Source organism: Moschus berezovskii, chromosome 15 (genome assembly GCF_049115385.1).
Source record: "Moschus berezovskii isolate FMDL1 chromosome 15, NW_MosBer_1.0, whole genome shotgun sequence".
NCBI classification, from domain to species: Eukaryota; Metazoa; Chordata; class Mammalia; order Artiodactyla; family Moschidae; genus Moschus; species Moschus berezovskii.
The window spans coordinates 46,693,433-46,756,827 of record NC_142474.1 but is presented as its reverse complement, the minus strand read 5'-3'; the positions used below and the strand labels follow the sequence as shown (position 1 = coordinate 46,756,827).

Sequence of the window (63,395 nt, the reverse complement as noted above, 5' to 3'; positions counted from 1 at the left end):
GATGCATTGGACTTGGGGGTGAGGGATAAGGAGGGGTCTCTGGTTTCTAATGGTATAATAGGAAGAAGCCAGTGCCCGTCCCAGAGACCAGAGACAGAAATGCTGGGGATGCTGCAGGTTTGGAGTGGGGAGCGGATGAGCTAGGTTGGGTGAGCTGGGTTCCAGTTGCCTGTGAGCCACCCAAGGGAGGATAGGGAGAGGATAGTCACAGGACCTGGTCCGTCTTTACTTTGTCATTGCTCAGTGTTCCTCTCCTCCAAACAGGACTGTCAGCTCTATCAATTTTAAGGGTCCATCTGGGCCAAGCCTTGAAGTTCTTTCTAGGGATGGAAAGGTGACAAGGTTTTTTTCCCTGATTCAAGAACCTCACAGTTTAGGAGAAAGCTAGAAAAGGAAGCGTACTTTCCCATTCACTGCGACGGAGGGAGGGGAGGGGCTGTGGGAGTAGGGACGGGCCCTTAGTTCCGCCTAGAGCCAAAATCAGCTCCCTACAGCCACTTTCGGTCACCCGGGGCAGGTTGCTGAGAAGAGGCTCCTGAACTGCAGGAAAAAGCGAGGGCGCTTCCAAAGCTGTAGCACCGCCTGGAGAGCCCCGATTCTTCGAAGCCGGCGCCGTCACCTTAAATAGGGTGCGAGATGTTGGGAGCAGCCGTTACTCAACCGCCGTTAGTCAACCGCCAACACGTCAACGCCAATACATCAACCGCCACGTGTGGGCCTCTCAGCTGGTGTGGGGGCGGTGATGCCACCCCCACCCCCTGCCTTGGAAAATACCCGGGCGCCCAGGTCCCCGCCACATTGTCCCGCCCCCGGGCCGACTCGGGCCTGTCCTGGACGGCTGGGAAAGCCCGCTCCCACCGGGCCCTAACCTTGCGGTCAGCTCCCAAGGATCTTCGTCTGCTGGGTTCAGGGCACCGGCTGGGGTGGGCGCCCCGGGCTGCCAGTGGCTGCCCCTTCCCTCACCTGCTGCCGCCCGGAGCGCACCTGGAATGACGGCTGGGGTGGGGAGGGCGCGGCTTCCTCCCGGGAGAGCAACCGCCCGAGAACACGGCGGCCGTAGCCCCTTCCCAAAGCCGGGAGCCGCAGACAAGAGTCCGAGGGCACCGAGACTCCCTGGCATGGCTTCCCAGGACCTTTGGGCGGCGGGAATCCGCACCCAACCGGCGAGTGGCGGGCAGATAGGGAGGCCGGCCGGCTGGAAGTTCCCGGCGTCTGCAGGCCCCCAGCGCGCAGACCCAACTGGCGCCTCGAACTGATGCTCTGCTTCCGGCACCACCCCTACTGCCACGTGCCCGCCGCTGGGGGCCAAAAAATCAACGGCATGGAGATCCAGTCCTCCAGGAGCAGCCCCCGGCCCCCCACCGCCTCCCACACCCTCAACGCCCAAGTTCCGCCCGCTGCAACTCCTTGGTGACAGCGGTGACACCCAGACGCGCGCACTTAACCAACCTTTCCTGTGAGACAGACATCACCACGCGTGTACCCACACTCATCCACAGCTGCCCAAATGCATCCACGATCACACGCTCGCTCGCTCGCTCGCTCTTCCTGAGGCTCAGCCCCGTGGAGCAACCAAACACCCAGACCTACTGCAAGATGGAGAGAAGCCGCAGCGCCCGCTTCCCATAGCCCCCTTCCCATGCTGCAGGCCCAGGCCCAGGCGAGCTGGGTCTTAAGTCACGCAGGCGACTTTCTTAAGGGGAAAGTTACATCAGCCTCTTGAGGCTCTGTGCTGCCTCAAGTCTGCCCGCCCCGGGGTGCTGCTCCTAGCTCCTCCTGAGCTTGTGTTTTGGTTTCGGGCAGGCAGGGGCCAAGAGTTTGGTGAAAGTTTGAAGAGTGAAGAAGGCTTGGGAGACCTAGCCAAGTCCCTTCCCTCTCCCAGCAGCTCCCCTGGCCGCCCTGCCCACCCCTGCCACTCCTTCACCCCATTCTCATCCCCACCCCCGGCCAACTTCTCAGGCTCCTCCTCCCAGGGAATAAATTTACAAGTTTCTCCAAGCTTTCCAAGGATTGAGCCCCATGAACCCCTGAAAGTGGGCTCCACAAAGGAGCCCCCAGCTGCACCCCATCCTTGCTGCCCTCCAGTTGGGGCCCTTGGAGGAAGTAGATGTCATCCCCTTGGGCTAGGCTGGAATGAAGCCAGAAAAGCCTGGGGCACGTGTGGGACTGGGGCTGGAGTTAGCCTGCCAGGCCCCGGCCTTCTGCGCCTGCCTACACCCTAGAGAGAAGTCTGAGCAAATTCCATCCCCTTTGGATCAGTGCCCCTGGGGACTGTGGGCACGGCTGGTTAAGGCCTGGGTCCTACTCCTTGAAACTGGAGGGCTTGGGGGTCATTTCTCCACGGACCCTCTCACTGGTTTGGTCACACCTACACTGCCTTGAGCTGGGAAGATCCCCTGGAAGAGGGCATGGCAATCCGCTATAGTATTCTTGCCTAGAGAATCCCATGGATAGAGGAGCCTGGTTGGTTACAGTCCATAGGGTCACAAAGAGTTGGACACTACTGAAATGACTTAGCACGCACAGGGTTGTTGTATTACAAGGGCTGCAGACAGCAACCTGGGCCCTCTGTTCTGGCCCTGGGGAGACATGCAGAGGTTCCATTGCTAGCTAAAGGAGACTTTGCCAAAGGGAGCTTTGCTGAGTCTCAGTTTCCTGTCCTACAAAATAAACAAAACACATTGCTCCAGGCTGCCCCTGAGCAGCAAAACTTGGCAGTTGGTGGAAAGGGGCTCCCACATTTGCTTGTCTTGAGGCCACCAGCTTTCAAGGAGAAGGGCCAGTTAGTACTGGCTGTCAGGCGACTGTTGTCGCCCCAGCATGTTCTCGGGAAGGGGACCAGTCTCTTCTCTGCCCCCTGAGTCTGTCCTCACTGTTGTCTGCCCAGGAAACCAGTTTTCTTTGTTCCCTGGGGATAGTCAGCCTTCAAGAAGCTGATTCACACATGCCAAACTCAAACAAGATCAGTTGACAAGTGAGATTCCACTTTATTAATTAAAGAGACTCTGAGCAAGATAGCAGGTATCAGACACAGACACTTCCTGCCAAGGAGCGCCGGTCCATTCCACCAGGCTTCTCCAGGGCCCAGCCACTCAGAACTTACAACCTATTCACATGAGAAGCTTGGTCAGACTGGGAAGATTTGGAAATCCTCTCATCAGCAAGATTATGTTTGTTTTCCCTTTGTCCCCAGCCTTGCAGGTCTGTGGTTTGTGTTTTACAGCTTGTCTGTTGTTTGTGTTCTGTGAACAAACTGCAGGTGTCTTATCTGTGCGTGTCCTCCTCCTGAGGTCTGTGGCTCCCATGCCCCCTGCCCTTGTGGATCTGTGTAGATGGGTCTGTGTTTGGGGGGCAGTGACTGTGCACTGAAGCAGCTCTGGGTCTCAGTGTGCCTGTGTGCCCAACTCTGAGGATTGGGCCCCTGTGATCCAAGCCTCCCTCCCTCTGCCTCTCCTGCTGGGACATAAATTCTCTTTCTGGTCTCTCCCTCCCTCCCTCCCACTGGGGCTTGTCATAAAGGGCCACCACACAGGGAAGACAGGATGGAGGCTGCTGGGAGATCCTCCATGGAGTGGAGTGGGGACAAGGAAGAATAAGAGGGTGGGACAATGGCCTCCATTCCACTTGAAGGAGTAGACTGGGGCTGGGGGCCCCTGAGAAGAGAGCACTGAGTGTCAGTGAAGCTTCTGGAACCAACATGGCCACCCCACTCTAAGGACTCTGCGTGAAGTGGGGTTGGGGAGTGGGCTGGGGTTAGAAGAAGTGAAGGGGAGGAGTGCTCAGGGCTCAGTCTTGAGTCAGGGAGAAGGTGCATTTGGGATGAATCCCGGGACAGGGAGACAGTCTCACACTTTAGCCCATGGGGTAGGGGAAATAGATTTTCCCTGGGGATTTGGGAAAGCTGGAGATGTTGCCCACATGGATTTTGCTAGACTGATGACATCACACAAAGTACATTTGCATACATACAGAGACTTACACATCTGTGCATTTTACCCATTTTGATTTAGAAAGGGCTTCAAGCAGATGCACAATGAGGCGAGTCCTGAGGAAAAGCTTAGGAGAAAGATTCTGGTTAGAAAAATCGCCTGTCTCCACGAATCAGAGACTAAAGCAGCTGTTTTCTTCCAACCAGAATGAGGCCCCAAGGGAAGCAGGATTGGGCCTAGCGCAGGTCAGAGCCAAGATGGCTTCACCCCCACCGTGAGATCCCCACCCTAGACCGCTGGCCCACAGGATAGGAAGGGTATGGCCATCCTGAGCCACCGTGGGGAGAGGAGGGGGATCAGGCCAGAGGACAGGGGGGAGGACCGATTGGGTCAGACATCTCGCTGGCTGGCTTCTTCCTGGGCAGGGCAGCAAGAGGACAGGCAGTGGCCGGGTCCCACCCACTGTGGTCTAAGGCATGTCTCAGGAGCCTCCCATTGCAGTACTATTTCCTGGGAGGGCTGGGTCCACGTCAGATCCCCTGGTGCTGACTGGTTTCACTTGGCATCATCAGCCCAAAGAAGCAAGGCCTCTGTTGGGCGGCACAGAGTGTGCTTAGGTGTGTGTCTGGTGGGATGAGGGATCAGGCCAGATGTGAGCCACTTCTGGAAGGCACTGTAGGAACTGGTGGCACTGGACACTTGGTGGAGGGGTGTTGGGGGATCCTGCGAAGAAGTTGGAGGAGAGTGGACATTGCTTTGAGTTAGAGCCTGGCCTGACCAGGCTTGAAGCCCCAGCCTCAGGAGCTCCAGGGCAGCCATCCAGGGTCAGGGAGCCCTGGCAGAGCCCCAGAAAGAGGATGGGAGGGGTCCCCAAGACAGCCATGGCTGCCTGCATTCTTATCCCAGGACTTCCACTTGATAGCCAGGTAAACCAGAACCTCGCTTTTCTCGGTATTCCTCAACAGAAGACTATCAGTACTGGCTCCCAATCACATTACTGTCATAGGGATTAGACAGGGTGAAGTAGGCATGGAAGAGGGCCTGGCACATAGTAAGTGCTCATCCTCCTTCCTAGGGAAGGCCAGGGTCCTATCAGGGGCCCCACTGGCCCAGGAGCAGCTCCCGGCTGGCCTGAGCCTTGATGGGGTTTCCAGAATCTGTGCAGCCCCATCCCCACCCCATCCAAGTCTGCGCTTTACTCCAGACTCCCCAGGAATCCTAGACTTCCTGGCAGGGTTTCTTCCAGCGCCACTCACTGACATCTTGGAGCCCTGGTACCCTCTGGTGACAAAATCCATCCATGGCAGTTACAGCCTATCCTTAGGGCACATCTGTCCAGACAAAGTTCTGTCTTTATGCCTTACTCACACCATGTTTTCAAGGTAGGAACTATCCCCATCTCAGAGAACTGAGGCTCAGGCAGGGTAAATAATTTGCCCAAGGTGAAAGAACTAATAAGTGGTAGAACCTGAGCTTGAACACAGGTTGGCCAGTCTCCAAAACCTATGCTCTTACCCTGTGAACAATATACACACACGGTCACGTGGTGACTCAAAGTTTTATGTGCCGTACTGATAACTGGAGTGCAGCGATGCTTGGGTGTGTGCTCATTGAGATTCTTCAACTGTGAATATAAAATCGTGTGACTTGTTTTTGAGCACAGTGAGGTTGGGTGTTTGACTATCGAGACGTTTTGCGTGGCTGTATGATTGTATTATGTGAGTGTAACCATAGTTAGACTGGTCGTTTGCATTGTGTGAAATTAGCCATTGCAAAGTATAGCTCTGTGTCTTGTGTGTGTGTTTGTGTGTGTGTGTGTGTGACTGTTGTGGAGGGGTATGTGGCTAGCTAGCCAGATTGTGTGGGGTAAGCTGACCAAGGGCCCTGAGTTCCCAGCACCCCTTGCCTTTGTGGTCCCAGGACTGTGTGTGCTCACCATGACACACTTGATGGGTGGCTCTACATGCCTGATACACTCCCTTGGGCCTCCCAGTTCTTAATCCTCCCCTTTCCCCCACTTTTTTTGGAGGAAGTAAGGCAAACAGCGCTGCCAATGAAACTGGCTTTCGATTTTTCCATCGGATATATGTGAAAGCATTTTATAAACCTCTGAGTGATAACTCCATTAAAAAATCATTTAAAAAAGAAAAAATAAATAGAGCTATTCTAATTCTTTCATTTGAATTCAAGTGTCAGTTGTTATTCAATCTCCAGTTCTTGTTCACAGATCCCTGGGGGTCTCCAAGACCCTTCCAGGTGATCTACAAGGCAAAAATGATGTTCATAATACTACTGAATTGTTCTTTGCCATTTTCACTTTGTTGATATTTGCACTGATGACACAGAGCAGCAGAGGGTAGAACTGCTGGCACCCAAATAGGAATCGAGGCATGGCTCCCAACTGTACCAGCAATCTCAGTCTCTCTCTCTTTTTTTCTGCCACTCAGTACAAAAAAAGAAGAAAAGGCTGATTTTGCTGTTGTTAAAGCAACAAAATTACAAATTTGATTAAATCTGGAGTACATGTTTTCACCATTTTGTGTGACAAAGAGGAAGTGTTCATATAGAAGTATGATAGTTATCTCCAGGAAAAGCACTCAAAACGGTTGAGTTGTGAGCTGAAAGTCACTTTTCTCACTGACTGGCTACTTTCACTTAAAAGAGCACATGACAAAATTAGTTATTCGGACTTGAGTTTTGGGCATGATTTTCTCAAGTGAATGAAGTGAGCCTGTCACTTCAAGGGAAAAAAACTATTGGTGTTTGTGGCCAGTGATAACATTTAGAGCTTTCAAGTGAAAATTAGAGTTTGGAAAACTTCCATCTGCTACCGTGAGTTTGAAAGCATCCCAAGTTTGATGAGATTGGTAATGACATTAATGAATGTACAGGCTTTTTTGCTTGTTTGGATTTTTGTTTTGTTGGTTGGTTAGTTGTTGGTTATTGTGTATATGTGATGTGTCAACATTTGGAAGATCTGATAACTAACTCAGTGAACCAATATTTTCCGAATGTCCAGGGTACGAGTTCCAGAAACATGCCCGGATAAAAGAACCATTCAAAAGCAAGACAGACCAATGCATTTTAAAAGAGTATAATCGGTTCATTGATATAGTTTCAGATTCCACACTGTCACTAACATTTAAGAAATGACATCTGTTGAGTTTTGGTGTAGTATCAAAGAGGAATAGCCACAACAAACTAAAAGACTATAGTTGTTGTTCAGTGGCTCAGTCGTGTCTGACTCTTTTGTGAACCTTTTTTGACTGTAGCCCTCTAGGCTCCTCTGTCCATGGGATTCTCCAGGCAAGAATATTGAAGTGAGTTGCCATTTCCTTCTCCAGGACATCTTCCCACCCAGAGATAGAACCAGTGTCTTCTGCATTGGCAGGTGGATTCTTTACTGCTGAGCCTCCTGGGAGGCCCGAAAAGACTATTAACTTCTCTCTTTTCCAACTACATATATTGTGAGGCTGAGTTTCCTTCACATCTTGCAATCAAAAGCATTTATTACAACAGATTGAATGCAAAAGCAGGTATGAGAATCAGTATGAATCAATATGAATATCAACAGATAAAACTCAAAAATGTTTGTGTCCTCAATTTTTAAAAAAATGTTTTATTTTATATTGAAGTATAGCCAGTTAACAAGGATGTGATAGTTTCAGGTGGACAGCAAAGGGACGCAACCATAGATATACATGCATCCATTCTCGCCCAAACTCCCCTCCCATCCAGGCTGCCACATAACATTAAGCAGATTTCCCTGTGCTATACAGTGAAAGAAAGTGTTAATCACTCAGTCATGTCCGATTCTTTGCGAGCCAGTGGACTGTAGCCCTCCAGGCTTCTTTGTCTATGGGATTCTCTAGGCAAGAATACTGAAGTGGGTTGCCATGCCCCTCCTCCAGCGGATCTTCCAGACCAGGGGACTGAACCTGGGTTTCTTCCATTGCAGGCAGATTCTTTACCATCTGAGCCACTCATCTTTAACATGCTATACAGTGAAGGTCCTCAATTACTTTTAAGTGTAAAGGTCCCTAAGATGAAAAAGTTTGAGAACCACTGAATTAGAGTTTTAATTTAAAAGGGCAAAACTGTGTTTAAAAACTTAAGAAACTAGATCTAATTTGTCCCTATAATAATGATCATGTAAAACAAGAGGCGATAGTTAATGCTACAAGGCTATCACATTGCAATATATAGATGTATCAAATTAATATGTGGTCCCCTGAAATGTACACAGTGTTATACGTTAATTCCATCTCATTTTTTTTAAAAAGGAAACTTTATTTTTTTTCTTGTCATTATTCATGTTCTATTAGAGAATATGCTTCTTTTACTGCTTCCATCACAATGCAAAGAAGTCACAGGTTTTCCACATTTTCACGGTGTGCTTGGTGGCATTTTCTCTCCCTTGTGGAATGTTCACCTTGTCACCTTCTCCCTGTACAGCCTGGTCTTCCTTCATGAGAAGAAAAATTGATCTCTCAGTAGCTCCTGCCTCCAGGAGCGGTGACATCGGCCAGTTGTCTGACTGGGCTGTCTGTAATTACTGGCGCTCCTTCTCATCCCATCTCTCCTGTTTCTAAACACCCTTTTTAAAAAGTGATTATTTGTTAAGGATGTGTTAACTTTATATTTATTTTCTCATTTAATCCTCACAATGATTCTACAGGCTAGAAACTATGATTCTCCTTTTTAAGTAAGAAAACTCAACCTCAGAAAGGTTAGGAGAAGCCTCTAGGAATGGAAATGACTTGAAAGCCCTTTTAATTCACATATTCAAAAAGTTGCCCAGCTGAATTTTGGTACTTAAACAATTGTTCTTAGTAATAAATGACCACTGAAGGGAGACATGAGCACAGATCTGCGCCTGAGCCCTGAGGATGTTTGGGTCCTGGTCCGTGAGACCCCCAACCCCCCAATGCTGAGAGCCTGTCTGAGCCCTGTTGATGATGTCTTGCCTGGCCTGTTTCCAGAAGCTTTATGCTAAGCCTTCACCCCCCCCCTCACCCCTATCTCACCCCCACATTCTGTCCAATGGTCTCTCTGAGCCCTTACCTGGGGCAACATACTTGAGCTCCTCACTGCATTCTGTATACCTGGGCCCTGTGATCCACCATCACACCAGAACCTCACTCCTGGAGTTGAGATCTGGGTGGGTTCAGACTCCAGGATGGCACCTTTTAGACAGCAGCATAAGTCAGGGCTGGAGGGTGAGAGGAGTGGGTAGAGATGGAGTGTGAGCCGAGAGAAGCAAGCATGGAGAGGAACCTTGGGCTGTCGGCCCCCAGCCACAGGCAGGAATGTTCCCAGACAGTGCTAACTTCTCACCCCAGCCCTCTTCAGCTCAGGATCCACAGCCCCCAGCACTCCCACTTCAAGGACCAGCAGCTGCCTCTGGAGCAACTGGGGCGTCACCATAGCAACCAGCCAGACAGGATGGGAGTGGGGTGGGGCTGCTTTAAAGTCTTTTATTGCGTCAAAACGTAGGCCTCTTCCTCTCATCGTGGTCATGTTCAGGGGCCCTGAGGACTGGGAGATCCAGACCAGCAGGAACCATCCACTCCCCACCGTGTCTCTCAACTCAGGGAAGGAAGTTTCTGTGGTCTCAGCCAGGTCCTTGCCTACACAGTCCAGGAGGAAATTCAGGCTCTCTGTCGGGGCCCACTGCACCCCAGCACTCTGGATGCTGGTGAGCGTCTCCTCCGGGCGTTCTGGTGGCAGATCTGGAAGGGAGGTAGGGAGGGGCTGACCCCTTGCCTCTGCCCCTCTGGGCTGAGACATATCAGGGACGGGACCTTGTCCACTGAGTACCTGATGGGCAGAGAGGAGGAGTGGCTGTGCGAGGTGGGGGCTGCTCAGAGCTCCGTGACCTAGACAGGGGCCTTGTGCCGGTGATCAGCTGTTACGTTCCTGACGTTCAGAACTCTAGCCTCTCCACCCCTAGGTCTAATCCAGAGGAGAGCAGGGGAGGGCCTTGATAGGTCTCCAGTGACCCATGTAGCCTATCCAGCTGTGGCCCCGTGGTGTCAGGCTTCTCTCCACCCCGTCTCTGAACCTCTCTGCTTCTGGGACTCCTCTGCCCGCCTTGCCTTGTGTGGTGCCTCTGTGTTTGGTCTCCCAACACCACGTGTATTTCGTCTTTGTGCAGAGCTCTGTGGCCCTGACTCCCTGAAACCCTGGTGGGTTGGCAGAGGAGCAAGGACACCACTAGGAAATGGGCCACACAGACCTCGCTGACAGGGCCATGGGTGACAGCAAGTCTTTGGAGACACAGATAGGTAGGTGACGTGAGGTCTTAGCACAGGGTCTCGGAGGCAACGCATGGCGGGTGGCCCAGGTTTGAGGGACGTTGGGTTGTTGGTACTTGACACAATGATTGGGTGACTCCGAGTTTGTGGATAACATGGGATCTGGTGACTCAGAGCGATTCAAAATGAGTTCTTGGGCGGCCGAGGGACAGCAGTAGTTCTTGAATAGGGCAGTTGGTCCCCCCCCTCCAGGGACGTTTGGCTGTGTGTGGAGGCACGTTCAGTCGTCACATCTGAAGGGAAGGCGTAGCGTGGAGAGCCAGGATGCTGCCCCACAGACCACATGCACATGCCGGTCCCACACAAGGATCTAAATGTGGGGGCCTACTCTGAAACCCGACTGCCAAGCTGAAATCCCAGCTCCTGCCCTCTGCGACGCTGGGTGAATCTTCTTATGTCTACCGTGGAGTACCCAGGCAGTACCCTTCTGGAGTATTGGGATTGCTGAGCTGACTCTTGTCAAGTGTTTAGAGTTGGGCCTGGCACAGACTAGGTGTTGTTTTTTTGACTCAGGCCTGGAGAGAACAGGGTAGGTTTAAATTCAGCAACTCAAACGTTCTCTCCCTTTCTCGTTACAGTTTCTACTTCTGACAGCCTTCTTCCATCAGGAAACCACATGGCCAAAAGCACTCCTGTCTTATAGTTACCGACCAGGGTTCTTGGCCTTCCTTGTGGGTCAGTCCCTAAATCGTGTCTGACTCTTCAACCTCATGGACTGCAGCATGCAGGCTTCTATATCCTTCACTATCTCCTGCAGTTTGCTTAAACTCACATCCATTGAGTTGGTGACGCCATCCAACCATCTCATCCTCCACTGTTCCCTTCTCCTGCCCTCAATCTCCTGCCCTCATCAAAGTCTTATCCTTCACAATCAGTCGGCCCTTCACAATGAGTTGGCCAAAGTACTGGCCTTCTTTACTCAATAAAAAATAAGAGGCCAGACAAGAAATTCAGGCAATGACTTTACTGGGGCTTCTACTGCAGCAAGGGGAAACGAAAACAAATAAGTTTCCCAGGCTGGCTCCCTGAGCAGGGAGGGCAAGGTGGTTCCGTATATGGGGTGAAGTTAGGGCTGTGTCCAGTGGTTGGGGCAGAGGGGTGGCTTGGGTGGTTTGCCCACCCCTAGGTGCTGTTGAGTGCAGGCGGCATGTGGAATACCCTGTTTTTGTTCCTGACCCCCGCTTTTCTTCCCAGCTCTTTGGAAGTGGCAGTTGGGTTTCTGGCCTTTTTATCTCTTTTCCATAATTTGCCCTAACTGCATGTGCACACTTGTTTCTCATGCCTTATAGTTTCTTTGTATTTTTGTTGCTCCAGGAACGTTTGTCCAGATGTGAGCATTGCAGCAAAGGGTCTCAGGTCCCAGGTTTCAGCAGGTCTTTTCAAGTCATGCAGATGTAGTTATTTCTGAGGAAAAGAGACAAATATCTATAAATCCCAAAGAAATAGCTCTGATTGGCTAAGCCTGGGTCACCTGACCACCCATGTTTTGCAGAATACCACAATACAATTAATATAATTTATCTATTTAAGATTAATTCTTCTATTCTCCATGAGGACTTCCCTGGTGGCTCAGCAGTAATGTATCTGCCTCCATTTCAGGAGACCAAGATTCGATCCTTGGGTTAAGAAAATCGCCTGGAGAAGGAAATGGCAACCCACTCCAGTACTCTTGCCTGGGAAATCCCATGGACAGAGGAGCCTGGAGGGCGATAGTCCATAGTGTCTCAAACAGTCAGACACAACTTAGCAACTAAACAACAACAATGACAAATTTTTCATGACAACTCTCTGGAGAAGAACTCTTACTTTTCTCTTTTAACAGCTAGGGAAACTGATGCCCAGAGGTTCAGTAACTTCCAAACCCAAGATTGGTTCAAGGCAGTCTGGTTTAAAAAGATGCAACCTTCACCTCCACCATCTTGAATGTTTATATTTAGATATATCAGGTTTTATTTCTAAATGTGCAATAAGAAAGAACATTGTATATGTTCATAAGATGCAATCACAGAAGCATTTTCATTACTAAGAGTTGCTCATTTTTCTTTTCCTAAGATAAAGCAATTGCATTAGTCATTAGTCATCTGGTTGTTTGAGTAGGCTAATGAGAGAATGGCTGTGATTTTCTTGGTGCGAGAAAACAATAAGAGCTGGTCCTGGGGTGAAGGGTGGTGTAGGAGGGAGGAAGGGACCTTGGTGATGAGCAGAACTAAGTCTAGATAGAATCTGGCCTGGTCCTGAGATAGTACTGCCATGGTTGACAAATTCTTTGTTTGGATGATGACCCAAGACGGGACTCAACCTTTCAACTTTTCCTGAAGGATTGATAGGGATACAGCACAGTCAAATCAATAATTCACTAATAATACATCTTCTGTCAGTTGCATTCTTTGAGGGAAAGAATGCCTGCATTGTGAGAGTTATCTTGCCCTAGGGCCAAGGGTGTGAGACGAGGGGCATAGATAGATAGGTGTACTACTTACATCCTTATTCGTATCACTTGATCCTTCTTAGGTGCTTAGTATAAGGAATAATCAGATGAAAGCATGTGAGTGGGTTGAATAGGAAGAGGACATTTCTCTTGGGGAATTTGGCGTCAGAGTTGGGGTTATAGTACTCTCTAGTGGACACTTTGTGAATTTACACAGTATCAGACTGAATGTCACTAGTTGATTTTTGTTGTCGTTATTCTTTTAACCAAAGGATTGGTCTCCAGAGCATTTGGGAAGCAGGCCCATAAGAAACACTCTGTGTGTGTGTGTGTGTGTGTGTGTGTGTGTGTGTGTGTGTGTGGGAAGCAGGCCTATAAGAAACACTCTGTGTGTGTGTGTGTGTGTGTGTGTGTGTGTGTGTTGGGAGCTATGCAGCTTCGACTAACTTCACCATGCAGAAATCAGGAAATGGTTAGAGGAGAAAGATGTGGGAGTAGTTGATGGCAATAACCCAAGGATTTTATTTAAAATGTGAGAAAATCTAAGGCTGTGGAGATAGGAACTTCTCCCCTCACTTGACGTGGACTAAGGTGATTTAAATAAGAAGGTACAACCAGTAACTTTCTAAGCAGAACTGGATGTCTGCCTGGGTGATTCTAAATGTCTGTTAAATTGAGAAATACTCCAATTCCACTGAATCACTTGATTCACCAGAACAAGAAATTAAAAGTGCTGTGCTATTATTTTAGAAAGCAAAAGAACAGAAGGACCACGAAATAGTATACCCACAATAAATAAAAGTACATTTTTTTCAGGATGAGAAAATAGAAGGGTTTGGGGGGAAAGGCATGTAAGAGGAGATGAGTTAGAGATTTCGTCTTAATGGTGAATATTTCAGTCTTTAAATATGTGTTTAACTTTTTCTCCTTCTGAGAGGGTACCACACTCTTCGTTTCCAGCCAGAAACTGTCTTTGATCCAATTGGATTTAGAGCTAGTTGGTTAAAAATTAGTATCTGGGGATTTAGAAAATATTCTGTTTGCTTCCATGGCTTCTAAGTATGTAAATGAATTCCTCTATTATGAGCCTAAATTGCTCTTGACAAAATTGTCTTTATGTGTTTAACTGGCCAAGGTATAAATTGTTTCATTTATGAACACAGTAAGATTTATCTATGAATTAAGAGACATTGAAAAAACTGATTTATTCTGATAATGATAATTTAAGAATTTTTTGGTTTTGTGTGTGCAAATAATCCATTAGTTTAATAAAATTTAATCAAAGTTGCTCATTAATACACCATTAAAACTTGAACACATCTGTGCAAACATAACTGTTTTAGTCTCTTCAGGTCATAACAAAATACCATACACAGGGAGGTTCAAACTTCAGGCATTTATTTCTAACATCTCTGGAGGCTGGGACATCCAAGATCAAGGTGCTGGCAGATTCAGTTCTTGTTGAGAGCCTTCTTCCTGGCTTCCTGGCTTGCAGAGAGTCACCTTTTTGCTGTGTGTACACATGGTGTAGAGGGACGAAGGGAGAGAGAATGATGGAGAGAGAAAGTTTTTGTTTCTTCTCATAAAACACTAATCCCATTATGGGGGCCTCACATCATGATCTCATCTAAACCCACGCACATACCTCCCCAAGCCCCACCTCATAATGTAACAGAGAACAAACCTGACTCCATATTGGAGCTACTGCTGTAGCTCTAACCTTTGTGCTCTGTTCCCTGTGCTTACTCCTGCTGGCTCTGCACCCTGGAAAGGAATGCTGCCTGTAGCCTGAAACACATATCATAACTCCTTTTCAGGGCTCTGACTCCCAGGCTGGACTATTCAAGATATCACAATTTTAATTCATATAGAGATAATTTTTCTCTTTTGGAGATTTATAAGAATATGGTGACAAGACCTAAAGTGGACAAGACCAAAGGATATCCCATTCCCTTTGGGGTCTGGTCAGCACCAAGAAGTTTGCGACAACCAGCCACATCCCCTATCCTTTCAGTATAAAAGAAGCCTGAATTCTGACTCGGGTAAGATGGTTCTTTGGGACACCTGTCATGTGGTGAGCAGTGTGAGTTTGGACTCAGTAATGATATCATCATATTAGGGGTTAGGGTTTCAACACATAAATTTTAACACATAAACACTGAACTGAACTGAACATAAATTTGGGGGAACACAAACATTCAGTCCATAAAGTAACCATCCAGGAAAGATGCTCCTAATCACTACCTTCTCTGTCCTTCCCAAAGCAACCACTACCCTGACTTCTGATCCCCCAGAGTAGATTTGCTTTTTTCTAAACTTTTTATAGTTAGACTTATACAGTATATATGCTTTTGTATGTGTGAGATTCATTCATGTTGTTATGTGTCATAGCAACTTATTCGTTTCTATTGCTGTATAGTATTCCATTGCATGAACACACAACTATTTATTTAGTTTTTCAATTTTTGATGACCTGAAAATATAAATATTTTGGCACAAATACCTAGGGTTGGGATTGCTGTTTCTCAGCATTTGCATACATTCAACTTCAACAGATTTCATCACATGGTTTTATAAAGTGGTTGTAGCAATTTACACTCCTACCAACAATGTGTGAGAGTCAGCCATGGTAAAAGTATTTATCCCACAGAAACTGGCAACTTCTACAAATCACACTTTCTTTCCTAGTGAGCCAGTTGTTTAATAGTTCCCAGTACACCACTGCCAATACCCACTGTCACAAAAACTTCCTATTTTTTTCAGTTCTTGGTATTATCAGTCTTTTTCTCCTCTCAAAAGAAATAATAAAAAAATTTTAGTTCAAAATTTTAATTGAATGTATCTTAGCTCTAATATAAGACAGAATTCAGAAGTATTATTTTTATTTTACTAAGATCAAAACTAACATAACATTGTAAATCAACTACTCTCTAATAAATTTTTTTAAAAGATCAGATATTTAAGCAATCAGATATCTTTTACTTTCTATACACATATACCCCTCAAATTTAAAAATAATAAACTTATTTTTCAGTCTTTTCAAAATCATATACACTTTTATGAAAAATTTAAGTTTTATTGACTCAGCTAGGCTTTTATTTTGCTCTGCAGCATGCGGGATTTTCATTCCCCAGCCAGGGATTGCACTCCATGGCCCCTGCATTGGGAATGCAGAGTCTTAACCACTGGACTGACAGGAAAGTCCAAAAACCATACCTATTAAAGTCAAGGATGAGGAAAAGCCAGGACAACCTTACGTTTTTGGTGCAAGTGTTAACTGGTACAATGACCTAGGAAATATTTCCTACAACTAAACATACATATACCCCTGACCAGCAATTCTCCTCCTGAATATGTGCCCAATGGAAATGAGTGCTTCCGTCCACCAGAAGGTGTGGGTGAACGTGTTCACAGCAGCTGTCTTCATGATAAGCCACTCTGGAAACAACTCAGAAGTCCAGCAGCAGCTAGAAGGAGGAAATACATTGTGATGTGTCCATACAATGAATCATTACACAGTAATAAAAAAGAAACAATGTATGGGCAGTATAACCACAGAGGTGAACCTCACATGATTTTGACCAAAAGAAATCAGATGCAAGAGTCTGTAGTGTATTATTCCAATTATAGGGAGTTAAAAACTGGCACAACTAACCAATACAGTGGGAGAGGCCAGGTGGAAGTCACCCATGGAAGTGGCACTAACTTTCAGGAGCCACGAGAGAGTCTTCTGCAAGCCTGGACTTACTCTTTTCTTCATCAGGGTGGAGAGTCTACGGGATGTATGTATTTAAAATTGCTATTATACTCATTTTTTTTTCTAAGTCACGTCAGTCGTGTCCGACTCTGTGTGACCCCATAGACAGAAGCCCACCAGGTTCCCCCGTCCCTGGGATTCTCCAGGCAAGAACACTGGAGTGGGTTGCCATTTCCTTCTCCAATGTGTGAAAGTGAAAAGTGAAAGTGAAGTCGCTCAGCCGTGTCCGACCCTTAGCGACCCCACGGACTGCAGCCCACCAGGCCCTCCGTCCATGGGATTCTCCAGGCAAGAGTACTGGAGTGGCTGCCAGTGCCTTCTCCGATTATACTCATTACTGTATCTAAATTATATGCCAATAAGAGGAAAAAAAAGTCATGTGACTGCCTGCTATTAAGAGAGAGATGTCAGATCTTTATGCCAAGCGCAGCTTTAGTCTTGTGCTATACTTCATTGACAATGCAGTGTAACATGAAAATACTCTTTGTGGTTCAGTTCAGTTCAGTTCAGTCGCTCAGTCGTGACCAACTCTTTGTGGTTAAGTGTGAATAATTCTTGATATCATGATTATGGAAAGATTCTTAAATAAATGATCATTAAAAGACATAAAGTGAAGTGAAGTGAAGTCGCTCAGTCGTGTCCGACTCTTTGCAACCCCATAGACTGTAGCCCACCAGGCTCCTCCATCCATGGGATTCTCCAGGCAAGAATACTGGAGTGGGTTGCCATATATGTTCCTCATAAAAATTAATGCAAAAAGTACTAAAAAAGTTTTTTAATTGCCCCAAATGCCACTACCCCAAAACAATCATCTTCAACCTACATCAATATCATTTCTGACATCCTTGAAATTGTGTGTGACCCACTGTGTGTATTTCTATCACATCTTGTCAACATAACAATAGGAGCCACATTACTTAGATTGATTATTAGTGTCTGAATATTCAGTTTCAAATGTAAGTGTTATTTAAGATATAATTCAGTGAAAGTGTACTTCTTTTGCTTTCTATGTTGAAATTCCACCAGTCAGTTGAAGTATAAATATATATGTCATTCTTCATGAGTAAAATGCTACAGTAATTGATGATGATTTGAAAGCTGTTGATTGTGTACAAAAACACTGACAAAGAATTTTCAAATAATTTAATTTGAAAATAGGGTGATAGTTAATCCAGTTTTTAAGAGAAAGTATGTTAATTAGGTATCTTTAGAAAGAACTTTCGGAGAAGGCAATGGCAAGTCACTCCAGTACTCTTGCCTAGAAAATCCCATGGATGGAGGAGGCTGGTAGGCTGCAGTCCGTGGGGTCGCTAAGGGTCGGACACGACTGAGTGACTTCACTTACACTTTTCACTTTCATGCATTGGAGAAGGAAATGGCAACCCACTCCAGTGTTCTTGCCTGGAGAATCCCAGGGACAGGGGAGCCTGGTGGGGTTCCGTCTATGGGGTCACAGAGTCGGACACGACTGAAGTGACTTGGCAGCATCAGCAGCAGAAAGAACTTTATACTGCTTAAAAGTCAAGAACTGTTATGATACTGGCACAAAAACAGACACAATAGATAAACAGAACAAGATAGAGAGCCCAGAAATAAACCCATACACAAATGGTCAATTGATCTACCACAAAGGAGGCAAGAATATACAATGGAGAAAAGACAGTCTGTTCAATACGTGGTGCTAGGAAAACTGGACAGCTACGTATAAAACAATGAAATCAGAACATTCTCTAATACCATATACCAAAATACACTCAAAATGGATTAAACATCTAACTGTAAGACAGCATACTATAAAACTCCTAGAGGAAAACATAGGCAGAGCACTCTTTGACGTAAATTGCAGCAATATTTTTTTTTGATCCACTTCCTAGAGTAAAGGAAATAAAAGCAAAAATAAACAAATGGGACCTGCTGCTGCTGCTAAGTCGCTTCAGTCGTGTCCGACTCTGTGTGACCCCATAGACTGCAGCCTACCAGGCTCCTCCGTCCATGGGATTTTCCAGGCAAGAGTACTGGAGTGGGTTGCCATTTCCTTCTCCAATGCATGAAAGTGAAAAATGAAAGTGAAGTCGCTCAGTCGTGTCCGACTCTTAGCGACCCCATGGACTGCAGCCTACCAGGCTCCTCCGTCCATGGGATTTTCCAGGCAAGAGTACTGGAGTGGGGTGCCATTGCCTTCTCCGAAATGGGACCTAATGAAACATAAAAGCTTTTGCATAGCAAAAGAAACCATTGACAAAATGAAGATGACCTACTGAATAGGAGAAAATATTTGCAAATGATTTAATCGGCAAGGGATTAATATTCAACATAATAGCTCATACAATCTGATATCAAAAACAAAAATCCAACAACCCAATTAAAAAATGGGCAGAAGACCTGAATAGACATTTTTACAAAGAGGAAATGCAGATGGCCAACAGGCACATGAAAAGATGCTCAAAATCACTAATCAATCAGGGAAATGCAAATTAAAACCACAATGAGATATCATCTCAAATCTGTCAGAATGTCTATCATCAAAAAATAACAGAAATAAAAAATGTTGGCGAAGATGTGGAGAAAAGAGAATCCTTGTACACTGTTGAGAACGTAAATTGGTACAGTCACTGTGGAACACAGTATGAAGGTTTCTCAAAAAACTAAAAATGGAACTACCACATGAACCAGGAATTCCTCTCCTTGGTATATATCCCCCCCAAAAAAACAACACTAATTAAAAAAGATACATACATCCCGATATTCATAGAAGCATTATTTATAATTGCAAAGATGTGGAAGCAATATAAGTATCGATCAACACATGCATGGGTAAAGAAAATACAACTTTATAGATGTGATATGTATACCACATCTCAACCGTAAAAAAGAATGAAATGTTGCCTTTTGCAGCAACATAGATGGATTTGGAAGGCATTATGCTAAGTGAAATAAGTCAGACAGAGAAGGGCAAATATTGTATGATATCACTTATAGGTGGGATCTAAAAAAATACAATAAACTAGTGAATATAACAGAAAAGAAACAGATTCACACATACAGAGAACAAACTAGTTGCCAGTAACACTGTCTGTAAGAGAGAAGGAAAAAAAGGAACAATTCATACGCTCATTGACCACAGAACGGACAGTTTGTGGTGTATTCATACATGGACACACAGCAGTAAAAATGAAAATGATATTACTTTTTGTGCCACACATGGCTAATCTTCATAATTATGAGTGGAAAAACAACTGTCAAAAGACTATTCTTTTCACTAAGATCAAAAGCAAATAAAACAATATCTTATTTAGACATCAACATATGTGATAAAACCCTCAGATAACTGTGACCTCTTGGGGGAGGCATGAGTATTGGATGGAAGAGCAGTGCATGGGAGACCTAAGTTACTGATAATAGTTTAGCTCTTGGGATGAGTACCAAACTCATGGGTTCTCATTATATTATTTTTAAAAATGAAATCAAGAAATGAATAGTCCTCACCATATCATTCTTCACTACTAATAGGATCTTCATTGCCTTCAAACTCAACCAGATGGGATGACCAATCTCACCCCTAAGGATGCCAGACTCTCAGTCCGTTGAGTGTTTATTGATGCAACAAATTTTGGTGTGAATCATTGTATTGGTCAAAGTGCTTTGTGCAAACCACAGAATCTAACACTCAGTTTAAAAAGAAAGGGATGTATTACAAGGTACTAGGTACTATGTGGGCTTCCCTGATAGCTCAGTTGGTAAAGAATCCACCTGCAATGCAGGAGACCCCGGTTTGAATCCTGGGTTGGGAAGATCTGCTGGAGAAGGATACCATTCCAGTATTCTTGAGCTTCCCTTGTGGCTCAGCTGTTAAAGAGTCCACTTGCAATGTGGGAGACCTGGGTTGGATTCCTGGGTTGGGAAGATTCCCTGGAGAAGGGAAAGGCTACCCATTCCAGTATTCTGGCCTAGAGAATTCCATGGACTATACAGTCCATGGGGTCGCAAAGAGTCAGACCCAACTGAGTGACTTTCACTCACTCACTCAGGTACTGGGTAAAGCTGAATTTTTAGAGGCAATAAATTGTGGCTGATGCTAATTATGAATAACAAGAGGCTTTCAGAGGGTGGGGTCCCTAGAACAGAGTCTGCAATGCAGATTTTTTAAAAATACTTTTTATTACTATTTTTGGCTCTGCTGGGTCTTTGTTGCTATGTGTGGGCTTTCTGTAGTTGCAGAGAGTGGGGACTATACCATCGCTGCGGTGTGCATGCTTCTCATTGTGGTGGCTTCTCCTGTTGTGGAGAACAGGCTCTAGGGTGCGTGGGCTCAGTAGTTGGCGCAGGTTGCAGGTTTCAGAGAATAGGCTCAATAGTTGTGGCCCCAAGGCATATGGAATCTTCTGGGACAAGGGATTGAAGAGGTGTTCCTTGCTTTGCCGGGTGGATTCTTAACCGCTGGGCCACCAGGGAAGCTCTAGAGTTTCTTACTTAAGATTCTTATTTAAGAGATTTATTTTACATGTTAATTTAAATTCAAGACATTAATTAATTTAATTAATTAAGATTAATGAATCAATCTTAATTAAGAGATTATTTGTTTATTATATTTATTTAAGGAGTGCTCTCAGAGAAGGAAATGGCAACCCACTCCAGTGTTCTTGCCTGGAGAATCCCAGGGTCGGGAGAGCCTGGTGGGCTTCCGTCTATGGGGTCACACAGAGTCAGACACGACTGAAGTGACTTAGCAGCAGCAGCAGCATAGACTAAAAGGATCCAGTACATAAGTGGCAGATTCAGTAGCTGAGCTGTGAGATTTCATATGTTTTGATTGTTAACCAGATAGACATAAGGAGGTAGTAACTAGCATTTTGAAAATTGAGTTTCCCAAATTAGCTTTGTTGAGAATCCCAGGGATGGGGGAGCCTGGTGGGCTTCCGTCTATGGGGTCACACAGAGTCGGACACGACTGAAGTGACTTAGCAGCAGCAGCAGCAGCATGAGCTTCCAACGTGTCAGAAGTGGTTTCTACCAGCCGTCACTTTCTTTCGCCTTACTCCTCTTTTCTCTCTGTGTTATTGCCTGCCGCAGTGAATTACAGTCACTCATGCCTGGTAGTTTGAATAAAGCGAATATTTGGCAAAAAAACCAAACTGTTTGACCCCTTACCCGCTGTTCCAAAAGGTGTGGTATGACCCTGTGTTTTGAACCAGTCTGTTTCAGCTGAAATGCACTGACTTGCAGGCTGAGCTGAGTGCATGGAACTCTTATGCTTCTCATTTTATGTGATCTCCTAATTGGTATGTAGCAAAAATAATTTTCTAAAACTGTTTTGTTGCTTGTTTGGTAATAAAACCACGTGAAATACTGAAAAAAAAAAAAAAAGGAGTGCTCTTGGGAGAAGATGAGTGAGGGGAACCAGACAGGACAAGAAGAAGAAAGTTACACATGAATCTGGAAGGGTTCTCATCTGGAGACTGTCCTCAGCCTGGTTCTCAGGGGAGCATCAGAGCATGATGGTGCCATAGAACTGGCTCCCGCTTCAGGCAAATGGGATAGGCTAGCCCTCTGTACCTGAGAGAGGGTGCCTAACTTCCAGAGGAGTTGGATTGCCATGTGGCTGGGAAGGGGCCACCAGCTCTGACAGTGATTGGAGTTGGGTGCGCTGAGCAGGGCAGAGTCCTGGAAGTGCCTCAGCACCAACCTGACCTCACTGGGAAGGGTGGGGGAGATCTGGGACGAGGTCAGGGGTGGAGGAGGGCAGCGAGGTGGGGAGAGCACCTAGAAGTGCAGCCTGAGACCCTGGGGGCTTGGCTTTTGTGAAGCAGTGATCCCTCAGCCCCATGGAGACACAGAAGGATAGGCCAAGCCCTCCCCGTAGCTTCTCATTCCAGAGAGCACCAAGCACGTCATCAGCCCACCCCAGTCATCAGTATCACCCTTCCTGTTACTCAGGCAGAGAGAACCAGTCTTCTTTCTTAGCAATCTGCATCCCTCTCCCTCCTCACTACTCTCTGCAGCCCCAGCCTAGGCCTTGATCTCAGGCTTTGAAGGTGCTGGATTCAATGTGATGGCTCATTCATTGGGTGATAGGCAGTTTTCCCCCAAGCCTCCTGCCTCAGTCTGGAGTGGAATATTCTGGCCTCATAGGAGGGCAGACCAGGAGGCATTAACCCCTGCTCTGCCAGCATGTCTCTCTAGGGCCAGAACCCAGGATTCTGGAAATTGTTCTCTCCAGGGTGGCACCAAAGGGAGCCTTGTGGAGGGCTTTGGCCACTCCATAGACTTCCTCACTCTCACTCAGGCCATCAGGAAACACTTGATCTGAATAAAAGGAGTGTCCCCTGGCCCACCCCTCTTTGAACAGTTGCCACCTCTGCCCTTATGTCTATCCTTTCTGGAGCCACCTGTGCCTTCTGCACACCTTCCCCTGCCACCTGCTCCCAGGGGTCAGCCCCCACCTTCAGCAGAGATTTATACCTTTCCGAATACTCACACAGGAAGCCAGAGCCACCTCAGGCTGGTGCCGGAAGTTCAGAGGCTGAGACAGGCCTGGGTAGGAGCTATTTCAACATTCCAGTTTTCCCATCCTTCCAGGTGGCTGGCAGATGTGGGCATCTTAGCAGTGTGGGGTTGGGGGCCTGAGCAGGGGGTGGGAGCTTTCTGGGAGGGGCCTTGGCCAGACGAGGCTCAGCAGGATCCCCCCAAGTTGGTGGTCCCTCCTCCACTTAGTCCTGTCTTGAAAGTGCTGAGGGAGAGGATTTAATTTATGACACTCTTAATCTTCTGTAATGATGTGCGGTTGTCTTGCCAGATACCTTTGTTTAGGGAGATGCAATAATCCATTTCAGCACATTTATTCACTGCCTATAATGTATTTTGGAGCATCTACATGGAGAAGGAGTAATTTCTTATTTGGCTAAGCAAAAAAATACTTTTGGACTGTTAGCAGAAAAAAAGAGATGCCTATAGGCAACATATAAATGTTTGTAAAGATTCTGGTTTCAAGTAATTTCTGTTTCCTAGGATGTGACGCTGCAGATACCTGAGTGCACATGTAAGCACAGGAGAATACGCATGTGTATTGTGGGATCAGAGAAGGCAATGGCAAGCCACTCCAGTACTCTTGCCTGGAAAATCCCATGGATGGAGGAGCCTGGTAGGCTGCAGTCCGTGGGGTCGCTAAGGGTCGGACACGACTGAGCAACTTCACTTTCACTTTTCACTTTCACACATTGGAAAAGGAAATGGCAACCCACTCCAGTGTTCTTGCCTGGAGAATCCCAGGGATGGGGGAGCCTGGTGGGCTTCCATCTATGGGGTCACACAGAGTCAGACACGACTGAAGTGACTTAGCAGCAGCAGCAGTATTGTGGGATAGTATATTATGGTAATTGAGATCATTAATAAACTTGTAAACTCTCCCTTATCAGCACTGCACTCTGCCTGGCACACAGAGTATGTTCAGTATATGTGCATCTGTGCTCAGTCATGTCTGACTCTTTGCAACCCCATGGATGTAGCCCGCCAGGCTCCTCTGTCCATGGAAATTCCCAGGCAAGAATACTGGAGTGGGTTGCCATTTCCATCTCCATGTGATCTTCCCAACCCAGGGATCGAATCCACCTCTCCTATGTCTCCTGAATTGCAGGCAGATTCTTTACTGCTTGAGCCATCAGGGAAGTCCCTTAGTAAAAGTTAGGTGAATTCATTAATTAACTGCTGAACAAGGAACTGCATGGTGACATTTGATTTTGCTTTTGAAGCCCAACCCAGGAGTGCAGTCTCTGAGTGAGAAACTCTTAAGTGACTCAGCCAGAAGGACACAAGGCACGCGTGCTATGCAGGCGGCCCTGGCACCCTGCATCTTGCCCGTGACCTCTATTGCTTCCATGCATCTCCACGCCTGGTGTTCAAACAACTGCCTGCACCTGCGATTCTCAGTTGAGGGCTGTCCTGGGCCTAGCTTCTGGCCGACAGGGGTTGGTGGGTCAACACCCAGCTCCCACACCCTTGGGCAGGGTAACTGAAGACCGAGTTCTACCCCATCTCCCAGAGCCCCCGGGTATGGGGGCTGAGCGCCAGCCTCCCACAGTGCCCACCCACCTGGTAGCGCCTCTCCTCTCTCATGCCCTGCTGCCTCCACCTCTGTCTCCTGCCCTCCTGGCGCTTCTGGGACCACATCCCCAGAAATGACATCAGATCCTTGTTGCAGGGTCAGCTTCTTGGGGAACCCAAACTGAGACAGACACCTTTAATCACCTGACTTCTAACAAAGCACCCCTCACACAATCATGTGCTTGTGCCTAAAACAAGGTGAAAACAAGCCGATCCATCACCTGACAAGTTTCAGGTGTGAAATCCAGATTCTGTTAAGTCCCACGATGCCCCAGGATGAAGGGCTCGTCTACTTTCTTAAATGAGCTCAGCCCAGCGGCTGTTAGCAGGGCACCCCTGTCCTGAGCGACGCTGGCCCACCTGCAAGCCCAAGGCCCCTGTTAATCAGACAAAGGATATGCAAGCAAAGAAAACGTTTTAATTAAGGCTTCATTGGTAAGCCAGATGGGCCAACCATGGTCTAATCCAAAGAACTTTGTATCCTCACCCTTGTAGCCTCTGTTGTGAAACATCCAAGCACGTGTCTACAGGGGCCCAGAGGCACCTCCTCCCGGTTAGCTCAGGCACTGGAGGACCCCTTCTCTCCCAGTTTCTTCTTGTTTGCCTTCGTCTTTTCAATCGTGGTCTCCACAATGACAGCAGTCTCTTCGTACGTCTGGATGCTCTCGGTGGAAAACTTCTCTATGGATTCCATCACCTCCACCTTCTCATAGGCCAGCTTCCTGGGAGGGCTTCTCGCCGGCCGGCTGCCACTCCAAGCCCCATGCCCCTCGGACCCACCCAGAGTGACCTGAGGCCCTTGAGACCGAGGTGTAGATGGCCCCTCTGGACCAGGCGCCACCGTGGGACAGGGCCCTCTGGCCCCCTCCTCCTCCCTCTGGCCATCCTGTTTGCCCTGGAGGCCCTTCAGGTCTTTGGCATTTTTCTCATCCCCTTTGTCTGCAGGGTGCGGGGTGGGGGGGTGTCCGTCTTCTTTCCCCTGCAGGGGCCCCTCTTCCTCCTTCACCCCGTCTTCTTTCCCCTGGGCAGGCCCCCCTTCCTCCTGCACACCATCTTCTTTCCCCTGCAGGGACCCCCCTTCCTCCTGCAGACCATCTTCTTTCCCCTGGGGGGGGCCCCCTTCCTCCTTCTTACCGTCTTCTTTCTCCTGGGGGGGCCCCTGTCCGTCCTCCAGAGGGGGCTCAGGCTGCTGGGGAGAGGGTTCCACACTGCTGTCAGGACGCACAGAGTCGTCCCCCTTAGACACCACCACGCCCCCTTTGGCTGGGACGGAGAAGACACAGAAGCCAGGATCCATGAAACTGGCGTCTCCGGAGACCATCACGTACCGCCCTTTGGTGAACAGGTCGGCAGGGGGCTCAGGTTCTTTCGGGCCTTTCACCTTCTCCTTAATCATCTTGCCTAGTTTCTCAAAGGCTTTGCTTATCTTGCCTCCATCTGGGACATCCTCCGGAGCCCCTTCCTGGGTCGGGGGACTTGCTTCTTCATCCCCCGGTTCAAGCTTAGACTCGCCCTCTTCTGTGAGCACCACCCGCCCCGGCTTCGTGTCCTCTTCACCTCTCAGCGGTGTCTCTTCCGGAATTTCATCTGCTCTGTCTTTCGCTACCATCTCCTTTTTCCTCGGAAGGTTCTTGGGGAGGCCTTTGAGTCTTGGTTTCGCTGCAGTTATATCCTGCACAGCCCTGGTGAGATCTTTGAAAAAAGAAAAAACGAGGTGGGTGTGATGAGTCAAGGCCAATGACAGACGAAGAAAAAGTACTTGTTGAAAAATACAAGCCTAGCACTGGGGTGGGGTTTACTGGTTGGCTGGTTGGCAACAGGGTAGGATCCCTGGGTCCTAAGCATTCATGGCCCACACTGAGGACCCAGCCCTGCCGGCCACTGTGGGACTTTGGGACAAGTCTCTTGGCCCCTCCGGGCTTGCAGAGTGGAAGGGAGGCTCCCACAGTTCCCTTCACACTGGGTATAACTTACTGAGATCTGTGTTTCTCCTGCAATAACACTCCGTGGGAGCAGGGCCTCTGCCCCACCCCAGCACCCCCACCTCGAGGTCACAGGGGGCACTTGGATCCAGACAAGACCAGGAAATCCAGTCCAAAGAGTCACTGTCACCTCAGGCTTCCCCAAAGGAGCAACTCAGAGTCACCCCCACCTTCCTCTGATGGGTTTGGAATAGCCTCCAGGCACACCCTTGTCCCCCCTGAACCCCAAACCAGATAAATACCGCCACTCCTTGCTTACCATCCCCTTCCTCCTGGATGACAAGAGGAAGCTATGCTCTTAAACCCAGAATAGAATCCCCTGTGCCCGAGGCCACATTTACTGCTTCAGACCAGCCAAGAGGAGAAACTTAAAGTTTCAGAAAACACAAAGTTTCACCCTGTCTCATCCAAAAGGTGGGCTTTTAGTTCCAGGTGGCACTATTGGTTAAAAAAAAAAAAAACAAACCCCGCCTGCCATTGCAGGAGGAGGGATAAGAGACACGAGTTCAATCCCTAGGCAAGATAGATCCCCCTGGAGGAGTGCAGGGCAACCCACTCCAGTATTCTTGCCTGGAGAACCCCCAGACAAAGGAGGCTGGCAGGCTAGAGTCCATGGTGTCGCAAAAGAGTCGGACACGTCCGAAGTGACTTAGCGCACACCCACACATCCAAAAGGCTTTCAAGATTTACTAACACAGTGGTTTTTTAACTTTTTCACCCCAAAGTCTTCTCCAGCTGCAGTCCTCCCTTTGTTAACCAGAGGACTTGGGTTCACAGAGGCAGGGCATCCCATAGGGGTGACCCTCAATGACAGAGCAGGGTAAGCAGGCATAGCAGGTGCAGGTCATGAAGCCATGGGGGAGGGACACAAGGGGGACATGTCAAAGCAGGTGGCCAGAAGCAGGAGTGCAGAAGAGGGTGCTTGCAGGACCAGCTGCTGAATTTCAGGGCCTGCTGTTCAAAACTGTGAAGAATTTCCAGACTGTGACAGCAAAGCATCAAGTTCAGCACCCTGCACACAGCTACAGGCCCCTGGAGCCAGCCTGGGTGTCTGGGGACCCCTGCCCCTTCTCCTATCTCCATAAAGCCCTCTGAGCTTTCTGAGACCCTGGGATATGACAGCACTGTAAGCCAGGCTTTCCTTCCTCCAGGCACCATTCTGTTCGGTCCTGATTGGGGAGACTGAGCCATGAGTGGACATCTCACAAGTGCAGGAAACGTCCCCAAAGGACCAAGTGTTGAAGGCAGAAGCTCCACTGCCCACCAAGCTCTTCCTGCTCAGTTTTGAATGGAAGAGAAAACGAACAAAAGTTGAGCATCTACTCTGCTCCTGATGCTAGATTAAGCACCTTTGCTTAAAAGAGTTCATTTCACTGGGGGAGGGGGAGGGTGGATAGATACATTTCATTATCTACTTCTTGCCAAAGTAAATGTTAATTGCGATTTTCCTCCCTAGTTAAATGCCTCGTGCTCATGGCCTCTCACGTGGCCTGACTTTCTCCTTGTAAACTTTTAGACTCAAGTCACTTGGCACCAGTGGGAGGACATCAGCAGGGCAAGAAGGGACCCCACATAAAAGCAATGAATTTCCAGCTGGATCGGAAGGTAGCATGAATGTTGCATTCAGAGACAAAGTCGCTTGATTTTTTTCCATTTTCCTAGGACAGAAAAATAGAACAAGCCAGAGTTGGGGACTCACCTTTCCCACCATGCCGAGGGCTGAGGGAGGCCCCGTGGCTTGCAGTGTATAGGGTGATCGGAGTTTCAATGAAGGCAGAGCTCAGCCTGGCAGGAAGAACCAGAAAGAGGGAGGTCACCATCGTTAAGTCATCAAGCCAAACAGAATGGGGTTGGGGGGTAAGACGGAGGCTCTAGTGTCCAGTAAAAATGAACAAGGCTTCCTCTAGATCCAACAGCTCAAGAACCACGAACATACTCACACATTGCATGATGATGGGAAGGTCATGTCATAAACTGTGAAACACACATAAAAAATGGTAAGGTAGAAATGACTGATAATCTAAATATGCCACTTTTCTGTTGAACAGGAGTTCTCTGTGTTTGGGGGCGTTTTTTAAATAAGAGAGGGCTTCCCAGGTGGCTCAGTGGTAAAGAATCCACTTGGCAATACCGGAGCCGCAAGAGACATAAGTTTGATCCCTGAGTGGAAAAGATCCCCTGCAGGAGGCAGTGGCTACCCACTCCAGTATTCCTGCCTGGAGAATTTCATGGGCAGGTGAGCCTGGTGGGCTACAGACCTTAGGGTCGCAAAGAGTCAGACATAATTGAGCATGCACACCATCCCTAAAATAAGAGAATGACCAGCCCAGGATAAATTATTGAAGGCAACCAAGACATGATTCTCCAACTTGTTTTTTAAAGAATAGTTTCTATAACCAGAGAGAGCAGGAAGATAAAAGCAATTGAGACAAAATGTAAACAGCTAGTGAATCTAATAGGATTCAGAATTTCCTTGCTCTGTGCCTGCAACACTTCTATCAGCGTGAAATTATATCAAAATTAAGAGTTCTATATAAACACACAAAAGAGGTATCCAGTTACCTTTTGATGAAGTCCTGCCTCCAAAATAAAACTTTTCACAAAGATATTTAAATACCAGTTCAAGACATTTAGTATATGTGTGCATGAAGCATTCACTGTGACATAAATATAATTGAGTTCAGCACAATACATTGACTGGAACTAGAGAAAACAAAAGAAATTCTTCCTTTTCCTGTGACACACTAGAGCACTCATATGCCAAGACAGAGCCCCAGAGAGAGGACAGAAGTGTCCCTGGAGGAACGCCCAGGTGTTTCTCTTTTACCTCAATCTAAACCCCCCAGTGTTCTTGCCTGGAGAATCCCAGGGACAGGGGAGCCTGGTGGGCTTCCATTTATGGGGTCACACAGAGTCGGACACGACTAAAGTAACTTAGCAGCAGCAGCAGCAGCAAACCCCCCAAACGCACTCACACATTGCATGATGATGGGAAGGTCAATCATAAACTGTGAAACACACATAAAAAATGGTAAGGTAGAAATTGCTGATAATCTAAATATGCCACTTCTCTGTTGAACAGGAGTTCTCTTTGTTTGGGGGGCCTTTTAAAATAAGAGAGGGCTTCCCAGGTGGCTCATTGGTAAAGAACCCGCCTGCCAATACAAGAGATGTAAGTCCAATCCCTGGGTTGGTGGAAAGATCCCCTGGAGAAGGCAATGGCTACAAACTCCAGTATTCCTGCCTGGAGAATCCCATGGACAGAGGAGCCTGGCGGGCTAGGCTGAACTGAAGAATCTCCACTTAATAGAGAAGCAGAGTCCTTATACTGGAAGGCTGGCCTCAATCCATTCTCCACACATCTAGGGCTATAGGTACACAGGTGGATACAGTCACATATGTAGGCATGGGTACAGATAGGAATAATGGAGACACCACTGTAGATGTGTGTGTACATAAAGACGATGCAGGTGCTGATGGTTTATACATGGACATAAAGACAACAGAGGTGTAGACAGTTTATGCATGTATATAAAAACGATGGTGATGTAGACAGTTTATACATGTACATAAAAATGATGGAGATATAGACAGCTTATATATGTACATAAAAGTGATGGAGATGTAGACAGCTTATACATGTACATGAAAACCATGGAGGTATAAGGGTTAGTAGAAGGAAGGAAACCTTAAAAATTAGGGCAGAAATAAATGTAAAAGAAACAAAAGAGACCATAGCAAAAATCAACAAAGCTAAAAGCTGGTTCTTCAAGAAGATAAATAAAATTGACAAACCATTAGCCAGACTAATCAAGAAACAAAGGGAGAAAAATCAAATCAACAAAATTAGAAATGAAAATGGAGAGATCACAACAGACAACACAGAAATACAAAGGATCATAAGAGACTACTTTCAGCAACTATATGCCAATAAAATGGACAACTTGGAAGAAATGGACAAATTCTTAGAAAAGTACAACTTTCCAAAACTGAACCAGGAAGAAATAGAAAATCTTAACAGACCCATCACAAACACAGAAATCAAAACTGTAATCAGAAATCTTCCAGCAAACAAAAGCCCAGGACCAGATGGCTTCACAGCTGAATTCTACCAAAAATTTAGAGAAGAGCTAACACCTATCCTACTCAAACTCTTCCAGAAAATTGCAGAGGAGGGTAAACTTCCAAACTCATTCTATGAGGCCACCATCACCCTAATCCCAAAATCAGACAAAGATGCCACAAAAAAAGAAAACTACAGGCCAATATCACTGATGAACATAGATGCAAAAATCCTTAACAAAATTCTAGCAAACAGAATCCACCAACATATTAAAAAGATCATACATCATGACCAAGAGGGCTTTATCCCAGGGATGCAAGGATTCTTCAATATCCGCAAGTCAATCAAAGTAATACACCAAATTAACAAATTGAAAAATAAAAACCATATGATTATCTCAATAGATGCAGAGAAAGCCTTTCACAAAATTCAACATCCATTTATGATAAAAAACCTTCCAGAAAGCAGGAATAGAACGAACATACCTCAACATAATAAAAGCTATATATGATAAACCCACAGCAAACATTATCCTCAAAGTTGAAAAATTGAAAACATTTCCCCTAAAGTCAGGAACAAGACAAGGGTGCCCACTCTCACCACTACTATTCAACATAGTTTTGGAAGTTTTGGCCACAGAAATCAGAGCAGAAAAAGAAATAAAAGGAATCCAGTTTGGAAAAGAAGAAGTAAAACTCACTGTCTGCAGATGACTTGATCCTCTACATAGAAAACCCTAAAGACTCCATCAGAAAATCACTAGAGCCAATCAATGAATATAGTAAAGTTGCAGGATATAAAATCAACACACAGAAATCCCTTACATTCCTATATACTAACAATGAGAAAACAGAAAGAGAAATTAAGGAAACAATTCCATTCACCATTGCAACGAAAAAAATAAAATAATTAGGAATACATCTTCCTAAAGAAAGAAAAGACCTATATACAGAAAACTATAAAACACTGGTGAAAGAAATCAGAGGACACAAATAGATGGAGAAATATATCATGTTTATGGATCGGAAGAATCAATATAGTGAAAATGAGTATAGTACCGAAAGCAATCTATAGATTCAATGCAATCCCTATCAAGCTACCAACGGTATTTTTCACAGAACTAGAACAAATAATTTCACAATTTGTATGGAAATACAAAAAACTTCAAATAGCCAAAGCAATCTTGAGAAAGAAGAATGGAACTGGAGGAATCAACCTGCCTGACTTCAGGCTCTACTACAAAGCCACAGTCATCAAGACAGTATGGTACTGGCACAAAGACAGAAATATAGATCAATGGAACAAAATAAAAAGCCCAGAGATAAATCCACGCACCTATGGACACCTTATCTTCGACAAAGGAGGCAAGAATATACAATGGAGAAAAGACAATCTCTTAACAAGTGGTGCTGGGAAAACTGGTCAACCACTTGTAAAAGAATGAAACTAGAACACTTTCTAACACCATACACAAAAATAAACTCAAAATGAATTAAAGATCTAAACGTAAGACCAGAAACTATAAAACTCCTAGAGGAGAACATAGGCAAAACACTCTCTGACATAAACCACAGCAGGATCCTCTATGACCTACCTCCCAGAATATTGGAAGTAAAAGCAAAAATTAACAAATGGGACCTAATTAAAATTAAAAGCTTTTGCATAACAAAGGAAACTATAAGCAAGGTGAAAAGACAGCCTTCAGAATGAGAGAAAATAATAGCAAATGGAGTAACTGACAAAGAATTAATCTCAAAAATATACAAGCAACTCCTGCAGCTCAATTCCAGAAAAATAAATGACCCAATCAAAAAGTAGGCCAAAGAACTAAACAGACATTTCTCCAAAGAAGACATACAGATGGCTAACAAACACATGAAAAGATGCTCAAAATCACTAATAATCAGAGAAATGCAAATCAAAACCATAATGAGGTACCATTTCACGCCAGTCAGAGTGGCTGCTATCCAAAAGTCTACAAGCAATAAATGCTGGAGATAGTGTGGAGAAAAGGGAACCCTCTTACATTGTTGGTGGGAATGCAAACTAGTACAGCCACTATGGAGAACAGTGTGGAGATTCCCTAAAAAATTGAAAATAGAACTGCCATATGACCCAGCAATCCCACTGCTGGGCATACACACCGAGGAAACCAGAATTGAAAGGGACACATGTACTCCAATATTCATCACAGCACTGTTTATAATAGCCAGGACAAGGAAGCAACCTAGATGTCCATCAGCAGATGAATGGATAAGAAAGCTTTGGGTACATATACACAATGGAATATTATTCAGCCATTAAAAAGAATACATTTGAATCGGTTCTAATGAAGTGGATGAAACTGGAGCCTATTATACAGAGTGAAGTAAGCCAGAAAGAAAAATACCAATACAGTATACTAATGCATATATATGGAATTTAGAAAGATGGTAACGATAACCCTGTATGCGAGACAGCAAAAGAGACACAGATGTATAGAACAGTCTTTTGGACTCTGTGGGAGAGGGCGAGGGTGGGATGATTTGGGAGAATGGCATTGAAACATGTATGCTTTCAAATGTGAAATGAATTGCCAGTCCAGGTTCGATGCATGATACAGGGTGCTCGGGGTTGGTGCACGGGGATGACCCAGAGGGATGGGATGGGGAGGGAGGTGGGAGGGGGGTTCAGGATGGGGAACACATGTACACTCGTGGCAGATTCATGTCAGTGTATGGCAAAACCAATACAATATTGTAAAGTAAAAAAAAAAGAAAATCATGGAGGTGTAGACACTTTATGCATATACACAAAGACAATGAAGATTTAGATGCTCTGTGTGGAGATGAGGTGCAGGCTTAGGTGATAAAGATGTAACGACAACCATAGATAATGTAGATACAGGTGTAAGTGATAGCGACGTGGACACAGATGGTGTAGATGTGGGTGGAGGTAGCGATGCAGATGTAGATGACGTAGAGGCAAGTGTAGGTGTAAATGCAGGTGACGCAGGCGTCAGCGTAAATAACAGAGGCGGTGAAGACGATGCAGGTGCAGAAAATGCAGCTGTGGGGTAGACGTACATGTAGATGATCCAGACAGCCGTAGATGGCAGAGTCGGTCTCAGGTGTCGATACAGATGATGTAGGTGTAGGTGAGGGAGAGGCAGGCGAAGGTGTAGACGATACAGATGGAGGTCAGGTGATGTGGGTGTAGCTACAGATGGTGCAGAGAATGTAGGTGTAGTGGAGATGTACACATCCAGACGCTGCAGACACAGAAGTGGACATAAACACAGGTGCAGACGCAGACATGGTGGCGCAGATGAACATGGAGGAAACAGAGTAGCTGATGCAGGTGCAGATGTGAATGAGGCTGAGACAGAGACACTTGCCAGCAGAGTTCACGTCCCGATCCATCGTGCAGAGACCAGACAGCCTGCTGGCAGCCACAGAACTGACTGGCCAGGTGCTCAGAGCCACCATGGCAGCAGCAGTAATAACATCAACCCCTCTGAGCACTGGTCCAGTTCCAGGTGCTGTGCAGGCATCTCACCTGAAGCATCTCAGTAACCACACCTGTTCATCCTTTCAGCTAAGACGTTCCTGTCCCCAGAGGCCTGTGAGCTGAAAGGCACCTTGACATCCAAACACTCCCACGGTTATCTTCATCACCTCTCCCTCCCCCCACCATCACACACGCCAGAGGCCACGTCTCTGTTGCAAACCCATTCATCCTCTGCCTCCCCCACTAGCATTCCAGCCCCGTGAGGTCCTGGATTTGGGGGTCTCCTTCTGGTGGCTCAGACGGCAAACAATCTGCCTGCAATGGGTCGGGAAGATCCCCTGGAAAACAGAATGGCTACCCACTCCAGTATCCTTGCCTGGAGAATCCCATGGACAGAGGAACCTGGCAGGCTACAGTCCAGGGCGGGTCACAAAGAGTCGGACATGACTGAGCAACTAACACTTTCACTTTCCTGCCACATTCCCTACAGCCTGGAACTGGCACATGGAAAAACGTGGAACAAGTAAGTGGTTCTGTGTGTACGGGCTCTGCCCACCCCAACCCCACCTGTTGCCTTCATTCTCGATGATGCGATGATACCGGTCCAACTCATTCCTCAGGGTCTGCTGGGCGACCACCAGCTGCCGGCAGTCATAGGATGACCTCTCCAGGCTCCTCTCCGCCTCTTCAATCTCCTTCCGCAGGGAGTCGATCTGCTCATTGTAGAGCTGAATCTCGTCATCATAACACTCATGGGCATCTCTGATGGCTTGTTCCAGGGCCGCAGTCTGCGGGCAGAGACATGGTCACGAGGAAACCCAGCCACCCTCTCCCTTCAGACACAGACGCGGCAGTGGAGAATCCTGACGGCGTACCCAGTTGTATTTGTTTTGTTGGTTTCTCTGTCCGCGGAGAATCTTAAAGCCACAGAAGGATGTGACAACTGAACCCCTTCCCCTGATGCTTGTATCAGCACCCCGGAAATCAGCCTTTAGCAGAGCCCCCGATCCAAGGCAGTAGGAAGATGAGAAACTCAGAAAACAAAAACTGCCGTCCCTGGACTAACATGTACAACTCAGAGTACATTCTTCATACTCTATTGAGTTAGCATGAAAAAGCAGTAAAAAGAAGAACATGGACTAAATAGATAAGATGCTATAATAATTAAAGGGGGGGAATTTCCTTGATCTTATTCAATCATTGCTGCTGCTGCTGCTGCTAAGTCACTTCAGTCGTGTCCGACTCTGTGTGACCCCATAGACGGAAGCCCACCAGGCTCCGCCGTCCCTGGGATTCTCCAGGCAAGAACACTGGAGTGGGTTGCCATTTCCTTCTCCAATGTGTGAAAGTGAAAAGTGAAAGTGAAGTCGCTCAGTCGTGTCCGACCCATAGCGACCCCACGGACTGCAGCCTACCAGGCTCCTCCGGCACTTAAATTTTCTCCTGACTTCTGACCAGTAGAGTTACATATATGTTTTGATAGCTAAAATGTGTGTGTTTGTGTACACTGGCACTTATGTAAAATAACTTCAGAGAAACGCTATTTATATATTAAAGCAGGAAAAATCAAAATCAAGGTAGGACAATGAAAAGAGGTTCCTCGTCTTCACTTTGAGAGCTGTGACTACCCACAAGCAGCCACAAGCTGCTTACTTATTTACAAGCGAATTTATTTACAAGCTCAGTACAAGCTCTCTTTCCCACAGAGAAAAGATCTAACAGGTGTGGCCAGTCCTCAAAAGCAAAATAAAACATATAGACTGAAACCCACTTCATCTGGAAAAGCGCTTGTCAAACTTCAACATGCATATGAACCACCTGAGGATACAGTTTTGCTCAGATTCTGACTCAGTAGCTCCAGTGGGACTGGAGGGGCCAGGTTTCTAAGTGGCTTCCCTACAATGCCCATGGCTGTGGCTTTGGTTTCCAGGCCACATTCTTTGAGTCACGGGGAACTAAGTGAGAGTCTGAATCTATCCTCACGTATGTGCATCACGGGATGCCTGACACATGCAGCTTAATGAACACACAAAACAACATAGAGGGTGATTATTCCTGAGAGCCCAACCCTTCACTATGTACAGATAAGGTCATGAGAAGCAGAGGTGGGCAGGAGCTGTCCCAGACTGGAGGCGGCTGAGGAGACAGGACATCTGAATGCAGGCAGGGCCCAGGATCAGGCAACCTGTGAACAGGGTAACGGGTGAGATTTCAGGCAAGTCTCTCACCAGTCTGGTCTGATCACCAATGTCCTAGTTTCAATCCTTGGTGCTTTGCTATTTGGACGTTGACTTTGGGGGAACTGAATGAAGAGTATGGGAAAACTCTGAGCTATTTTTACAGCATCAGAGAAGTCTAAAATTATTTCAGAATCAACCAAGAGAGTTTGGCCAGGTTTCTGTTCCTCGTGTAAAACTGCCTCCATTCAGGAAACAATCTAGATGTCCATCAACAGATGAATGGATAAAGAAGCTGCGGTACCTACATACAATGGAATATTACTCAGCCATAAAAAGGAACGCATTTGAGTCAGTTCTAATGAGGTGGATGAACCTAGAGCCTATTATACAGAGTGAAGCAAGTCAGAAAGAGAAAAACAAACATCATATATTAATGCATATATATGGAATCTAGAAAGATGGAACTGATGAACCTCTTTGCAGGGCAGCAATGGAGATGCAGACGTAGAGAACAGACCTGTGGTCAAGGGGCAGGGAAGAAGAGAGAGTAGCATGGAAACATATACATTACCGTATGTAAAGTAGAGCACCAGTGGGAATTTGCTGCATGACTCAAAATAGCAACCCACTCCAGTACTCTTGCCTGGAAAATCCCATGGACGGAGGAGCCTGGTAGGCTACAGTCCATGGGGTCCCAAAGAGTCGGGCACGACTAAGCGACTTCACTTCACTTCAGAGTTCAAATCAGCACTCTATGAAAAGGGATGGGATGGGGTAGGAGGTGGGAGGAGGTTCAAGAGGGAGGGGACATATGTGTACCCAAGACTGATTCATGTTGATGTTTAGCAGAAATCAACACAATACTGTAATTATCCTTCAATTAAAAATGAATAAATTTTTAAAAATAAATAAAAGTGTCTCCATTCAAACAGTCTCCTAGGACATCAAACACCAAGGCACAACCTCTGACTCCTGGTGTGGCCACACCCTCTTAATCATACCAGCATCCACACACTCCAGGAAAGACTTCCATGAAGGGATTCAAAAGACCCCTCCAGACCTACATCTCAGAGACAAGAAGCCATCCAGGAGTGTGTGAATCCCCACTTAAGACTCTCCGTTTCCATGGAGCGGTCCTGAGAACAGAACCTGCAGGTCACAGATAGGTGTGTCTGGGGTCCATCAACCCCAGAGTCAGCTGGGCAGCAGAAGAACATGAGAGCTGGACACACTTTCATCAAAGCTCACCCTTCTCCCACGTGAAGAGGAAAGAGCTGTGCCCACAGCACCGTGTTAAAGCTCAAAAACTGAAACCTCCTCCATCAGAAGGAGGGGTGCTCAGAAGAAAACAATAAAAGTCCCCCTTTCAGCAGCTCAAAGGGGGCTAACAAGATGTCTCTGAGGGGACTGACTTCCGTGTGGGCTTCAGACGCCGTCTAGCACCAGACTGACCGTAGGAGAAAGAGACCCTCCTTCCTGGAGCCACAGTCCAGCCTGGTCACAGGATCAAGCACAGGGTGACACAGAACCCATGGAGAGGCCCAAGGTGCTGGGGAGGTGGGGTGGGCGGGGCATCACAGAAGGCTTCCAGGAGGAGGTAAGGCCAGTCCTGGGCGCTGCAGAAGCAAAGGGACTTGCAGAAAGAGGCGTGAGAAGCAGAGAGGCAGGTGCAGGGGTGGTCAGGAGAGGAGAGGGGAAGAGAGTTGCCCACTGACAGCCCCGGGTCACTTCGAGAACAGCAGTCGAGCTGATACAGGGGGCACAGGCAGGTGGCAGGTGTGGGCCTCGAAGAAGCCTGAACTTCACTGTGAGCCAGGTAACTGGGCATTTCTGCCTGGACCATTTGGATCGACCAGCTGATATTCATCTGCCCACTTGGCTGCAGGCAGGAGCCCAGCCAATCTCTGCTTGGTGTTCCCGGACCTCACATGGGGCTCGCCAGAAACATCTGAGTGAAAGACAAGTGTTCTAGCACAGTTGTGGGGGCCTGCCTTTGCACGAACGGTCCTCAGGAAACCTGAGCTACACCTCACGTAAGCCCCGTCTGGAAGGGTGATCTCCTGCCTCAGTCCTCTTAGGCCCACGTACTCCTTTGGGTCCAAGGTCATTTCAAAAAGGAAATCGTGTCCTTCCCAGATTACATGCCGTCTTACCAAAACCTGCCACCAGATGGTGATAAGGGACTTTCACAAGAAATGACGTCTGAGCAACACACTTTCGCAAAAATCTGCCTTTTTTCACTTTGCTGTCACAAAAACTCAACTGATGCAACTTAGAGAATTTAGGGAGCCTGTTCTTTCTTGGGCACCTGGAATAAGTATCATCTCATGCATGGCCCATGTTCAGGGGTCTCATGCATGGTCCACATTCAATCTCAAAAGCAGGAGCCCCCAGCTCCAATCGTAGGTGCTGTTACGGGCAAACTGCAGATCAGTGTTCTCAAAGCTGGCAGAGCCACCTGGGGGGCTTGTTGAAGAAGATGCTGGCCCCTCCCCAGAATCCTTGATTCCATTGGTCTGGGGCGAGCCTGTGAATGCCCTAACCATACGCCAAGCCAGCTGCCACAGCCCTGCTGTCCAGAGCCCTCAGGTTGCAAGGAGCACTCCCCACACCGTCCCCACCACATCCCCAGTCCCAGCCCTGGCCGCACTGAGGGGCTATCTTCACTGGTCTCCCTGGGAACATACAGTTTAGCTACTCCATCCAAAAGTCAAGGCAACATTTTAAAATCAGCAAAAAGCCAGCTGTGAACATCTCGTGAATCAGGCTGTGGAGGGCCCAGGCCAGGAACATGAGTGGCCCAGATGTAGAACATTCTGGCCCACCATGGGATTCCTCCCCCCGACCAATTAGTGACCTCCAAGTGTGGTTCCCGGGCTAGCAAGCAGCACCTGGACTTCAGAAAGGCAGGTTCTTGGGCCACAACCCAGACTACTGAGTCAGAAACTCTCGGGTGGGTCCAGACATGTGTGTGTTTCAATTTGAGCTAATCGGGCAGACTTTTGGCCCCGGTGACCTTTACCCCTTAGCTTCTGCCCAAGACTCTGTGGTATTAGTTGGCAAAGGGACTCTGCAGATGTAAGCAAGGTTTTTAAGCAGTTGAGCTTAAAAAATAGGGAGATTATTCTAGATTATTCCTGATCACATGAGCCCTCAAGAGCAGAAATCAAAGAAAGCAGATGCATGAGAAAGAGTCAATGTCCCTGAAGATGGAGGAGGCCACCCACCAAGGAGAGTGGGCAGCATCTGGAATGACTCTTGGCAGTAAAGAAACAGGATCCTTGTTCCCACAGGCACACAGAACAGAATTCTGCCAACGTGACTGGGCTTGTGTCCACTTCTCCAAATGCTTATTCACACACATACATGTACACACATACATGTACATGCACACACGTACACACACATACAACTTATACACATATATGCATACACACATACAAAAATATGCATACACATTATACACACATGTGCGCGCACACACACACATACCCTCCCTCCATCCTCTCAGAGCCTCAGTGAAAACCACATACTCATCAAGTCACCAAATCGACACGTCTGGTCCTCAAGCCACAATTTGTCACCACAGCAGGACGAGTTTTAAGGGCAGCTGGGGTATCTGCCCTAGGGACCATCCACAGACTCCCATGTGCTTTCTGAAGCCCCTGAGTCACTGCACAGTGAGGGGTGTGTGGTGCATGGGGCAGGAATAGAGATTCTGGACTCAGGTCCTGAAATTTGGTAACGCTGAGAACCCACAAAAAGCACCACATCACACAGGGCTCCAACATGTGGTTCTTCTGTTGGCTTTGGTGGAGTAGAGACAGAGTGACATATAACGTTTAATGGTATATGGAGAGGTGCAGATTTTTTCAATTCTTGTTCTCTTGTCCTTTACATGTACTTGTCAAACCGAACATCAATTTACTTTTGGATTTGGGAAACGTGGTCAAACAGGAAGGAGCATATTCTAACCCAATGTCCCCATCAGAACAGCATATATGTGGAACCAGAGAAAGAAACTGGAGGAATCACGGAGGTGCCCTGCAAAGCTTGTGAACCACAGAAGCCTGTAGAAATAGGACTGAGCTTTATGGCGAGTTCAGTTCGCAAATTAAGCTTCACCAAGAAAAGAAAAGGGGTGGGGTGAAAATGCAAAGTTTCCACTAACAAATTCTAAGCAGGAGCAAATGCAGAAACAGCCTCTCTCTCCAGGGCTGCAGTCAGATTCCAGAGGAGAGTTCAGGTCAGAAGCAGGAAGCACAGATTCAAGCGAGTGGAGGATTAAAAACCCCAATCTGTGACCATTTCTTATTTTTAACAACAATTTTAAACTGGGCAAAACAAGTTGGTTATGCACAGATGGGAACTTACCCTTGGTGGCGGAGGGGACCTGAGGGAACCTCTCGGGAGCCAGAAATTAGTGGGATCTATTGTCCCTGCTTCCCTGGTGGCTCAGACAGTAAAAGCGTCTGCTTGCAATGCGGGAGACCTGGGTTTGATCCCTGGGTCGGGAAGATCCCCGGGAGAAGGAAATGGCAACCCACTCCAGTACTCTTGCCTGGAAAATTCCATGGATGGAGGAACCTCGTCGGCTACAGTCCATGGGGTCGCAAAGAGTCGTACACAACTAAGTGACTTCACTTTCACTTTCACTATCCCCTTTGGCCCAGGGCCTTTCCAGTCTGAGCAGGAAGGTCAGTGTCCTAGGCAGCCCTCCGTCTATTCAGACAGCTGGTCACCCACCTAGGAACGCTGTCTGTCACTTGAGGGCTGGGCACACAGGTGTGCCAAGTTTGTGAGAATTTACAGTGAAATAGGGCTTCCCTGATGGCTCAGTGGTAAAGAATCCACATGCAATGCAGGAGATGGGGGAAATTTGGGTTCAATCCCTGGGTCGGGAAGATCCCCTGGAGGAGGGCATAGCAACCCACTCCAGTATTCTTGCCTAGAGAATCCCATGGACAGAGGAGACTGGCAGGTTATATAGCCCATGGGGTCACAAAGATTTGGACATGACAGAGGGACTAAACAACAAAACAACACAGTGAGACAAACGCACGCAAATCTCTGCAGGCACGTGACACCAGAATGAAACTGCAGACGGAGGGTGGGGCGCACCTGGGCCTGCAGCTCGGTTCTCTGGGCCTGCAGGAGGCAGAGCATCTCCCGGCCATCCTCCAGCTGGCACTGCAGGGTGGCAGCTTCCCGTTCTGTCAGGAGCTTCTCCTGCACAAAGAAGCCAGACTCAACATCACACACTGTCATGGGAAGAAACACGTAGAGCAGGGGAGAGGCCTCCTGTGTTCTGCACATTCACATCCGCCCCCCAGGTTCACAGGCTGAGGCCCTGACCCCCTCCCGCCATGGGAAGGCATCTGGGCTGGGACTTTGGCAGGAAGGGAGGTGGAGATGAGGTCCCTACAGTGGGGGCCCCCATGGTGGGATTAGTGCCCTTACAAGCAAAGAAGGAGGCTGCTGCTGCTGCTGCTGCTGCTGCTGCTGCTGCGTCACTTCAGTCTTGTCCAACTCTGTGTGACCCCATAGACGGAAGCCCACCAGGCTCCCCCATCCCTGGGATTCTCCAGGCAAGAACACTGGAGTGGGTTGCCATTTTCTTCTCCAATGTGTGAAAGTGAAAAGTGAAAGTGAAGTCGCTCAGTCGTGTCCGACCCTTAGCGACCCCACGGACTGCAGCCTACCAGGCTCCTCCATCCATGGGATTTTCTAGGCAAGAGTACTGGAGTGGCTTGCCATTGCCTTCTCTGAAGAAGGAGGCTGCTGCTGCTGCTGCTGCTAAGTCATTTCAGTCGTGTCCGACTCTGTGCGACCCCATAGATGGTAGCCCACCAGGCTTCGCCGTCTCTGAGATTCTCCAGGCAAGAACACTGGAGTGGGTTGCCATTTCCTTCTCCAATGCATGAAAGTGAAAAGTGAAAGTGAAGTCACTCAGTCATATCTGACTCTTCGCAACCCCATGGACTACAGCCTACCAGGCTCCTCCACCCATGGGATTTTCCAGGCAAGAGTACTGGAGTGGGGTGCCATTGCCTTCAGGGCCTAAATGTGCTTTGTAAAGTGCACATGAATCCCTGAGCATCTTGCTGAAATGGGGATTGTGACTCAGTGGGTCTGCTGGGGGGTCTGGCTGGAGATTCTGCATTTTTCTCAAGTTCCCAGGTGATGCTGAAGGTCTCTGACAATCACTGATGCCATCAAACTAGGTCTAGACGGTTCTACATTCCTACAACTCAGACTAAAGTGGCTACAAGGAAACAGACTATTATGATTTTATAAGTGTGCTCTGATATAAAACACCTTTGAATTAAAGGGGAAAATGTTTGCAAAATACAATAAAGTTTCTGGAAAGAAATCTCTGACAAAGAAAATTATGTTTTAGGAAAAGCTGTGTTTTAGACCAGTTCACCTGTAACTTCCCAGGTGGCACTAGTGGTAAAGAACCCACCTGCCAATGCAGGAGATGTAAAGAGATGTGGGTTTGATCTCTTGGTTGGGAAGATCCCCTGGAGGAGGATATGGCACCTACTCCAGTATTCTTGCCTGCAGAACCCCATGGACAGAGGACCCTGGAGGGCTACAGTCCATAGGGTCATGCAGAGTTGGACACAACTAAAGCAGCTAAACACACACGCACACAGTTCACTTGGGGCCACTGGTGAGCAATGTGAACAAGAATATCCCCATCAAGGCCAAAAAAAGTAACTCTTCTGCCTCTCAGATGTTACTTGGCAGGGTTCAACTATGTCCCAAAAGCAAATTTGGGGATTTCTTTAGCTTTGATATAAAAAGTTAGGTTCAAATAAACAAAGCAGTCAACTACCCTTGCCCACTGGCTCTGCAGGGTGTGGGCTTAGGCAGACTTCTACCCTAAGTCATCTTTGCAGAAAAACACAGAATCTCATCAGCTGAACAGTTCACAAAACCCTGCCCTCAGTGTAGCACTTCTCCAGAGAAAGACCACATGACATTTCCGTTTTAATCTGTATCCTTCTCAGTCTATTTCTACACATACCATATCATGCATCACGAAATCCCATAAACCACAGTTGGAAAAAATATAGGTCAATATATTGTTGAACTGTTAAAGAGCTGAGTGAGGAGGGAATCTGGAACATTATACTGGGAACACAGTTTTACACCCAAATCCCAAAACAGCTTCAACCATCTCTAACCTGTCCTGACAGTCTTCATGCCCCAGACTTGCCTCATCATTAGCAGGACCTGACCTGAAAAACAGTCACTCACTATCTTCAATTTTCTAGATTCAAAATTATGGTCAAATTGATAAGGGGAATAAGAAAACAAACAACCCAATAACATGTATGCTGCTGCTGCTGCTAAGTCACTTCAGTTATGTCTGATGGAAGCCCACCAGGCTCCCCTGTCCCTGGGATTCTCCAGGCAAGAACACTGGAGTGAGTTGCCAGTTCCTTCTCCAATGTGTGAAAGTGAAAAGTGAAAGTGAAGTCGCTCAGTCGTGTCCGACCCCTAGCGACCCCACGGACTGCAGCCTACCAGGCTCCTCCATCCATGGGATTTTCTAGGCAAGAGTACTGGAGTGGCTTGCCATTGCCTTCTCTGAATAATATGTATATATATATGCAAAAGACTTGGGTCTTGGTCCAACAAAGAAAATACATGAATCATAGATACATGGATGGCAGATAAGCATCCATATGTCTTGACTGAAAAGATACTCAACAAGGAATTCCCTGGTGGTCCATTGGTTAGGACTCTATGTTTTCATTGCTGAGGGTTCGATCCCTTTCGGGAACTAAGATTTCTGCTAAAATAAAATTTTAAAAAATGCTCAAACAAGATACACAACACAACTATTAGAACAGCAAACAGCAAAACCAAAATAAAAGCCCAACATCCCCAGTGCAGATAAGAAAGCAAAGCAACAGAAGCTCCCACCTGTGGCTGGGGGCGGGAATGCAGCGATGCTACAGAGTTTGGGAGATAGTCTGGTAGTTTCTTATAAGTTAGACAAGGAAGAATAGCCTGTGATCCTTGAGAGGACAAACACCTAGGAAGACGGTCAACAGCAGAGTTTATGTCCTCAAATGTCTAGATACCCTTGTTCACTTACAGACTAAAAGAGCAAAAGAGTAAACTTGAATATGAATGCTCAGGTCAAGTTGGGGGCCCCAGACAGTCCAACCTGATGCCTCTCCCTGGGCCTCTGGGCACCAGTCCTGGGGCTGCAGGACCAATGCCCACGTGTGGCCACACTGCTGCTGGGGCTCCTGCTCTTACCTCCCGCATTCCACTCGTTATGGCGGCTGCCTGTGGGGTGGTCTGGATGATCTGCTGCAGGATGGTGACATAGGTCTGAATCTCCAGAAGATTCTGTCGGGAAAGGAAAGAGTTCTCATTAAAACCTGAACTGCCTGAGTTTCTCCCTCCAGGCCAAGGTGACCCTCGGGATATCAGACAGTGACCTTCTTGGAGGGTGCCTGATGCCTCCTTTTATCTACACAAAAGCCACCCTCTGCTGCCTGGAGCAGGTCCTGAGGCAAAGACATAGACACTGGAGCTGGAGGGAGGCCAGGTCCCTGGAGAGGTCAGCCCTCAGGTCTGCTGTGCTCAGGTGACAAGCTGGGCAGGAAAGGAGTGTCTGGTACTTGCATTTTCAAGATGCACAAGCTCAGAAAGGTTAGACCACTGGCCTTAGGTTACATAGCTCTGGGACTGGACTTTCCCAGAACACCAAGCACCCTCACCCAACCCCAGCATGAGACTATGAGAAGCTGGTAGGGCTGAGGGCAGAACACAGCAGTACCTGAGAGGAGGCTCCTGCTATTGCTGTTTAGTCGCTAAGTCGTGTCCGACTCTCTGCAACCCCATGGACTGTAGCCCAGCAGGCTCCTCTGCCCATGGGATTTCCCAGGCAAGAATGCTGGAGTGGGTTGTCATTTCCTTCTCCAGGGCTCTCCTGCAGGCCACATGTTCCCTCAGAGGCAGCAGTGAAAATTTACAGTTTTTGCATTTTCTCCATTTTCCGATCTGAACCAGTTGACAGGCAACAGCCTAACAAGACAGATCCACATGCAATCACTCTGTGGACTGTAATGTCTCCCATAGACACTGGCTCCCTCCCCATCCCCTGACACACACACCCCAAAACCACCTCCCCCTCTGCACATCTGGTTCACTAAGCACTGTCCAGCCCAGGTCACCTGGGCAGCCCACTCCAGCTGACTCATTTTTCAGCCACGAGAGCCCCGGACTGGTTTCCAGTGGGAAAGGGCTGCAAGAGGGGTTGTGGTTACCTTTTTGTACCTGTCCTTGGCCGCACTGATGTCATCCTGCAGAAACTGGGCTTCAATCTGAAGACGCAGGTTACGTAGCAGGGCTTCGTCTGCCTCCTGCAACGAGAGGGTCACAATTCTGACTCGGAGAGGCCATGGGGTGAGTGTGAAATCTGAACACACAGACCACCGGGGGTCTGGTTAACATGCAGACTGCTGTTTGGTAGGTCTGGGACAGCGTCCGGGATTCTGCATTTCTAGCAGAGCACTGGGTTAGCCCACTGGACCTGGTCTAGCACAATAGCTCTTAGGCGGGGGTGATTCTACCCCGCGGGGACACTTGGCACAGTCTGGACACACTTTTAATTGTCACCATTTGGGAGGTGGAGTGCTACTACCAGCATTGGGTGGGTAGGGGTCACAGACACTGCTGAACATCTCACAACACACAGCATGACCTCACACAACAAAGAAACCTCCAGTCCCTGACGCCAACAGTGCCAGGGCTGAGAAGCTGTGATCCAGAAAGATCAGGGAGAAACAGTATGCTTGCATGCCAATGACCTTAAAATTGCTTCCCTGGTGGCTCACAGAGTAAAGAATCTACCTGCAGTGCACAAGATGTAGGTTCAGTCCCTGGGTGGGGAAGATCCTGTGGAGGAGGAAATGGTAACCCACTTCAGTATTCTTGCCCGGAAAATTTCATGGAGAGAGGAGCCTGGTGGGCTATAGTCCATGGGGTCACAAAGAGCTGGACGTGACTAAGCGATTAACACACTTTCAGATTACAGTGCTGGAGAAGCCTCTTGGGAGTCCCTTGGACAACAAGGAGATCAAACCAATCAATCCTAAAGGAAATCAACCCTGAATATTCATTGGAAGGACTGATGCTGAAGCTCCGAAGCTTTGGCCACCTGATGTGAGGAGACAAATCATTAGAAAAGACCCTTATGTTGGGAAAGATTGAGGGCAGGAGGAGAAGGCAGCAACAAAGGATGGGATGGTGGGATGGCATCACTGAATCGATGGACATGAATTTGAGTAAACTCCAGGAGATAGTAAAGGACAGGGAGGCCTGGTATGCTGCAGTCCATGGGGTCGCAAAGAGTCAGACAGGACTTAACAACTGAACAACAATAACACATACGCAACCTTAAAACCTGACACATCTGTGTTTGTTCTAGAGCCTCTCACCAGTGAGTTGAGTTTCTAAGACTATGAAACAGCTTTCCCTTAACATTGAAAGCTTTACTTTAGAATGAAGCTAGAGCCCTATTTTATACCATTCAAAAACGAACTCTAAATGGGTTAGCTGCTGCTGCTTCTGCTAAGTCACTTCAGTCGTGTAGACAGGGGTACACCAGACTCCCCCGTCACTGGGATTCTCCAGGCAAGAACACTGGAATGGCTGCCATTTCCTTCTCCAATGCATGAAAGTGAAAAGTGAAAGTGAAGTCGCTCAGTCATGTCAGACTCCTAGTGACCCCATGGACTGCAGCCTACCAGGCTCCTCTGTCCATGGGATTTTCCAGGCAAGAGTACTGGAGTGGGGAGATGGGTTAGAGACTTAAATAATTTTATACTGAAATAAAACTCCAAGAAGAAACAGGAAAAAACCTCCTTGACATGGGTGTTGGCAATGAATTTTTGGACGTGACACTTAAAGCATAAGCAACAAAATAAAAAATTGACAAGACTATTTCTTGCTGCTGTTTAGTCATTCAGTCATGTGGCATCTTTGCCACCCCACAGATTGTAGCCCACCAGGCTTCTCTATCCATGGGATTTCCCAGGCCAGAATACTTGAGTGGACTACCATTTTCTTCTCCAGGGGATCTTCCCAAACCAGGGACCAAATCCACATCTTCAGCGTCTCCTGCATTGCAGATGGTTTCTTTACCACTGAGCCATTGGGGAAGCCCAAGCAAGACTATATCAAAGTCAAAAGCTGTGCACAACGAAAGAAATCATCAATGAAGTCAAAAGACAAACTACCGAGTAGGAAACCTTAATTTTAATAGTTTTCTACTGAGGACTGTTGACACTTATCTTGGGACCACCCATCTTCAATACAAAATGTACTTTTTAGCATGAATGCTGAGGTGAAGTGTTTGCTCCTTTAAAGTTGGAAATGACACAACAGAAGGTTGAATGTTCTTACCAAACTTTTTGATAACTCACCAACTTTTATTTCATCAATCTTCCTTTGACCAACCAAACAGGTGTGAAGAAGTATTTGTGCTCTTAATAAGAAAGTAATATGATGTGTAGAATTGACTTAAATGCTTCAACAATTCAGTGATATGTTACAGGGCCAAGGACCTTATTCCTCTCCCAAGACACCTCTGCCTTGCATTTCTGCCAATACCTGAGGCCTTGCTAAGTGCATTTTTACTGACTTCCTAATGACTTGTTAAAAAGCACTATGAATGTTAGCAACAGGCTCTCATCCACAGAGGTAGAATGTGGTCTGCTAAAATATTTAAGATATTCTCCACCCCTGCATGAACAGAGTTAAGACAGTCAAGGTATGCAGTTAGGACAAGATATTCTGAGATACTTGCCCTCCTGGTAATTTCAGGGGTTAGGTTCATCATGCTAAATTGTCATTTCAGAAGACCTATGCTGCCCACCCCTGGGAGAACAGAGCACTATTGATGGTCTCACACAGACGCTCCAGAGAAGGTGGGAGGCCCCTTGGAGGTCCTGGTGAATGGGCTTCGGAATTACTCAGAATTGTCACATAGCCTGGGGAAGCCTCTTCAACAGAGAAATGCTGAAGCAAAGGAAGCCTGGTGTCTTCCCAGCAGTGGAAAAGGGCTGAGAAGCCAGAAAGATCCTGGGTAATCTACTAACCCCAAGGGAAAAAGAGTCAGGTCTCAGGAAGGATAGAAACCAGGGCAGTCCCAACAAAGCAAGTAGCAACGGGCTGTGGCCTGGACACCCAGGATGACCAGCTCCAAAGGCACTCATCTCTGCCCCTCAGGAGCAACATCTCTGAGAGAGCTGTGATTGGCCCACATGATCACGTGACTATTGTCTTGCTGACAGTCCTACCAGGACCACACTGACAGGAAGGAAGGTCCAAGGGCTCAGGGGTGCAGCCCTGCCCACTTCAGGCACTGTGGTTCCTGGTGGAAGTGACTCTCAGTTCCAAGGAGCGGGCCCTGCTTATTAGAACAGTTAACCCTGGGGGCAGAGGTGGGGCAGTGCTGAGTGCAGACATGTGAGCCAGCCCTTTGGGATGTTTTCCTACCTGCCCCACCCTTCGACCCCTCAAGATTGCTGAGGATGGGGTGAGATAGGGAATTCTCAAACATCTGAAACTTTCACCAAAAATTCATCCACAACTGATACACAATTACTGGAGCTGAAGACCTTTTGTGGTATGACTTACAAAGGGATAAAAGACTGAAAAATTTTAGAAATAGAAGGGACCATAGAGGCCATGGGTCCTCAGACATTTTATAGCCATGTGTGTGTCATCCTGCAAACAAAACATCTCAGGGAAGCCAACTTAAAGAAGCAAAGCAGAGATGTGCTTCCTAAGGGACATAACGGTTGGGCGGAGGCGGGCGTGTATAGGAACCCTGATTGTCCGGCAACTGTTCTCCATCAGATGCCCTTCAAGCAAATCCATGGACCTCAAGGGCTCTGCCAAAGACAGCTCAGAAACCTTAGAGTCTCACCTTACAGACAGGGAGACATGGAGCCAGTGGGTCATTCAGCTGATTAACAGGAGCTAACAGGCCTGGTTCTGTCCTGGACTTCTCTCTACTAGTCAGGAGTTGAATGCTGAGTCCTGACCCCACCCTGAAAGGTGCCTTCTGCTCTTCCCTGACCTTCCTCTCAGGGTCAAGCCCAATAACCCCTTAGGTCCCATCAGCAAACTTTTTAAAACTGCTCAGAATGATAACAAAAGGCCAGCCCACATTTGCCCTTAAAAGAGAGATTAATCAGATGCCCTGCAAGCACATTCTCTCGCTTTGAAGACAATTATCTGATAAACTGCCCGGAAAAACTCCCAAAGGTGAGTCGCTGTTGCTGGAATGTGCTGGAATGTGCAGCTGCTGGTAGAGGGGGAAGAATTCTTTTGGAAGTGTTTTCTTTTGTTTGTACCAGAATTCAGAAATGTGTCGACGCTTGTGTTTTTATTATGCTTTTGGATGCTGTCAGCTGCAGTTTCAAAAGCTCCACCAGCAGAAGCGTCTAGGTTTTTCCAAATCAAGACTCTGAGCCAAAAGTCTAATTTTAGAAAATGCTCCAACCCTGATACTGTGTATGTTTTACAACTAGGCAAGTGGTTCACAAAGTGTGGTTCCTGGACCACACCATCTGGAAATGATTTGAAATATGAAAGATCTGGTGGATCCCAGACCTGTTGGATCAGAATTTCTGGGGTGGAAGACAAGGAATCTGTTTTAACACACCCTCCACGTACTGCTGATGCTAAATCCTCTAGTCTAGACCATCTTTCTCCAGGGGGGCTTCTAGAGTAGCTCAAATGGTAAAGAATCTGCCCACAATTCGAGAGACCTGGATTCGATCCCTGGGTTGGGACAATCCACTGGAGGAGGGCATGGCAACACACTCCAGGATTCTTCCCTGGTGAATCCCTTGGACAGAGGACCCGGCAGGCTACAGTCCACTGAGTCGCAAAGAGTCAGACACAACTGAGTGATTAACACTTTCACTTTTGAGACCATATTTTAGAAAGGGACTGGAGAAATTAACTGGAGTCCAACATACCCTTGAAAAATCAACCTTGCCAACTCAGCCATAGAGATGCTGGAAATCCGTTAAAAACTTCAACTGTCTGTCAGTTCAGTCACTCAGTTGTGTCCGACTCTTTGCGACCCCATGAATCACAGCACACCAGGCCTCCCTGTTCATCACCAACTCCCGGAGTTTACTTAAACTCATGTCCATCGAGTCGGTGATACCATCCAGCCATCTCATCCTCTGTCGTCCCCTTCCCCTGCCTCCAATCCCTCCCAGCATCAGGGTCTTTTCCAATGAGTTAACTCTTCCCATGAGGTGGCCAAAGTATTGGAGTTTCAGCCTCAGCATCAGTCCTTCCAATGAACACCAAGGACTGATCTCCTTTCAGATGGACTGCAGTCCAAGGGACTCTCGAGAATCTTCTCCAACACCACAGTTCAAAAGCGTCAATTCTTTGGCGATCAGCTTTCTTCACAGTCCAACTCTCACATCCATACATGACCACTGGAAAAACCATAGCCTTGACTAGACGGACCTTTGTTGGCAAAGTGATATCTCTGCTTTTTAATATGCTATCTAGTTGTTGGTCATAACTTTCCTTCCAAGGAGTAAGCGTCTTTTAATTTCATGGCTTTTTTTTTGGAGCCCAAAAAAATAAAGTCTGACGCTGTTTCCACTGTTTCCCCATCTATTTCCCATGAAGTGATGGGACCAGAGGCCATGATCTTAGTTTTCTGAATGTTGAGCTTCAACTGTCTGTATCTACACCCAAACTAGTCCATCTAAAAAAATAAAACAAAAAAAAAAACAGCTGCTGGGACTTCCCTGGAGGTCCAGAGGTTAAGACTCCACGCTTCCACACTTCCAATGCAGGGGCACAGGTTCAACCCCTGCGAGAACTAAGGGGAACTAAGATCCCACGTGCTCCCAGATTGGGCCAAAACAAAACAAAAACCAACGTCCTGCCTTCCACCACCAGCCTCCTCCAGAACTCTGCTTCCCAGATCCTTCTCTTCTTCTCCAAAAGTTCATTCCCAGCCTCAGAGGAATTCTTGTACGCACGAAGGCTTGTAGGCCTGAAAGCAAAAGTGCTTTCACCTCTTAAACTCCTTCACCTCTTGCTCTTTTCCAAACATGTGTAGGATTCACGACTCACATGGAAAAGCACACATGGCAGCTTCAGGTATTTCTTTACCTTGTTTTCAAGTGAAAGCCTTCAGCTAGAACCTACAGCATTTTAAGATTCTGGGAAATTTTTTTTAAAAAAAAGAGAGAAATCTTGACGTCTACACCTTACCATTTATATGTATAAACAATGAGTCCTAGAGGTTAGCCAAACTCAACTATTTAAAAATCATCAGGTCAGTTCTAGTAACTTCTAACGGAGCATAGCCTATACAAATACTGAAACCCTACGCTGTACACCTAAAACTAACATAATATTGAAAATCAACTATTACTTCATTAAAAAATTAAAAATAAAACAATTAAATGCTAATGGAAAAAATAAAGGAAGACCCTGTCCATACCAACCAAGGGTGAACGGGGGGCTCTGAGTCATTTAGATTCAGTGAGGGTGAGCTCCTGCTCTGACAGAGAGGTGATATCCCACCTCTTTTTTTGGGTAAAAAACCCAAAATCCTCAAGGCTGTTCCGAGGTTCTGAGAGCTGGTGCAAGGACCTCTCCATTCACTGCATTTGCATCCTGTGTTCATGATTTCTGACACATCCAAAATCTACTATTCACCCTGTATTCTTTTCCAGTTGATTCATGTTTATTAACATGTATTTAAAAAGAAATTTTTTTAATTTCTTAAATTTTTAAAGAAATTTTTTATGTCATCCGCTATAGAGAAAAGGTAGTCACAAAAATAAATCCACAGAAATTCCAAAGCTATCCCTCCACACACTCCCGCTTCACCAGGGTTACACAGCCGCATCTGGAGAGAACTAAAAGAGTCTGATGCTGGGAGGGATTGGGGGTGGGAGGAGACGGGGACGACAGAGAATGAGATGGCTGGATGGCATCACCAACTCGATGGACATGAGTTTGAGTGAACTCCGGGAGTTGGTGATGGACAGGGAGGCCTGGCGTGCTGTGATTCATGTGGTCGCGGAGATTCGGACACGACTGAGCGACTGAACTGAATTGAACTGAACTGAAGCTGGTGTCCATCGTATCAGGTGACCTGTAGTAACAACTGTAGGAGGCAGGTCACATCTACAATTGTGTCACTGAACCTTTACCAGCCATGCAGACAAACACCTGCTCTTGAGGTGGGAACGGGCATTGTTCCCATTTTCCAGATGGAGAAACTGAGGTGCCAAGAGAGGAAGCCACTCGCAGTGGAGTGAGGGGTCCTAGTAGCAGGTCACCCTCCTACTCTGGACGGCACAGCTCTCGCGGGGAGCAGGGCCTCCCCCACACCCAGGAACAGCCATGCGGAAGCCTGTGTGGCCCCCACCTACCTGACTGCCTGGTCCCATCCTCCCACAGAACCTTCATAACATCCCCACTGGACTCAGTTCCCAACTGTCCACACACTACATCACAGAATGAAGTGGGGAAAGGGTGGAATACCTTTCCCTTATTTTCCATTTTCCATTTCTTATTTGTCTACTGGGAATACGCACTGCTTTTGTAATAGCAGAAAAATCGAAGGTTTGAGCTTGTTTTTAAGTCGTGTCACTTGCCACCAAGGGTTAAAAAGACTAAGTTCTTTCTCCTGCTTCTCCGAGGAAGGCCGAGGAAGACACTGTGCAGGGCAGGTGACAACCTCAGTGCCATGTCCAGAGGGAGCCCTACCTGCGGTGAGGACAGACAATCACAAAGCAGAGCGAGCCATCTGGGGCGCGGGGAAAGGACTGAAAAGTGCCTAAAGCTGAAAGCGGTCAGCTTCCACTGTTCCCAGAGGCCTCAGTCTGTGGACACGACAGCAGCCCCACCTGGGGGCCTGGTTTCCACCAAAAACAATGGGGATGAGCCATGGGTGTCGGTCGAACTGCTGAGTGAAGTCAAAGGCTAATAAGGCCTGAATCAACTCAGACTTCCAGCCCAACTCAGCACACAGCCAGTCACTGAGCTGTGTGCACTGGACCCCTCTGCAGGACACCCTCCCTGCCAACTCTGGGCTCACCTCTGGGAGCCCACCTGCCCAGGTGGCCTGAGACCGCCCAGTTTCTATCAATCGACCTGTGTGATTACTAACAGTATTTCCTTCACTCAGCGTCCTGACTTGGACAACATGTCAGACATTCACACATGGACAGACACAGAAGAATCACACAGTGGGTGATATCCACGAAGCAAAACTCAGTGTCCCGAGTGTAGTTCTGACCCTCCTACCAACTGGCATAATAGTCCTGGACAACAGAGATCAGACAAAGCCAGGGGACTAGTAACCTACACCCTGAGCAAACCCTGACAGTCTGAAGTCCCTGCCTGGAGTTCCATGTGGAGAAGAATCCTTCTTTAATTTATTTTATTAAAGTGCAGTTGATTTACAATGTTTTGTTAATTTCTGCTGCATAGCAAAGTGACTCAGTTATACACACATAAATATGTTCTTTTTCATATTCTTTTCCATTATGGGTTATCCCAGGATATTGAATATAGTTCCCTGAGCTCTACAGCAGGACCTGTTAATTTCTGCTGCATAGCTAAGTGATTCAGTTATACATACATAAATGTGTTCTTTTTCATATTCTTTTCCATTATGGGTTATCCCAGGATATTGAATATAGTTCCCTGTGCTCTACAGCAGGACCTTATTGCTTATCCATTCGCTATACAATAGTTTGTATCTGCTAATCCCAACCTCCCACTCCATCCCACCACCATCCTTCTCCCTGACAACCACAAGTCTCTATATTTGTGAGTGTGATTCTATTGTATAGATAGGTTCATTTGTATCATAGTTTAGATTCCACATATAGTGATATCATATGCTATTTTTCTTTCTCTTTCTGACTTATGTGATTAGTATGGTAATCTCTAGGTCCATCCATGCTGCTGCAACTGACATTATTTAATTATTTTTTATGACTGAGTAATATTCCATGGTATATATGTGTGAACGTGAATGTTGCTCAGTCGTGTCCAACTCTTAGGGATCCCATACAGTCCATGGAATTCTCCAGGCCAGAATACTGGAGTGGGTAGCCTTTCCCTTCTCCAGGGGATCTTCCCAACCCAGGAATCAAACCCAGGTCTCTCGCATTGCAGGCAGATTCTTTTCCAGATGAGCCACCAGGGAAGCATCTTCTTTATTCATTCATCTGTTGATGGCTATTTAGGTTGTTTCCAAGTCTTGGCTACTGTGAACAGTGCTGCTATGTACATAGGGGTGCATGTATCTTTTCAAATTATGGTTTTGTCCGGATTATGGTTTTGCCCAGGAGTGAGATTGCTGGGTCATATGGCAACCATTTGGAGAAGACTCTTAAGGCCACATCTGGGTGCAGCAGGGAAGGGTGACAGATTTTATCAGCAATGAGGTTATGGGTGGGGAAGAGGAGAAGGTGAAAAGCAGTCAGGTACCCTGAATGAGCAGCCTTTCAACTCATCAGTCCCTGTAGGTCCTTCCTTCTGACATTTGAGCTCCAAAATGATCAGAAAAGGACCATGCTCAGAGATATTGGCCACGGATAACCTCTGCGGTCCAGGATCACTCTGCTATCTGGTAGCCAAGCTCTCCTGGCTACAGCAGAAAGATCCAATCAGTTAGGAAATGCTGGAGAATCCAGAAAAGGAAACTGTCCCAGCAGAGAACAGTTCCCCCTAAGCTCTGGTACCTCCCTTGCGGAGACGGTTCATACTTTGAGAGTGAGGAGTTTGAGGGGAAAAGGAGATTTTGTCCTCTGTTCTTGTGGGACTTTCCCCGGGGAGGAGTCTTCTCAAGACTCTTAGGCAACAGGATATGGTAGCACTGATCCAAGTAACCACGGCCTGGAGCAAGTCCTCTCCCAAGTTTGGTGCAAACCACAGCCAGCCTCTGTGACACTGACACGTCCTGACAGCCAAGCAAAGCAATGAGCTTCATTGTCTAGAGATCTCTCACAAGCTTGTGTAGCTTGTGGGATAGGAGTGCATGGGGGTGTGTGCACTCACTCACAAAGATTTCATTGAAGTTACGAAGCCATGAAGGAGGGCAGCAGATAGACATAGAGAACAGATTTGTTGTTGCCAAGTTGTGCAGGGAGGGGAGGGATGGATTGGGAGGCTGGGATTTACAGATGCAAATTATAATATGTAGGAAGGATAAACAACAAGGTCCTACTGTACAGCTCATAAAACCATCAGTTCAGTTCATTTGCTCAATCATGTCTGACTCTTTGCAACCCCATGGACTGCAGCATGCCAGGCCTCCCTGTCCATCACCAACTCCCGGAGTTTACCCAAACTCATGTCCATTGGGTCAGTGATGCCATCCAACCATCTCATCCTCATCCATAAAACCATAATGGGAAAGAAGATGAAAAAGAATGTACATATATGTATAACTGAGTCACTTTGCTGTACAGCAGAAATTAACATTGTAAATCAATGGTACTTCAATAAAACTTTTTTTAAAAAGGAGAGTGACCTCAAAAGACATGGAGGAGTCTCGAAAGAACACAAAAAGGAGGCGTGTGGAACAATCGTTCAGCTGCTTAGTTCAATCCCACCATGAATCTACTCAAACCCCAGGTCAGGCTCTGCTTACCTTGTTGAGTCTTTCCAGCATCTCCTTCAGCAGCAGTTGACACTCACACTCATTTTCATACCTGCAGACAGGACACAGAAGGCAGAGTGGGGCATTCAGTCAGCCTGAATCCTGCTCCCTCTCTTTATGGGAAGCAGGAGCTGATGCTGTCTTTCGGAGGCCACTTACCCTTTCCCAACCTTCTCCATGATATACATAGGGGGCACCATACATGGAGACCCAGCCCCAAGCCCCCAGCACCCCCTCCTAGCCACCCAAGGATGCAGGAATCAGACCTCAGCACAGCTGTCACCCCAGGATTGCAGCTGCGATCCTGGGGGCTGCCCTAAGGTTCTGCCTCAAACACCACTGCCCTGACCTTGCCTGGCTATCCTATGCTATTGTATTCATCCACCTGAGACAGCTTTTCTGGATTGTGTCCTTTGATCCTTACAGAACCCTGGAAGAGAGCAGTTGCTGTTACCCCCGTGTGAAAGATGGGGAAACTGAGGTTGAGAAACTGTCCCGAGGCCCCTGTAGATGCTCTGGGAGCTTCACTCACAGCATCAGCATCTGTCAGAATCGTTCTGCACACCCAGAGCCTCCCCTGGGCTGGGAGGCAGGGCAGGGGTGAGTGGGGACACACACACCCCGGCTCCCTCCCTCCCAGCTGGGACCACAGAGGTGTGCTCTCCACCCCACAGATGGGCGCCAGTGGCCACAAAGGTAACTTGCCGGATGAGGCAGAGGCACTGCTTGGTCTTTCCCTGCCTCCCTCACTTCCCCACTCCCCAACTGCTGCTCCTGACACCATCCCCCAAATAACTTTCTCAGGCTCAGCTCCTGGAGGACTTCACACACAGAGGGGTGAGTCAGGATTCAGATGTGAGCCTGCCACATCTACCACGCTGCCTGGGTAGAGCAGGGACACCACCAAAGTTATAAACATGCACAAGATTAAGAAAGCAGTCGGTGTTAGGAGCGGGTGTATTTTTTTCTCCTAGTCAGCTTCTTCCCTGGAGTTCTAAAAAAAAATGCTAAAGATCAAGGAAGCAGAGAAACACCAGAAATCATTCTGGTTAGAACAAGGTTCCCTCTAGGGGAATTTCATCCCCCGAAGAAAAGGAGAAAGCCCCTTCCCCAATGACCCCCACCTCACTCCCTGTACGCTGTCCCCTTTATCCATCCTAATAGGAGATAGGAAGACATGTTTGGAAGCCACAGGGCTGCCTAGAATAAAGACTACATTTCCCAGCCTTCCTTGCAGGTCAGTGTGGCCATGTGACTCAGTCCTGACCAATGGGAAGCAAGCATGCCTGTGGCCACTTGAGGCTACCTTTGGTAAGAGATGGTGTAGGTATGTCCTTCTACATCCCTTCCTCCATCTTGTCCCTTGAAACACCAATGCTGCCTTCTTGCAGGCCACACACAGCCTTGTGGGCCTTGATTACCATATGGTGCCATACTAAACTGCTAGCCCAGACCTTACACAAGAAAGAGACAATCTTCCACTTTAGATAAGCTAATGTTAACTTGGAATTTATTTGTAGTTGAAACTAATCCTACTTATCACTTAGCCCAACCTACAAAGCCTGGCTTTCTGTATTCCTGCACACTCATGCCACAGGTTCAAGTTAGGACTTTACACTAACAGGTGCTGGGAAACTGCAGCTCAGAATCAAAATTCCTGACCTCAGGGAAGAACACTGTTCTCAGTGTCCCCATTTCCAGAGCCATCCAAGAAGCTCAACTGTAACCAGTAAGCAACATATATGTGCATAAGTTTTTCTTTTCACACCAGGATGTCACATTTAGCAGTTTGTTTTCTGTGTGGCTCTAATGAAGCCAGAAATGATTTTTTAAATAGTTAATTAGCTTTAAAAATAAAACTTAACAAAATTTAATTTTCTTATTGCTTTTTCCTGCTAGAAACATCCAAGAATTTCTATACCTTAAAAACATATTTAGGGATTTCCCTGGTGGCCCAGTGATTAAGACTCCACACTTCCAGTGCAGGGGGCCTGGGTTTGATCCCTTGCGGGGGAACTAAGATCCCACATGCTGCACACAGCCAGATATTTTTTAAAAAGTAATTTAAAATTTTTAAAAATATATTTAATAAACAAGATATTAACCTAGTTTCATGCTGTAGACAAGTCTAGGTATTATATTAAAGACAGGTGATCTCATTACAAAGAATTCATGGTAAGAATTCATAATATATTCATAGAAGTGAATATAGAAGTGAATTCATGAGGTGGAAAAAACCACTTTGGCTTCAATCATCTGACTGTTTTACAGAATTATTTTTAGCTTTCAGCAATTTGGATAATTGACTCATCATCATATTTTGTATGCATCATTGTATTTATAGTATTTTGGTAGTTTTGTTTTTATTTTTATTTAGTTTTTATTTTATTTAGCCTTTCTTTGATGTCCTAAAGACCTGATTTTGAAATTATATAACTATCCAGGTAAAGAATATGCCTAATAAGGCTGAATATACCTTCCTGTTTCTGCATTAATTTCACCTATTTCCGGCTAATCATTACCACACCTCTGGAATTAAACCAAACTCAGTGTTTGTCCCCAGTGTATTACAGATGTGTATAAATTTTACAATGATTTTCTAATCCTACTACACAATTTTAACTATCAAAACTTCTCTAAGGGGGCAGTGGGAGGGAATAAACTTATGAGAATTATCAAATAAATCAGAGGGGCCAGCTCCATGATGGACACACAACTCAGAATCAAGTAAAATCAGGAAAACTCAACACAGTCACCCTCCATTGAGGGCTCCCAGGAGTCATGCTTGCCCAGCCAAATCACAGCCGACTGTGATCCAAGGACTGTGGCCCAGGTAAAGGCCATCTGGGGATATGGGGTATCCAGATGACCCATGGAGCTGCCTTGTGTCAACCAACATTCACCTCCATTGCTTTAGGTAACATGAGCTTTATATGAGTGAAGGCCTCACTCCACAGGCATCCAAGGAAGGTTTCTCTCCAAGACACAGCATTCTGGAAAGGGTGTGGGTCTCCAGGCGAAAAACCCAAGTCCAAGTTCTGCCACCCAAAGGCCCTCTTGCAAGTCTCAGTTTTCCCTTGAAGAGCTATAGGGATTTTCAGGTGCCTTCTTCCAGGATCAAAACCAGAAACACGGACTCTCCTGGCAGTCCAATGGTTAAGACTCTACATTTTCACTGCAGGGGCCAAAGGTTCAATCCCTGATTAGGGATTGAACTAAGATCCTGCATGCCACACAGTACAGCTAAAAAGAATGAAAACCAGAAACAGCAGGACTGATGGAATGAATGCTTATGATCAGATAAACAGGTTCGATATACAATGCTGAATAACCTGTTCACATCTGGGGCTGAGAATGTGGAATACAAAAACAAAGCACATTTGAAGAAAACTCTCCAGCTACCCTAGACCAAAGATCCTCAAACCTGGCTGTTCACTGAAATTACCAGTGGAGCTCATTAAATATGGAAATCCTGGGCTCCACTTGAGGTCCAAGATCAGGTCTACCTCTGAATTTTTTTCATTAATTTATATAATTTTTAAACAGATAAATCTCTTACATGGTCAGAGAATTTTTTAAATGACATCAGATATTAAGTTAAAATTCTCCCTCTACCTCTGTTCCTCCTCCCTTATCCTCATAGGTAAGCAGTGTTGTTAGGTTTCTGTGTGTGTGCCTGTGTCCTTTGGCAAGCAAAAAATCTCTATGCCTCCCCCTGTCTTTTTAAAATAGATAATAATAACACACTATTCTTTTTGGACAATTGCATAGAATTCCATTGCATGAATGAAGCACAATTTCATAACCTGACTCCTATTAACAGGCATTCAAGTTGGTCCCAGGTCTTAGTCACTGAGATCATCCCACAGGGAATATCCCTGTGGACATGTCCTTTGACACCTGCTCGAGTATCAGAGTGGTAAAGAACCCACCTGCCAAATGCAGGAAACATAAGAAATGCGGGCTCGATCCCTAGGTCGGGAAGATTCCCCAGAGAAGGAAATGGCAACCCTCTCCAGTATTCTTGCCTGGAGAATCCCATGGACAGAGGAGACTGGTGAGCTACAGTCCATAGGGTCATAGAGAGTCAGACTACACTTAAGTGACATAGCACACACACACACAGAGTATCCAAGGATAAATTCCCTGAAGCACCCAGCTGAGTCAAAGTGCACACTCATTTATAACCTGGAAAGATGTCGACAAATTGGTGAGCATCTTTTTTTTTAACAGCTTTTAGGGTGATTTTAAAGCATTATTCATTCTATCAAAAGGGGGCACATTGCCCAGGACCAGGACTTCTGAACTTCAATGTTTAACTTAAACGCTGAATCACCTGGGGGGTCTTATTAAAGTGCAGTCAAATCCAGGAGCTATGGGGGTGGGCCCAAGAGTCTCCTTTTCTAACAAGCTCCTGGGTGATGGGAAACTGCTGGTCCATGGATCACACTTGGAGTAGCCAGACCCTAGATGACACAGGTTGAAACAATGTCCAGGTGTCAACTGTGATACAGTGAAGACAGTTAGACTTGGCAAGTTCAACACCTGAATTCCAATCCTGGTGCAGCAGTCACCAGCTGAGTGACCTTTCCCCTAAATCAATACATTGTCTGAACCCCAGTCTCCTCATCTGTGAAATGGGTGCAGTACCCTCTATAACAGGATGAGCCCGGAGCATTAATAAACATCCATCATGGGGTGGCAAAGAGTTGGCCTCGACTTAGCAACGAACAACAACAATCTCAAAAACACTATGCAGAGCAGAAGGAGCCAGACACATAGAAGAATATGTCTAGAAGATTCCATTTGTTGTGAAATTCTAGAACAGGCAATAGTAATCTATAGTGACAGAAATCAGAACCCTGGGTGCCTCGGTTGACAGGACTGGGGAAGAGGAACCAAAAAGACTGGCAAATGGCAGAAGGGAACGTTTTTGGGTAGAGAAAATATCTTGTTTTAGTAGTTAAATGGGTACCTACGCTTCTCATTCTCATTACACTATGCTCTTGAATGTGTGCATTTTATTGCATGTAATTATATCTAGATATTAAGATAGGTTAAAAAAGTAAATTACACCGTTTCATGTGAACTGTGACACAGCATCAAAATGGAAGCTAGTCCTAGCTCAGGGAAACGCACCACGTGCATGCCTCCTCCGAGATGAAGTCATCGGTCGCCCGGGGATCAGAGACGGCCCTCCCAGCCCAGTGGCCGCGCGCTCCCGGCCCGCGCCGCCTGTCACCCTCGAGGCGCCACTTACTTGCTCCGGAACTCGTCTAGCGCGCGCTGCGCCTCTGCGCCCTGGCGCTCCAGCCGGGTGCGCTCGGCCGCCAGGTCCCGGGCGCGCTGGCGGTTGCCCTCGACGTGGCGGGCCAGGGCATCCTCAGGGCCGGCCAGCTCGTCCAGGCGCTGGAAGGCGTCCAGCTGCCTCCGGAGGACGGCATGGCGCTGCTCGAGCGCCCGGGCCCGCTGGACGTGAGCGGCCACGCGCTCGCCGAGCCCCTGCAGCGCCGCCAGGTTCGGCGAGGCGGCCCTGCCCTCCGCCAGGCGGTCCGGCTCTGCGGCGCGCTGCGCCTCCTCGGCGCGCTCGTACTGCTCCTTGCGGGTCTGGAAGACGTAGCTGCGCCGGTACATGGCTCCTCTGCGGGCGGGCGCACGGCCGGCTCCCGGAGGCACCTCGCCGAGCCAGCAGTCCGCTAAATAAACATCGGAGGCCCAGGGCGCGCAGCTGGGACGTTCCAGAGCGTGTCAGCTGTCTCTCCACGCGGCGCCCAGCCTCGGGGAGAACAAAAGAGCGGCGGGCCCCGCTTTTGTGCGCTGGCTTAGCGGCCCATACAGCTCTGGGGGTTGGAAGGTTACCCAGCGCCGTGAGGGTTTTGTTCCGGGATTGTCGACCCCGTTGCTTTTGAGTAAATGGAGGGTCAGGAGGACAAAACAAGCATGCCTTTCTTCTGACTTGTTTCCACTGTGGAATTGCGAAGGAAGCCCAAGGGGGCTTGTTAACCTTGGTCTAGCTGGAGAGCCCAGGGACCCCTGGCTTTGTCTCTTCTCTCTCTTTCTGTTAAGCTCGCAATTCTAGATCTTTTTAACAATACCTTTTTCTTTTCTGGTTACTTAAGCAGCTATTTTTCGTAATTACACATGGCATTCAAGACCCCTCTTTATATTAGTGGTTCTTAACCTTGGATGCAATATCAAATGGCACTTCTCAATAAACTGTGAGGTGTGTTGCAAGTTCTCACTAATACTTGTACGTGTTTGTAAGGAATCTCTTCTTTGCACAGTAACTCAGAAAACCTTGCACAGTTGTTACTATTAATACTATCCTGAGGCTCATGGATTCTGACAGCCTTTCTGGAGTAAGAGATGCAAGCTGAGCTCCATCAGGACATTGGCATAATAGATTCTTCCAACCAAAGAAAAAATTCTTACAACCTAAGGATTTGATAAATTGGTCAACTCTAAATCAGATATATAAAGGAATTTGTGTCACTATGTTTCATTCTAATTTATATTATGGAAATTTAATAAAGCTAGGCTTTGACAAATTTAAAAGTGAATTGTGGGTGTTGAAAGAAATGAATAGCATTTGATGAGACTGTTCCTAGATAGAAATATTTTGTCCTATCTCCAATTTTAAAAATCATTATCAAAAGCCTGTTTTCATAGAAAGATTAGCAGTACCATATAATTAACAACTCTGTTGATTGCACATAGTATACTACAAATTAAAGTCATAGTTAACAAAGATGAAGAAAATTACACAGATCTTTGTTGGGTTTCTCGGAATTTATTTTTTCTCTATAAAGACTAAGACATGGATTCAGTCTGGGCTGAATCCATGTAAGGACCAAAGTTGTGCTGGTAGTGTAGTTCTTCTATATTCTTGTGTTAAATCATTTAAAAATAGATTTTGTGATCAAATCAAAGAGAACCAATGCTTATTAATATTTTATATAGTATGGCACACATATACCATGCTGATGCCATTGCAAATTGGTTTCAAGCTTCCTAGAAAGCGAAAGCAACATAGAACAAGAATGGTTTATTTAAAAAAATCATTCCTTCCTTTTGACATCATGTGTCAGTCAGGTATTTCAACAAAACACATTGACCCCCCAAACTAAGTAGCAGATGAAAAGTCATTTTTTGTCCGATGCTTAGTTTGCAGGTCAGCTGCAGGGCATTTGTGCAAGCTTCAGGTCTTCTGATCCACCAGGGCAGCTCTGCTCCCAATGGAACTGCTCTTCCTGGAACTCGCAGTGACAGAAGGACTGGAGCGAGCCCAGATACAGAGACCACTCTAAGCTTTTGTTAGCTTTGTGTCCATTAACATCCTTTAGTGAAACCAAAGCACAGGGGGACTTTCCTGATGGCCTAGTGGCTAAGACTCTGCACTCCCAATGCAGGGGGCCCAGGTTTGATCCCTGGTCAGATTGAAG

At 46.8% G+C, this 63,395-nt stretch overlaps 1 protein-coding gene across 1 annotated transcript; it reads right to left on the bottom strand.

The window, feature by feature from the left end:
* Positions 1–24,885: 24,885 nt before the first annotated feature.
* BFSP1 (beaded filament structural protein 1) lies at positions 24,886–61,587 on the bottom strand. The gene is made up of 8 exons (XM_088844415.1): positions 61,214–61,587; positions 55,945–56,005; positions 45,539–45,634; positions 44,523–44,615; positions 41,364–41,471; positions 34,630–34,850; positions 28,210–28,295; positions 24,886–26,220 (listed from the first exon to the last, which is right to left on the bottom strand). The coding sequence occupies exons 1-8, from the start codon at positions 61,585–61,587 to the stop codon at positions 25,088–25,090; spliced, it is 2,172 nt and encodes a 723-aa protein (XP_088700541.1). The 3' UTR covers positions 24,886–25,087.
* Between the last annotated feature and the right edge of the window lie 1,808 nt (positions 61,588–63,395).

Bases quoted from the DNA above. Each gene is read 5' to 3' on its own strand.
- BFSP1 (XM_088844415.1), bottom strand. From the start codon at position 61,587: ATGTACCGGCGCAGCTACGTCTTCCAGACCCGCAAGGAGCAGTACGAG. The intron at 44,616-45,538 runs GTAACCACAACC...CTTTCCCGACAG, and splicing joins CCAAGGACAGGTACAAAAAG to AATCTTCTGGAGATTCAGAC. The intron at 28,296-34,629 runs GTGGGGTTGGGG...TCTTCCTGCCAG, and splicing joins ATCGAGAATGAAGGCAACAG to GCTGAGCTCTGCCTTCATTG.